Source organism: Triticum aestivum, chromosome 6A (assembly GCF_018294505.1).
Source record: "Triticum aestivum cultivar Chinese Spring chromosome 6A, IWGSC CS RefSeq v2.1, whole genome shotgun sequence".
Taxonomy (NCBI): Eukaryota; Viridiplantae; Streptophyta; class Magnoliopsida; order Poales; family Poaceae; genus Triticum; species Triticum aestivum.
The window spans coordinates 102,275,383-102,347,471 of record NC_057809.1 but is presented as its reverse complement, the minus strand read 5'-3'; the positions used below and the strand labels follow the sequence as shown (position 1 = coordinate 102,347,471).

At 45.9% G+C, this 72,089-nt stretch overlaps 1 protein-coding gene and 1 long non-coding RNA gene across 4 annotated transcripts; both read right to left on the bottom strand.

Moving 5' to 3' along the window:
• Positions 1 to 19,222: 19,222 nt before the first annotated feature.
• LOC123132311 (protein EARLY HEADING DATE 2) lies at positions 19,223 to 22,682 on the bottom strand. Its single transcript, XM_044552100.1, has 3 exons — positions 22,112 to 22,682; positions 21,528 to 21,960; positions 19,223 to 20,528 (listed from the first exon to the last, which is right to left on the bottom strand). The coding sequence occupies exons 1-3, from the start codon at positions 22,326 to 22,328 to the stop codon at positions 19,922 to 19,924; spliced, it is 1,257 nt and encodes a 418-aa protein (XP_044408035.1). The 5' UTR covers positions 22,329 to 22,682; the 3' UTR covers positions 19,223 to 19,921.
• Positions 22,683 to 36,687: 14,005 nt separating this feature from the next.
• On the bottom strand, positions 36,688 to 44,350 carry LOC123132310 (uncharacterized). 3 transcript variants are annotated; one of them, XR_006464627.1, is made up of 4 exons: positions 42,922 to 44,350; positions 41,288 to 41,924; positions 38,272 to 38,908; positions 37,490 to 38,193 (listed from the first exon to the last, which is right to left on the bottom strand). It is a non-coding gene; the product is annotated as an uncharacterized lncRNA (long non-coding RNA). The 3 variants fall into 3 exon arrangements; XR_006464626.1 differs by lacking the exon at positions 37,490 to 38,193 and adding an exon at positions 36,688 to 37,456 and having other exon boundaries at positions 38,272 to 41,924; XR_006464625.1 differs by having other exon boundaries at positions 37,478 to 38,193; positions 38,272 to 41,924.
• Positions 44,351 to 72,089: the final 27,739 nt, after the last annotated feature.

Below are 72,089 nucleotides of genomic sequence, written 5' to 3'. Positions count from 1 at the left end.
AAGGTGTCATCTCAACGGATTTAGATGGTGCCCTATTTAACGTGAATGCAGCTGTCTCTAAAGCATAACCCCAAAACAATAGCGGTAAATCAGTAAGAGACGTCATAGATCGCACCATATCTAGTAAAGTACGATTACGACATTCGGACACACCATTAGCCTGTGGTGTTTCGGGTGGCGTGAGTTGCGAAACTATTCCGCACTGTTTCAAATGAAGACCAAACTCGTAACTCAAATATTCTCCTCCACGATCAGATCGTAGAAACTTTATTTTCTTGTTACGATGATTTTCCACTTCACTCTGAAATTCTTTGAACTTCTTAAATGTTTTAGACTTATGTTTCATCAAGTAGATATACCCATATCTGCTCAAATCATCTGTGAAGGTGAGAAAATAACGATACCCGCCGCGAGCCTCAATATTCATCGGACCACATAGATCAGTATGTACAATTTCCAACAAATCTGTTGCTCGCTCCATAGTTCCGAAGAACGGCGCTTTAGTCATCTTGCCCATGAGGCATGGTTCGCAAGTACCAAGTGATTCCAAAAGTCCATCAGAATGGAGTTTCTTCATGCGCTTTACACCAATATGACCTAAACGGCAGTGCCACAAAGAAGTTGCACTATCGTTATCAACTCTGCATCTTTTGGCTTCAACATTATGAATATGTATATCACTACTATCGAGATTCATTAAAAATAGACCACTCTTCAAGGGCGCATGACTGAGGGAGTCTTGGACTAAGGGGTCCTCGGGCGTCCAGCCTGTTAGCCATGGGCCGGACTGATGGGCTGTGAAGATACAAAGACTGAAGATTGTGCCCGTGTCCGGATGAGACTCTCCTTGGCGTGGAAGGCAATCTTGGCGACCGGATATGTAGATTCCCTTCTTTGTAACCGACCTTGTGTAACCCTAGATCCTCCCGGTGCTTATATAAATCGGAGGACTTAGTCCGGAGAGGGAGATAATTCATTATCATAGCCATACAAGCTAGACCTCTAGGGTTTAGCCATTACGATCTCGAGGTAGATAAACTCATGTAATACTCGTATTCATCAATATCAACCAAGCAGGACGTAGGGTATTACCTCCATAGAGAGGGCCCGAACCTGGGTAAACATCGTGTCCCTTGTCTCCTGTTACCATCGACCTTAGATGCACAGTTCGAGACCCCCTACCCGAGATCCGCCGGTTTTGACACTGACATTGGTTCTTTCATTGAGAGTTCCACCGTGTTGTCACCAAAAGGTTTGATGGCCCCTTCAATCATTGATAGTGACGCTGTCCAAGGAGAAACTTTCCTCCCTGGACAGATCTTTGTGTTCGGTGGCTTCGCACTGCGGGCCAACTCGTGTGGCCACCTGGAGCAGATCGATAGCTACGCCCCTGGCCATCAGGTCAGATTTGGGAGCTTGAATTACGTTGCAGACATCTGTGGAGACTTGATCTTCACCGGATTCAAGACCGCGGCTGCCACCCCCGGTCACCCCGATGATCATGACCTAAATCTGTCATCAGACCGCATCCAGGAGATCGCCCCTGTAACTGCTCTGGCCTTAGAACTGGAGCAGACTGCGCCATCCGAGGACAGGAGGATCAACCCCACCACAGAGGCCACAGATTCCACGGCGTTGGAGCCACACATAGACTTAACCTCTCACAATGTCTTTGTCACCGGAAGTCCGGACTCGTCTCCGGCCATAAGTTCCGAACCACGTGAGCCCGCGGACGGTGAACTTGATCGTTTATCGATCTTCGAGTTTAGCGTCGCAGATATCTTCTAGCAGTCGCCTTTGGGTGATGTGCTAAACTCGTTAAAAAACTTGTCCTTGGCAGAGGACTCGCATCCGAACTATATCCAGTTCGAACTGGGGGCTGATGGTGGAGAATTTTGCTTCCCACCCGCCACCCACTTCATAGCCACGGGCGAGGATTTGACTGACACACTTGATTATGACTCTGAGGACATCAACGGTATGGATGATGATGCCAGAGAAGAAGAGGCCCAGAACCCGCCGTTCACTAGACGTTGGACGGCTACTTCCTTGTATGATGTATACATGGTGGATGAACCAAAGGAGAACAGCGGCGATGACAAGGAAGATCCAGCTGAGGATAAACCTTTCGAAATACAATCCAAGCGCCAACGTCAGCAACGCCGCTCTAAGTCACGCCGCAGTAAAGACAGCAACACTGGCACATGAGAAGATAACACTCCGGAAGGTGTCGAAGACAACGAAGACCCCGTTGAAACAGCTAATGAACAAGATGAACGAAAAGATGGGCAGGCTAGCCCTGGTAAGCAGGCCACACACGAAGACTCAGAGGACGGAAGTTATCTTCCGCTCTCCGAGGATGAGGTGAGCCTTGGCACCGAAGATTTCATCGTGCCCGAGGAACCTCTTGAGCAGGAGTGCTTCAAGCGCCAGCTAATCGCCACTATAAGGAGCCTAAAAAGAAGCAGCAGCGGCTTCAAGCTGACCAAGATCTGCTCAATGATAAATGGACCGATGTCCTAGCAGCCAAAGAATACGGCCTCAAGTGCCCAACCAAAAGCTACACAAAGTGCAAATTGCTACCTCAGTTTGATGAGGAGGCGCTGGAATACATACCTCCATCGTACAACGCGGCTCACCAACCACCACGTGGTCGGGACAAAACGGCAACTCACGCCGAACACCAGCCAGCCCCGCCTCATCACACAGGTAGAGGTAAATTAGCCCACGGTCATACATATGACCTCTGGCAAAACCTGAACAATAAAGCAGGACATACTAGATCAATCTACGGATCGCGAGGACATGCCTCGACACGCGAGGACGACCACATGTTCGTACGTGACAAACTTAGTCATGCACGGGCTGAAAACCGCAGACGGACTCCATCAGAGCTACGTCGCGATATGTCCCGATATAGAGGTGCCGCACACCCTCATTGCTTCACTGATGAGGTCCTGGATCATGAATTCCCAGAAGGGTTCAAACCCGTGAATATAGAATCATACGATGGAACCACGGACCCCGTGGTGTGGATCGAAGACTTCATTCTCCACATTCATATGGCCCGCGGCGATGACCTCCACGCCATCAAATACCTCCCTTTAAAACTCAAGGGGCCAGCTCGGCACTGGCTCAACAGTCTGCCTGCAAATTCTATTGGCGGCTGGGAGGACTTGGAAGAGGCCTTCCTTGATAACTTCTGTCGGTGTCAAAATCGGCGGATCTTGGGTAGTGTCGGGGGTTGGGTGCGATATATGCCAATGGATGGCTTATCATGGTGGGGGCGAGTAGAACGTCGCCGGTGCCTGGAAGCGGGATGAGGCGTAGACAAGAACGCCGGCGTACTTTACCCAGGTTCGGGGCTCTCCTAGGAGATAACACCCCTAGTCCTGCTCTGCGGGGTCTCCGCATGATCACTAAGGCAAAGTGAGTACAAAGGTGCTCCTCGAGCTGTATATGTGGACAGGATGAGGCTAGGCTGGCTCTCCCTCTTCTCTAAGGTCTGGTCTAGTTCTAATGAATCGGGACCCTTTGCATGGGTGCCCTGGGGGGTTTATATAAGCCTACCCCCAGGGGTACAATGGTAAACTGTAGGGACACAGGGCCCAATTGTCAATCTCTTCGCCTGCGGGCCCACCTGCCGACTGCTAGGGCCCGCCGATTGCTGGGCCCAGCTGACTGGCCGGGTACGGAGCCGAGAGGCCACACCCGCCGCTGGCGGGTCCTGCCGGCTGCTGATTACTGTAGCCGTGTCTCTACTGATGCAGGCTTGGTGATGGGGTCGTGGCTACAGTCCTGCCGCCTGGCAGATGATTACTGTAGCCACTCCCCGTCTCGTCTCGTTAATGGCGCGGGAAACCAGTAGGAGGGGCAGGCCGACTCCCGGAGGCCGGTTCCCTACTGGTCCGACTTGGGGCGCTCTCGCCGTCTTCTGGACTCTCACTGACTGGTGGGGCCCGTCTTTCATGGATCGTACTGTCAGACGTCGTGGGTACAGGACTCCGCCCACTGTTGCTGGCGTCAGGGATGGCATGGCACAGTGCTGTGCCGGACGGAGATCTCCACTGGTACGGCGCACTGTGCTCTAGCCATCCCCCGGAAAAGGGGGAGGGAGTGGGCTTCACTATCGCCACTCCCTGTCCCATCCCCCCTGATGAGGGCATGGGCTTCGTTGACATCGTGGGCCGACTTCCCGCGGCCGGCGACTTCGGAAGCCGCCAGTCAGAGTCAGCCGGTCTTGATCTCATCCGCAGGACTCGGACGCTTATGGGCAGCCGGCCGTTCCTTCAGCCGCCCTCCCGAAGCCGGCTCTCCGTCCATGTCTTGAGGGGCGCAGTCAGCCCCGAAGTCTTGAAAGGCTATGGGCCTCGGGTTAGCCTACCCATGACCCATTACTCCGATAGTAGTCCCCGAAGCTGATGAGGCACCGCGATTAATCAGCCGAGGAGCCTCAGTAGCTTCATTCTCCGAGTATTCGTGGTGACTCCGCCGGGCCGGCTGGTAGGAGTCGGAGTCGCCTGACTTTGACTTGTCCGAAACTGCCATCGAATCCCCTGGCGGGAACTCAGTAGCGTATGAGCTAAGCTTCCTGACCGCCACCCACTCCGTGCCCACCACATGGTAACCAGTGGCCGGGCGAGCCCGCCTACCCATCGGCGAGATGGGACATGTCTGCAGGCGGGGCCTGCCACTACCACGCCTCGGCACGCAAGCGGATCCGCTGCGGCCGTGGGGGGCGGTTGAGGTTCCCACGGAGTTACTGCGCATAGTAACTTTGCACAATAAACGTGGGGGCGTGGGTTAGTGGGCACAGTAAATCCCACAACTGCTCCCTCGGCTTCGCAGCCCAATGGGCTATAAGTAGGGGGAGGAGGGGAAGCGGCAGAGCACGCGCGTCCTACCTCCCCACTGCTTCTTCTCCTTCTTCTCCCTCTCCGCTCCTCGAGCCTTGTCGAACGTCGCGGCGGTCCGCTCACGATGAGCTCTTCCTCCGACGTTACGCCCCCGATGGCGCACTCCGGCACCTGGGATGGTTCGGAGGTCCACGAGGATCACATTGACTTCCTCCGCAAGACGCGTCGACTGCCTGGCGAGGACCTCGTGAGGGTCCGCCTCGCGCGGAGGGGAGAGATCTTGCCGGTGCTGCAGGAGGGCGAGCGGGTCGTCTTCCGCTCGCATTGCCTGCGCGGCCTGGGCCTGCCGGCGAGCAACTTCTTCCGCTCCTTCCTTGAGTTCTACGGACTCCAGCCACACCACCTCACCCGCAACATGGTGGTGTTGATGTCCGCCTTCGTCACCCTGTGCGAGGGCTTCATCGGCGTTCTCCCCACCATGGAGCTCTGGGGGGGAGTTCTTCTTCTCCAAGCTCGGCACCCAGGCCGCGGGCGTGCCGGCTCAGTGCGGCGCGTTCATCGCCGTGCGGAGGTCGGGGGCCGACAACCCGTTTGATGTCTACCTTACCAGAGCTCGCAGTAGCACCTGGGTATTTGATACTGGTTTTGTTGCTAATATTTGCAACTCGAAACAGGGACTACGGATTAAGCGAAGACTGGCTAAGGACGAGGTGATGATGCGCATAGGAAATGGTTCCAAAGTCGATGTGATCGCCGTCGGCACGCTACCTCTACATCTACCTTCGGGATTAGTTTTAGACCTAAATAATTGTTATTTGGTGCTAGCGTTGAGCATGAACATTATATCTGGATCTTGTTTGATGTGAGACGGTTATTCATTTAAATCTGAGAATAATGGTTGTTCTATTTATATGAGTAATATCTTTTATGGTCATGCACCCTTGAAGAGTGGTCTATTTTTGTTGAATCTCGATAGTAGTGATACACATATTCATAATGTTGAAGCCAAAAGATGAAGAGTTGATAATGATAGTGCAACTTATTTGTGGCACTGTCGTTTGGGTCATATTGGTGTAAAGCGCATGAAGAAACTCCATACTGATGGACTTTTGGAATCACTTGATTATGAATCACTTGGTACTTGCGAACCATGCCTCATGGGAAAGATGACTAAAACGCCATTCTCCGGAAAAATGGAGCGAGCAACAGATTTGTTGGAGATCATACATACTGATGTATGTGGTCCAACGAATATTGAGGCTCGCGGCGGGTATCCTTATTTTCTCACCTTCACAGATGATTTGAGCAGATATGGGTATATCTACCTAATGAAACATAAGTCTGAAACATTTGAAAAGTTCAAAGAATTTCAGAGTGAAGTGGAAAATCATCGTAACAAGAAAATAAAGTTTCTACAATCTGATCCTGGAGGAGAATATTTGAGTTACGAGTTTGGTCTACATTTGAAACAATGCGGAATAGTTTCGCAACTCACGCCACCTGGAACACCACAATGTAATGGTGTGTCCGAACATCGTAATCATACTTTACTAGATATGGTGCGATCTATGATGTCTCTTACTGATTTACTGCTATTGTTTTGGGGTTATGCTTTAGAGACGGCTGCATTCACGTTAAATAGGGCACCATCAAAATCCGTTGAGACGACACCTTATGAACTATGGTTTGGCAAGAAACCAAAGTTGTCGTTTCTTAAAGTTTGGGGCTGCGATGCTTATGTGAAAAAGCTTCAACCTGATAAGCTCGAAACCAAATCGGAGAAATGTGTCTTCATAGGATACCCAAAGGAAACTGTTGGGTACACCTTCTATCACAGATCTGAAGGCAAGAATTTTGTTGCTAAGAATGGATACTTTCTAGAGAAGGAGTTTCTCTCGAAAGAAGTGAGTGGGAGGAAAGTAGAACTTGATGAGGTAAACTGTACCTGCTCCCTTACTGGAAAGTAGTTCATCACAGAAACCGGTTCCTGTGACATCTACACCAATTAGTGAGGAAGCTAATGATGATGATCATGAAACTTCAGATCAAGTTACCACTGAACCTCGTAGCTCAAACAGGGTAAGATCCGCACCAGAGTGGTACGGTAATCCTGTTCTAGAAGTCATGTTGCTAGACCATGATGAACCTACGAACTATGAGGAAGCGATGATGAGCCCAGATTCCGCAAAATGGCTTGAGGCCATGAAATCTGAGATGGGATCCATGTATGAGAACAAAGTGTGGACTTTGCTTGACTTGCCCGATGATCGGCAAGCCATCGAGAATAAATGAATCTTCAAGAAGAAGACAGACGCTGATGGTAATGTTACTGTCTACAAAGCTCGACTTGTTGCGAAAGGTTTTTGACAAGTTCAAGGAGTTGACTACGATGAGACCTTCTCACCCGTAGCGATGCTTAAGTCTGTCCGAATCATGTTATCTATTACCGCATTTTATGATTATGAAATTTGGCAAATGGATGTGAAGACTGCATTCCTGAATGGATTTCTGGAAGAAGAGTTGTATATGATGCAACCTGAAGATTTTATCGATCAAAAAGGTGCTAACAAAGTGTGCAAGCTCCAGCGATCCATTTATGGACTGGTGCAAGCCTCTCGGAGTTGGATTAAACGTTTTGATAGTGTGATCAAAGCATATGGTTTTATACAGACTTTTGGAGAAGCCTGTATTTACAAGAAAGTGAGTGGGAGCTCTATAGCATTTCTAATATTATATGTGGATGACATATTGTTGATTGGAAATGATATAGAATTTCTTGATAGCATAAAAGGATATTTGAATAAGAGTTTTTCAATGAAGGACCTCGGTGAAGTTGCTTATATATTGGGCATCAAGATCTATAGAGATAGATCAAGACGCTTAATTGGACTTTCACAAAGCACATACCTTGACAAAGTTTTGAAGAAGTTCAAAATGGATCAAGCAAAGAAAGGGTTCTTGCCTGTGTTACAAGGTGTGAAGTTGAGTAAGACTCAATGCCCGTCCACTATAGAAGATAGAGAGAAAATGAAAGATGTTCCCTATGCTTCAGCCATAGGCTCTATCATGTATGCAATGTTGTGTACCAGACCTGATGTGTGCCTTGCTATTAGTTTAGCAGGGAGGTACCAAAGTAATCCAGGAGTGGATCACTGGACAGTGGTCAAGAACATCCTGAAATACCTGAAAAGGACTAAGGATATGTTTATCATTTATGGAGGTGACAAAGAGCTCGTCGTAAATGGTTACGTCGATGCAAGCTTTGACACTCATCCGGACGATTCTAAATCGCAAACCAGATACGTGTTTATATTGAATGATGGAGTTGTCAGTTGGTGCAATTCTAAACAAAGAGTCATAGAGGGATCTACATGTGAAGCGGAGTACATAGCTGCTTCGGAAGCAGCAAATGAAGGAGTCTGGATGAAGGAGTTCATATCCGATCTAGGTGTCATACCTAGTGCATCGGGTCCAATGAAAATCTTATGTGACAATACTGGTGCAATTGCCTTGGCAAAGGAATCCAGATTTCACAAGAGGACCAAGCACATCAAGAGACGTTTCAATTCCATCTGGGACCAAGTCCAAGTGGGAGACATAGAGATTTGCAAGATACATATGGATCTGAATGTTGCAGAGCCGTTGACTAAGCCTCTTCCACAAGCAAAACATGATCAGCACCAAGGCTCCATGGGTGTTAGAATCATTACTATGTAATCTAGATTATTGACTCTAGTGCAAGTGGGAGACTGAATGAAATATGCCCTAGAGGCAATAATAAAGTTATTATTTATTTCCTTATATCATGATAAATGTTTATTATTCATGCTAGAATTGTATTAACCGGAAACATAATACATGTGTGAATACATAGACAAACAAAGTGTCACTAGTATGCCTCTACTTGACTAGCTCGTTGATCAAAGATGGTTATGTTTCCTAGCCATAGACATGAGTTGTCATTTGATTAACGGGATCACATCATTAGGAGAATGATGTGATTGACTTGACCCATCCGTTAGCTTAGCACTTGATCGTTTAGTATGTTGCTATTGCTTTCTTCATGACTTATACATGTTCCTATGACTATGAGATTATGCAACTCCCGTTTACCGGAGGAACACTTTGTGTGCTACCAAACGTCACGGTGTAACTGGGTGATTATAAAGGTGCTCTACAGGTTGAGTTGGTGTATTTCAAGATTAGGATTTGTCACTCCGATTGTTGGAGAGGTATCTCTGGGCCCACTCGGTAATGCACATCACTATAAGCCTTGCAAGCATTGTAACTAATGAGTTAGTTGCGGGATGATGTATTAAGGAACGAGTAAAGAGACTTGCCGATAACGAGATTGAACTAGGTATTGAGATATCGACGATCGAATCTCGGGCAAGTAACATACCGATGACAAAGGGAACAACGTATGTTGTTATGCGGTTTGACCGATAAAGATCTTCGTAGAATATGCATGAGCCAATATGAGCATCCAGGTTCCGCTATTGGTTATTGACCGGAGACGTGTCTCGGTCATGTCTACATAGTTCTCGAACCCGTAGGGTCCTCACGCTTAAAGTTCGGTGATGATCAGTATTATGAGTTTTTGTGTTTTGATGTACCGAAGGTAGTTTGGAGTCCTGGATATGATCACAGACATGACGAGGAGTCTCGAAATGGTCGAGACGTAAAGATCGATATATTGGACGACTATATTCGGACACCGGAAGTGTTCCAAGTGGTTTCGGATAAAAACCGGAGTACCGGGGGGTTACCGGAACCCCCCGGGGAGTTAATTGGGCCTCCTGGGCCTTAGTGGGAGAATAGGAGGGGCGGCCAGGGCAGTCGTGCACCCCCTCCCCCTCTAGTTCGAATTGGACAAGGAGGGGGGCGGCGCCCCCCTTTTCCTTCTCCTCCTCTCTCCCTTCCTTCCCTCTCCTACTCCAACAAGAAAAAGGAGGAGTCCTACTCCCGGTGGGAGTAGGACTCCCTCCCTGGTGCGCCCACCTCCTGGCCGGCCGCCTCCCCCCTTGCTCCTTTATATACGGGGGCAGGGGGCACCCTAGGACACACAAGTTGATCTATTGATCTATTCCAGCCGTGTGCGGTGCCCCCTCCACCATATTCCACCTTGGTTATATCGTAGCGGTGCTTAGGCGAAGCCCTGCGTCGGTAGCAACATCATCACCATCACCATGCCGTCGTGCTGACGAAACTCTCCCGTGAAGCTTTGCTGGATCGGAGCTCGCGGGACGTCATCGAGTTGAACGTGTGCAGAACTCGGAGGTGCCGTGTGTTCGGTACTTGGATCGGTCGGATCGTGAAGACGTACAACTACATCAACCGCGTTGTGCTAACGCTTTCGCTTTCGGTCTACGAGGGTACGTGGACACACTCTCCCCTCTCGTTGCTATGCATCACCATGATCCTGCGTGTGCGTAGGATTTTTTTTGAAATTACTATGTTCCCCAACACAGTGGAAAGCGGATCGACGAAAGAAAAGCTTCAGCGCAGTCCTACCTGGCGCGCCAAATGGCGGATTACGGGTTCCGGCAAAACCCTTGAGGTTCGAACACTGGGGTGTGCATGAAGACCTCTCTCCCCCTAGCTCACACTCTCGCAACGATCTCAAAGCCTAGCTCGCCGAACCCGAGGAACAAGGGAAACAAGAGTTTATACTGGTTTGGGCCACCGTTGTGGTGTAATACCCTACTCCATTATGGTGTGGTGGTTTGCCTTGTAGGCTGGGGATGAAAAAGTACAAGGGAATAACAGCCTCCTGAGGAGATGTGTTATTGAGCTCGATGAGCTTGTGCGTGTGTGGATGGTCTGGTTCCTCTCCAGATCCCCCCTCCATGGTGGTGGCTGGTCCTAATTATAGAGGCTCGGGTCCTCTTCCCAAATATTAGGCGGGAAGGGATCCCACAACGGCCAGTTCGAAGGAGGACAACTAGTACAAGTTATCCTGACAAAAGGTGGTCTTCGCCTGCCAAAGGCTTTGGTGATGACGCCGTTGTGGGCTCTGTGATGACCTCCGTCCTGCCGTCCTGCTAGTCTTGGTATCGTTGCATAGATATGGAAATCTTTGCCTGATGCCTCGGGACTCCTCGCCTGTGCTTGCCTCTTTAGCACCAAAGAGGCAACTGGTACTCTGCGCCCGCCTGGCCTTGGTCATCATGGCTCACATCACAGAAACGTCACGAGGTGCCCCTCGCCTTGATCTCTCCGCTCCTCGCGAGCCAGCCTAGTGAGGCCGCCCCTGAGGAGGTCTTGTGTCGTTCGCCTCGCGAGGCTTGGCCCCTCGCGAGGGTCTTGAGTGTTTGCTGATGAAGATGGGCCATACCAGGCCGCTGGTGGAGCCATGCACTGGGCCGCAGGCAGGCAAGTCTTGGTACCCCTGTTCCCAGAACGCCGACACTAGCTTACATATTTTGTTTATTTTTCTTCTTCCATACATGCTCTTCAGTTGATTCGTGCTCTAACTTGACATCGCTCGACCATCTGCAACCTAAGATCTGATGATGCCACGAGCAATTGCAATAGCATGGCTTCTGACGTCGTCGGGACAATTCTCGCAAGTGCGCCGACGAGTAGTTCAGGCATGACCTTTTTCTTCATCAACCATGTATGGTGTGTGATTGATAAATCTTAAAATTCAGCTTGTGTTTGATTGATGAAACAATACATATTATCGTGATGAGTTGCTATGTGATTTGATGCTATTTTTAACCGATGTTGTGTTGAGCCAGTTAGTTGTAATAAATTATTGATAATTTTTGACATGTTGAGAAGTGTTGCTAGTGGAGCAAGTGAACATACTTTAAGTGGGGATGAATCAACCCCCCTAGTCGAATGCTTCCATGTGGGGTAGGATGAAGGCAAGCCGGGTTTTGATCCACTAGGCAGTGGGGAGATTAGTGAGGCCAACCTGGGCCACTGCCCCCAACCCAGAAGATTTTCCCTGATAGAACCCCCTTTGTAGTTTGGAGACCGAGTAGGTCAGCTGTGTGGGAGACATTGTACTGTATTACAAACGATTGTGTAAAATTTTATCAATAAAGTGGCTGTAGTTTAGTGGTGAGAATTCCACGTTGTGGCCGTGGAGACCTGGGCTCGAATCCCAGCCGCCACATTTTCAATTTTCTTTTTTCCTGTATCACATAAATTTCCCTCGTATCCTTACCCATCCAATTTGAGCTTACCCGCTAGCCGGTACAAATTTTTTTCATACCCATCACCCAACAGGGTAAATGGGTACCCGCGGGTAAAAATATCTGTGTTTAAATAACATTAATTTGAGCATCACCTAATTATAAACAACAACATACAATCATATTTTATAAACAACAACACATAATAACATCAATATACATACTTATAACAAGAAAACATTTTGTAAAATCGACACTTTCTTGTAAACAACGATACATCAAAATATCAACTTAAATAATAGCATAGAATCATAAAATTTAAGTTGACAAACTCACGACAAAGTGTAGAGATAATTTGTCCATATTTGTTAGATTTTATAAAGGCACATAGGTATGGGGGTACGGGTTATGTAATATTTTGTCTCATACCCTTATCCTAATACGGTTTTACCCACAGGGTACATGCATAATGGATACCCATTGCCATCCCTACATGCGATTCATATAATCTGATATAAATTTGTGTGTATCGACACATGTGCACTTATTGTATATGGAGTCTCCTTTCGTTGTTCAGAACTTGTCGTTTCAATTCCGGTGATGATCAAATCATGGTGTTGGTGCCGTTGCAAATGACTCTCACTTTCGCATGAGTAATATATATTGAATGGTAGCTGATACTACAGATTCCAGCACACTTTATGATCAAATAAGAAAGACCGTGTTTTTCTTTGTTCATGGCACTATTGGGCTAGATATATATCTCCATGTTGACAAGCTTGTGAGAAAAAGGAAAATATTCACTTAAGCTAGCATGGATATCGTGTTCTGTTTTTTATTTTCATACATGCTCTTTGGTTGATTCATGCTCTAACCCGACATCGCTTGGTCATCTGCGATGTAAGATCTGATGATGGCATGAGCAATTGCAATAGCATGTCTTTTGCTGTTGTTGGGACAGTTCTTGCAAGTGCATGCGCCGATGAATAATTGAGGATGACTTTTTTGTTCATCAACCAAGTTTGGTGTGTAATTTATGAATTTTAAAATTCAGCTCGTGTTCACTTGATTAAACGATACATATCATCGTTATGAGTTACTATGGGATCTGCTGGCATTTTTAACTGTTGTTGTGTTGAGCCGGCCAGTTGCCTCAAGACCGAGTAGGAAACCTGTGTGGGAGACATTGTACAATATTATGAACGTTTTGTGTAAAATTTTATCAATCAAAGCTGATGTAGTTGATTGTTGCAAACCTTTGGCACAAATCATTGTTTTTATCATTTAACGAGATTCATATAATCTGATATTAATTTGTGGGTGTATCGGCACATTTGTGTTTCTTTTATACATGGTCTCCTTGTGCTATTCAGAACTTGTCGTTTCACTTCCCGTGATGATCAAATTAGGTTGTTGGCGCCGTTGCAAGTGACTCTCACTTCCGCATCCGCAATATAGGTTGAACGGTAGCTGATACTACATATTCTAGTACACTTTATGATCAAATAAGAAAGACCATGATTTTTGGTGTTCATGGCACGATTATGCCAGATAGATATCTCTATGCTGATAAGCTTGTGAGAAAAAGGGAAATACTCACTTAAGCTAGCTTGCATATTTTGTTCTGATTCTTTTCATATATGATCTTCAGTTGATTCATGCTTTAACTTGACATCGCTCGTTCATCTGCAACGTAAGATTTTATGATGCCATGAGAAATTGCAATAGCATGTCTAGTGATGTCGTTGCGATAGTTCTCGCAAGTGTACCAATCAGTAATTGAAGCACTGCCTTTTTTGTTGAGCAACCAAGTCTGATGTGTGATTGATGAATCTTTTAATTCAGTTTTGTGTGTTCGCTTAATGAAACAATACATATCATTTTTAACTACTGTTGTGTTGAGCCGGTTAGTTTTAATAAATTACTGTTAATGGTTGACATGTTGAGAAGTGCTGCTAGTGGGAGGAGCAACCAAATAGAGTTTAAGTGGGGAGGGATCAACCCCCCTAGTCGAATGATTCCATGTGGGGTGGGGAGGAGACAAGGGGTTTACCCAAACCTTGTAGGGATTAGATCCACTAGGCAGTGGCGGAGCTTAGTGAGAGCCAACCTCGGCCACCGCCCCCGCAGCCCAGAAGATTTTCTCTGATAGTCACTTAGCAGTTGGCCTTGTCTAAAAAAACACTTAGCAGTTGGCCCATATAAGCATTGAAATTGGCCCAAACCTTGTACTCCATCCCCCCAACCCACTGGGCCTCCAATATTTTGGCCCAAGCTCCGCAATTGCCATTAGGGGATTTGATCCCTGTAACCAAACATAGCCTTAAACGCTTGTGTTCTATGTATGAAAAAACACACACTATTGCTCTCATGTAGAAGACATGCCATCTAATGCCATGTCTATTTAGTGTAAGTGCCCAACTGTTCTCTGAATCTATGAACAACAAAAGTGAAGAACCTTCATGATAACGTCGAGGCTGTAAAGGTAAAGTTGAGTAAGGAAGATGTGATAGAAATCTCAGCTGTTGTCCCTGCTGGCGAGGTGGCTGGGTTGAGGGTCATGGGAATCCTGGAGCCTTATTCTTGGAGGATTGCGAACACTCTACCTAAAAAGTAGCCATTTTACATCATCACTTGCAAATCCAAGAGCATCTCAACTGGCGGCGCTAGCTGACGAAGCTTGCGATGTCAATAGCTCGAAACTGTACATGTATGTAGACATATATACACCTAAACCATAGCTTAGGGTTAGCTTGCTAAGCACATCAGCTTACCGCGTTATGCTGTATTTGTTTCAAGCTTTCTGGTTACATACATTCAAGGGGGGAAATGTGAAAGAAACAAGCTCGTCCATACTCAAGAATAGGGAAGCAATGCCATTGGTTTTCTGTGGGGAACTTTCTGATGTATCAATTGGTACACATGAAAAAAAAGAGTCGACTTCTAGTTAAACTCTTTTCTGCTGCACATTTTATTCCTGCGTCATATGAGGAGTGAAATTATGTTTGCTGGGTATCATTCATTGAAAGATGGTACTGCTGTAACAGTTCCACGCATGACTGAATGTCTGAATGAGTTTACTGATAGAGCCCACATACAAGTTCGTGTAGTTACACCAAAGTAGCTAGGATAGGTATATTCAACCTCACTAGTGCCACTTAAAAAAAGCATTTTACTGCATGTGCTACTTTAGGCTCCTCAGGTTTCTACTTTTTACCATGCACCCCATGTTGCCGCACAACTTGTGCTACCTCGTTACTTTTCATTCACTGTTCATCTGTTGCTACTTCGTTACTTTTCATTCACTGTTCATCTGTTGCAACTTTGTTACTTTTCATTTACTGTTCATCTGTTGATATATATCCCCAGGTTTCTAATTCATATCTGCCACGATATCTTTTACAGGTTAACCTGTGCTGATCTGCAACCACTGAACTTTACAGGCATGCAAGCAACGTAGAACGACAAATTGCAATGGACAAGTAGGGCTGCACCGGCGCCCATGGTGTCCCTTTCAGGAGGAACCTTGGGGGTAGCTGACTAATTGCTAATGGATCTCGAGGCTTGCAGTTGCTCATGCACACGGACTTCGAGCATCATCGGGGATCGTGCTCGGCGTCCGGGCCGGCGATGATGCACTGGGGATGTGTGCCCTCCTCCCACATGTGGGAGGGAGCCTCTGGATTCCTGGACCACCTCCCCAAATCCTGATGTTGCTGCTGAAATCCCTGGACCAAAACCTTGATGCAGTTGAAAGCAAGGCGTGCGCCATTCATGCAATAATCAACCAGTCCATGATTATTTAATGATTATTTGGTTGGCTGTGTTTATGCTGTTCTCTGATCAAACTATGAATCTGCAATGCAATGGCTCTGAAACATGGTATAGTACCACGTACATGCTGAGGAAAGCTGTTGTTTATGTAGTATCATATCATCATTGTTGCCAGGAGCTAACTCTTGGACTCTTCTGAGGTAGGTAGATGTACTTCATCCAGATTCTTTTTCTTTGCTGCAAGGCACATTCTATAAAGAATTCATTATATAATAAGACTACAGGCCAGTTCAGGTATGTTGATGACAAACTTTGATTGTATCCTGGCCAGACCAGCTTATCAGAATCAGCAGCAGAAAGCAAGTGTCAGGGAAGCAAAAGCCTTTTGTTAATGCTGCCTGGATTGCAAAAGCCAGGGAGGGGAATAAAGAAAGAATGGAAAGCAAAAGAGGAGAAAAGCCATGCAGTGATCTTTTGAGAGGGCAATTGGCATGTATACTGGGGTTTGCTCCTGCTAATTCCCATAGGGCTTTTCATGGAAAGCCTGGCTAGGTATATGCAGAGTCCCTTTGCGTGCATGCTTGCCGTGGGATATAATCCCTAGGTTTATTCCCAAGCAAGTCCAACTTTATATCCTTTATCCACCACAACTCACCGAGAATATTCCACCATTAGGCTTTTCATCTTTTGCATGCCTACTGCCACCTCTTTTGCCAAAAGCATTTGGTTGGGATCCATTCCAAACGTTGGCTGCAGGCTCTCTAGTTACTAGTATGTCAACCATACGTATGTAAATATAGCTAGTTGTAAAGGTCTAAACACCCGGTAAACATCCTATACCGATGTGTGAGATTAAAGACACCTGCAGGTTGATGATGATTTTTTCTTCATAAATCAAGATAGAAAAGAAAGGATCCAGATTCCCCCCCCCCCCCCCCCCCACTTGATTATTACATTGCATGCGGACTGATCAAGAGAGAAAAACATCTGCCTCTTATCAAGAAATACTTTTCCCGGACTTTGACATTGTCTACTAATTGCATTGGGATTAAAAAAGAGAAGATGCGATGAGGGCGACAGGGCCAGTGTGGGACACATGGAGATGATGCTTGTCAACGCACGGCAGCAAAGAAGCTCCCCGGGCCCTTTTCCCTCTTCCTCATCTTTCTCAAACTACGCGCTCGATCAATTCTAGGGATTGCACGCACATGCATATCGCCGGCCAGCCAGCCATGGTCCCAGGGATCAGGCTCGGACTCCCATATGCATGAGCTAGCATGACACTATCAGATTTCAGATGCATGATGATCATCATTGTGCATGCATGCATGCAAGCAGATGTAGATGCGGCGAATACATGCATGCACTCTTCTTATCACATCTAACCAGAGTGCTCCCACCCGGACCCGTCCTCTCCCCTCCCTTGTTGGCTATGTGTCCAACGTGTCTAGAAACACTAGAACTACAATTGGATTTGGTGTCGGAATATGACACTTGTAATTCAGACATAGTATATATTCCTCTGTAAAAAATATAAGAGTGCTTAGATGACTGAAGTAGTTATTGAATTCATGCTCCAGCCAACTCATCCAAAAGTCCAAACTGATGAAAGAAGATGGGCAGTATATTTCAACAGTAGTGACTAAACGCTCTTATATTTCTTTACGGAGGGGCACAGCTGGAAATCGAACCAGCGATCTCCCGTACCAAACGTACTACACTAACCACACCGACAAGGTAAATTTGTTGCTCAATTGTTCTTTAGAAAAGGAGGATGACCCCCGGCCTCTGCATCTGGGAGATGCATACGGCCACTTTATTGATTATGCTCGAGGACCTTACAAAGTATTACAAAGAATATACCTGAATCCACCATCTTGGCAACATATGCCGCTACTCCTATCCATATGATAAAGGGATGCTAGCTGGGCCACTACCCAAACCACTCACCTAAACCTAACATCAAAAGCCGAAAGCCCCAGCCGAGCCACATACCGGGTCTGGGGCACAATCCGGTCAGACGCACTTGTGTGTCGTCGCAGCCATCTTTCACAGGTCCGTCTTCAGATTATATTGAGGCTTCTATCTTGTCTGGCCACTCTGCCATCGACGTCACCATGACGCCAGACAGCTACCTCCTCCTGCGCGAGTCCATCTCCGCGCATCGGACGCCGAGCCTCCACAGCGCCAATGCTGCCGATCTCCGCCGCCATCAATGTGTGAGATGAAGTACCGCTCCACCACGGCAGGTACAAGGTAAGGAAGGGTGAGGTCCCCATCGGAGACACGGCCAGACGGGCCGCCACCAGGAACCAGACAAGCTCGCCATACACGCCCAGCAAGCATTGTTGTTCTTTATCAACCCTAAAAGCGCTAGTGGAATTAAATGAGCTGCAATCTGTGTGGCCCATTTTCCACAAGTTAGTTTTTTCTTTATTAGAAATTACAAAAATATTCAAGTATTATATAAAGTGTTCATGCTACTAGGAAATGTATTTCTAGTTTTAAAATGTGTTCCTGCTATTAGGAAATGTATTTCTAGTATTGAAACGTGTTCATGCTATTAGGAAATGTATTTCTAGTTTCAAGAAATGTTCGCATGTTTCAATAAAGTTTATGTGTTTGTCAAAAGATATATTTTTGAATAAAGATAACCTTAAGAATATGTGTGGAAAAATAATTAGTAGCCTAGTGCGCCCCCAGGATTATAGATCCTCAAATGAACAGTTTTAAAATCATACATACATTTTTATAATTAAAGAATTATTTTATTTACATGATTGTCTAAATGATACTAAAATATTTTTAAAAATTACACTAACATGTTTTAAAATTATACATACACTAATCTGTGCCGGCACCGATGCCAACACGCCGCCGCGCCCTGGGCCATCATAAACATACTGGCTAGGAAGGACTGACCCGTGCCGATACACCTAAGGGAGGAGAAGCAAGTGCCCCGCCAACATCGGCGCCGACACGGATTCGCCCGGCCGCGCCTTCTGGCAACTGCGAGGGAGGAGGAGGGTTCGACATCGGCGGCTAGGAATCCCTTCCCGTCGCATGTGGGTGGCGGCTAGGAATGGGGAGGGGGTTTCAAGGGATCGTTCAAATGGACTGGAATTTGAAACTCTGTTGTAATAAATACACGAAATGGAATCTTCCATCAAACTGCATACTAAATTATTGTTGTCTCATGCGTGTTGGATACCCAAAAAGTTACTGGTGAATAAATTCCTAACATGCAAAATAACATCAAAAAATTATGACCATCTTTGTCATTTTTCGATAAAAGGATGTGTTTATTACTTTATAATAATGTAGCATCAAGCGGATACAAAGAATGATGATCGGCACAAGGCCTCTACATAGATAAGATACACACAATGAAATACCAACGGCCTGAAAACTGAAATGCTGAGAAACTGAAGGAGGTGGTGTATCTATCCGAAAATTATGCCAACATTGAAGGAGGTGGTGTATCTATCCGAAAATTATGCCAACATTGAAGGAGGTGGTGTATCTATCCGAAAATTATGCTGTCATCCATGTTGGATAAAAACCTCCAACATATGCGTGCTAAACGTAGCTAGCTAGTACATGCATCCAACATGAAGAAATTAGCACAACGTACGGGTCATACATGAAGGTGTCATCCATCGACATTTGGCCAGGCATCTCTCACCGAGAAAAAAAAGTATGAAAACATAGGTTGGATCGATCAACGCATAGTCCAGATAGGATCGACGTACCCTAATTACCAACAATGACAGGGAAATTAAGCATCTAATTAACATAAATTCAAGCATGAAACAACCATGGACATAAAAAAGGTGTTCGTGTGGCTATCCCAGAAGAACAGGCTGTGGACGATAGATAAGCTGGCGAGGTGTCAATTACCACACCCTTCGATTCGCCTGCTTTTTTGTGTGTGTCAGAAACCGGTGGAACCGGGCGATCACATGTGATCTGCCGTAACAGTACTTTGCATGTTCCATTTCTAATTCTCAATGCAAAAGACGCACATAACTTGTGTTCTTGAAAAAACAATCATGGACAAGAGCTAAGGTAGCGAGCACACACAAAGCTAGTTTTTGGCTTTCAAGTCTTCGGTGGTCATCTTGTTGATGAGATGCTGGCGAGTCCCTAGAAGTTGTGGCTCCACGGCTCGTTCACCGGCGGCAGCCGGCCGAGGTACTGCCTGGTCAGGTCGGTGGCGCAGCAGGCGGCGGTGGGGCCGATGGAGCGTCCCTGGTACGCGGCGGCGCACAGTGGCACCGACATCTGCAGCTCCTCGACCTCCCCGGCGTTGTCGACGCCTAGGAAGTCCCTGGTGAGGTGTCGGCCACCGGCGTGCATAGTCACCGAGCCTTCTGGAGTAAGTCTGAAGCTGACCGTGTCGGTGCTGACGGTCGAACTGCTGCCGGTAGTCATAGGCAGGTCATCAAGGTATGTCAGGGGCTGGAACGGAGGGAGCACCTGGTGGTGTTGGTGGTGAGGCTCTTGGGAGAGAAACATGAGGGGGTTAGGGTTTTGAGCGTGAGGGGGGCTTGAGAAAGGGAGAAAGAGTGGTGAGCTGTTGCTTGGCATGAGCATATTGTTGATGTCGTTGCTGCTGCTGCCGCTGTTGTTGTTGCCGTTGTTGTTGCAGGTGGTGGTAGTGGGGATGATGTTGTTTGCAGCTGCGATGAGCCTTGCACTCTCCTCGGCTAGGGCGTCGCAGAAGGCCCTGTGGGTCAGCAGGCTGTCCTTCCTGCATGCATGCATGGGGGCGCACGTTATCACATATAGGTTGGCTCTAGGTTGACATGAAATAATCAGCGAGTAGTTCAATTTGTTGGCTAACACTCGTATATATGCATGCATGTAAAATTAAAGGTGTATTCAATTATTTCTTTGGTAACACACTCGTATTTAACTTTGTTGAAGAAAAGTTCCTGCCATGAGAGAGAGGGAGAGTTATGATGGAAGTCAAGGATTCGCATTCGCATGCAGGTGATAGCTGGAGATGTAAATTCCATGATGATTCCTGCAGCCAGCCTGCAGGTTTGTGTGTTCATACAGTATTTGTGCATCTTCTTCGACAGTTTTTCTAACAGGTCCCCACCATGCATGTACCATTTACGTACAGTGCTTGCTTGAATCTGCACCTTCAACCCCCCTTGCTAATGCAGGGAGTGTGTGCCAAGAAGTGGAAGCATGAAAACGATCCTACTGCAGGGACTGGCTACCTACCAAGTGTTTCATCAATGCCTCTTGGTTACTAGTACATGCATACCATGCATATATAGGCAAGCTTTGGACAGGGCCTCGTGCTTTGCACAGCCAAAATTAAGTGCTTGCTGCAGGATGGTGATATTTTTGACCAGGACATATTCGATCGGTGTTTTCAAGAGAAATGGGAATTCGAAAATTCCAGGTTCAGCATGTAATCATGTAGTATGAGTATTAACACATCAATTGAAAAGGGAAGCCCTACGTCTACGTGACATGCAGCGATCGATGAACTAATTGATTATGAAATTATTTTGAATTAATTCCAAATGTATACGTGTCTACCGCATGCTGTGAATCCCCTCGTATCATCTATCCTGATGAAATCACCGACTATCGTACTGTCGGTTGCCGGCCAGGTACATAGTACCATGAGAATTCAGATAAAAGTTCAGAGATCCTAACGAACGAACGAACAGAGATGCAAAGGGCAGCTGTGACGAGAGGATCCAGCAGCTTGAGATACATGCGCACGTACCTGGAGAAGAGGATGCCGCAGTCGCAGCGGTACTCGCGGGTGCCGCAGTTCTTGACGTGCGCCTTCCAGTCCGAGTGCACGGCGTAGCGCTTGGCGCACCGCTCGCACTTCCACCGCTTCTCGCCGTGCTTCCGGGAGAAGTGCTTCTTGATGCCCGTGAGGTCGCCCAGCGCCCTGGCCGGGTCGTGGTGGACGCAGGTGGGCTCGGGGCAGACGTACACGCGCTTGCGCGGCGCGCCGGAGCCGGAGCCGTCCCCGCCGGGCCTGGGCAGCAGCACGGTGCGCTGCCGGAGCTTCCACGGCAGGTTGTGGCCGCGGCGGTGCAGCTGCAGGTTCTGGTCCCGCTGGAAGCCCTTGTTGCAGATCTCGCACACGAAGCGGTTCGTCGCCACCAGCGTCCGCGGCGACAGCGCGATCACCTCCGCGCCAGGGTCTGCCGTACGTGCGTTCCAACAGAGAAGAGAAACCACAAGAACAAATTAATTCCCTAACCAGCTTGCTTGATGAGAGAGATTACCACCTGCAGCTTCAGGATTTCAGGGACCTAGCAGCTGATGATCTAGGTCTAGGGTAACTTTTCATACCTGGGTTGCCGGGCTGGCTCCTCTTCCTCTTGGCTCTGGCGGGCTCCTCCAGCAGCATCGGCAGCGGAGGCCTGGGTAGCAGCGTCGGCGTCGGCGTCGCCGCCGGCGCGAAGAGAGGGCTGAGCAGGACATGGCTGCTGAAGCCGAAGTCTCCAACTCCACCATGGGAGCTGGATCCGGTGGCCTCGCGGTCAGAAGAGAGATCACAGAGCATCATGTTCACTCTCTCTCTCTGGTCTCTTTCTCTTTCGTCTCCCCTTCTCCCCCTCTTTCTAGGTGGATTGGATACGTGGTCTCGAGGCTACCACTGATGAGATACTGCTAGCTCAGCTTCTGCGCAGACTGCGTGTGATGGCAGAAGACGGTGGTGGTACTGGACTACTGCTAGTGGGGTGAATACGACGAGGGGGAGGAGCGCTAGGAGGACAGGAGAAGCGATCCGGTTGCAGGAAAAGGCGTCAGAGAGGAGGATGTGACGGAGGAGGGAGGGGTGAGGGTGAGCCGGTGAGGCGTTGCCTTCTGCAGGCTACTGTTGCCGCAGCCAGCCGGAATAAGAAGGGCGTGGCGCAGGCGAAAGCTAGCAAGGTGCAGTGCAGTGCCCGTCCCCCCTCTCGACTAAAAAGCGTCCCCCCTCTCGACTAAAAAGCTAGCCAGGCATGGTTTCCTGTAGCTCAGACTACACGGTACCTCTTCTTTGCCATCCATTTATGCATCAAGATCCGTACAAACACATTTGTCTTTTTTGTTTCTCTCAAACGACACAACATATGAACTTCAAATTTTGCAGAACAACAATACATTCTAACTACAATATAGGAAAAAACTTTCAGATTTTTTCATGCATTTTAAATACTTGAAATAATATTTTTATTCAAAGAAAATCTCATTTTGTATATTTATATCAGACCAAAAAATCTGAAAGTTTTTTCACACATTGATGTTCTAATGTTTGTTCGGTCTGCAAAGTTTGAAGTTTATATGTTGTTTCATTTTCAAGAAACAAAAAAGAGAAATCTTCTTGTTGTTAGTTAGTTGGAGAGTACGGATCTCAAAGCAAGGCTGGAGGGTTGAGGATAAGAGGTTCCATGTAGCCTGAGCTACAAAGAAACTTTGTGATAGTGGAAGCATGCACATCACAAACACATCACCAGGTTAAACATGTGGTGAAAACAAGAGTAAAAAAATCTAATTACACTTATGAACCAGATATTTGTCTCATCATGCATGTTTGATTTTATGTAAGAAGCAGATTCATTTTCTGATAGAAAATGAATAGAAGATGATACAACGTCAAAGTACACGACCCGTACATCGACACGTCGATCCACCCTACATATGGTTTATAGTTTTTCTCTTATCCTACTTACCGAAGCTTTCTTTGCTGTTTATCAGTGAACAAACGTTGCGCTTCTTCAGTACTACTAGTACTTTTCTCTATTTTTCAGTACTACTCCCTCCGAAAACCACGAGAAGTAATTTGGAACGGAGGGAGTAGTATTGAAGATTACCACATGCGTATTCAGTGACACAGATATCATAATGTTGCTAATGGATGTAGTGAAAAACATAAACAAATATGGTAATATTGCTAATTTATGCGGTGAATTCGGGGGGAGAGGTGTTTTAGCTCTCAGGAGCATTTGCTCCCACGTAAACAGTAATCAAGAAAAATTGTAAATGTTTTAAAAAATTCTGATATTTTTGTGGATGTTCATGTTAGTGCCGCAAGCATCCTTGACAATTTTCATGCGAATTGGAGCAGCCGCATTTCATCTATGAAAATAATAAATTCGGGGTGACATCTGGTGTTCAATTATTATTATTTTTCCCACATGCCAAAATGTTTAACCTTTTTCCCTAAAAAATTCTAGGCAGCATTTGAATGTGACTATGAACACATAGAGTTTCTGTTGGGATTTTTCTGGCATTTCAAAAAAAAAATTTACATGCAGGAGCACGTGCACCTGGGAGCCAAATTGGATTTCGGGTGAATTCGTTCTATTAGTGTTGCTTTAAATCTGCAGGAATGAGGGTTAGTGTAGTGGTTGGATCTTTGAGAACGTGGTTGACAATAACTTTCATGTCGATCGGTCTGGTTTATGGTTTTTCCTCTTATGTAATTATGCTACTTACATTGTCAAGCTTTCTTGTTTGTTTCTTAACCAGATTTAGTTGATTGGTGGCAACATGACTGGCTATCTGAGGTGTTCACACTGGAGCTTGGACCAAGTTGTCACCTCTGGGTCGAGAATAGAGGCTGAAGACTTGACCGTTGTAAGAACTCCCTCCATTCCATAATGCAGTGCTTCCTCTATTCACGTGCTTCAACTTTGACCGTAAGTTTAACTATCAAGACCGGTTGCGGTGGGGGCAAAAGTTATATCAGTGAATTCGTATTCGAAAGAAGGTTTTAATTATGTAATTTTTTCTCCCGCCGCAGTCGGTCTCGTTTGTTAAATTTATGGTCAAAGTTCAACCTCGGAAAGCGCGGGCGCATTATATTTTGGAATGGAGGGAGTACTAACCCTGCCTCTCTTCACTTGCTCAAGTCTTGTCGGTCGAAAATTGGTCTAATATATGAGAACACTCAATTTCTTCGACGCAGGTGTCACTTGACGGGGGACCTAAATTTTTCGTAACTCTGAAGAAGATAGTCCACGGCAAGATTCAGTTGTCATGTGCTGGTGTGTGTTAGAAGGGAGAGAGGATTGGTGGAATAGTTGATGTATTGCTTGAGCCTCGTGAGCATATATATAGGAGTACAATGACTAACTTGAAGTACAAGACAAGCCGGAACATATCCTAGTCTATCTCGTATTTCCTAACTAAACATAATACTCAACATCCCCCGCAGTCACAATGATAGCGACGCAGACTGCGAGACTGGAGAAGCATCCGAAGGGAAGCCGACGGACATCCCTCCTACAGTCGTAACGGTCGATGCATCGCGGAGTCTTGGCTGAAGTGGAAACCGACGAGGTTGCTCAAGCAAGGCGGTAGCCCTTTGTGCCGTTTGTCGATGTAGCCGAGAGCATGGGTGGTGTAGCCATAGTCGAGGTAGCCGTGCGAAGAACGCCGTGATCGGTGTCGAGTCGGGGGTCACCGGTGTCGAGGTAGTCGCCGTGGAGCTGCAGAAGAAGAGTAGCGGCGACGGCGACCTAAGGAGGCGGCGGCGGCTAGAGAAGGAGCGCAGCGGCGGTGCTCGAAGTAGGCTATAATGAACCTGACAGCGCGACAAAGACCAGCGCGGACGGTGGTGTTCTCGTGTCTAGGAAGGCGGCGCGATGCATACCATATAGAAGTCGACGCGCGAGGACGGCGGAGTGGACCGTGTGCCGTGACTCTACGGCCCAAAGGGGCGACACAACGGCGGTGCACGGGTCAGGACGGCAGCGGGGAAGACCTCAGGGCGGTTGCAGGGACCGTGTGCCACGCTCGCTACGGCCCGACAGGGCGACGCAGCGGCAGCACGAGGGTCGGTGCAGCCTCGGGGACGGCCTAGAGTGGACGGCCTCGGTGCGGCGGTTGACCACGGGCCGCGGCAATACGGCCCGAAGGGGCGACACAGCGGCAGCGTGCGAGGTAGTGCAACCATGGGAATGGCCTCAGGGCGGCGGCGGAGATCACGTGCCGCGGCACTACGGCCCGATGGGGCGACGCAGCGGCGGCGCGGATCGGTGCAGCCACGTGGAGAACCATTGGGCGGCGGCGCTGCGGCCCGACGGACGATGCAGCGACAGCCTGTTGCTCAATCGACGGAGGGGTGCGCTGAACTCGGGGACAGGGCGGTGATGGCCGGCGTAGATTGCTACCTCCTGAGCACTGCGTTGGTTTTCCCCCGAAGAGGAAGGGATGATGCAGCAAAGTAGTGTAAGTATTTCCCTCAGTTTTTGAGAACCAAGATATCAATCGAGTAGGAGGCTACGCGTGAGTCCCTCGTACCTGCATAAAACAAATAAATCCTCGCAACCAACGCGGTAAGGGGTTGTCAATCCCTATACTGCCACTTACGAGAGTGAGATCTGATAGATATGATAAGATAATATTTTTTGGTATTTTTATGATAAAGATGCAAAGTAAAATAAAAGCAAAGTAAAAAAGCAAGGGAAATAGCTAAGTATTGGAAGATTAATATGATGAAGATAGACCCGGGGGCCATAGGTTTCACTAGTGGCTTCTCTCAAGAGCATAAGTATTCTACGGTGGGTGAACGAATTACTGTTGAGCAATTGACAGAATTGAGCATACTTATAAGAATATCTAGGTATGATCATGTATATAGGCATCACGTCCGAGACAAGTAGACCGACTCCTGCCTGCATCTACTACTATTACTCCACTCATCGACCGCTATCCAGCATGCATCTAGAGTATTAAGTTAATGAAAACAGAGTAATGCCTTAAGCAAGATGACATGATGTAGAGGGATAAACTCATGCAATATGATGAAAACCCCATCTTATTATCCTCGATGACAACAATACAATACGTGCCTTGCTGCCCCTACTGTCACTGGGAAAGGACACAGCAAGATTGAACCCAAAGCTAAGCACTTCTCCCATTGCAAGAAAGATCAATCTAGTAGGCCAAACCAAACTGATAATTCAAAGAGACTTGCAAAGATAACCAATCATACATAAAAGACTTCAGAGAAGATTCAAATATTATTCATAGTTAGACTTGACCATAAACCCACAATTCATTGGTCTCAACAAACACACCGCAAAAAGAAGATTACATCGAATAGATCTCCACAAGAGAGGAGGAGAACATTGTATTGAGATCCAAAAAGAGAGAAGAAGCCATCTAGCTAATAACTATGGACCCGTAGGTCTGAGGTGAACTACTCACACTTCATCGAAGGCGCTATGGTGATGATGTAGAAGCCCTCCGTGATCGATGCCCCCTCCGGCGAAGCTCCGAAACAGGCCCCAAGATGGGATCTCATGACTACAGAAAGTTACGGCGGTGGAATTAGGGTTTTGGCTCCGTATCTAATCGTTTGGGGGTACGTAGGTATATATAGAAGGAAGGAGTACGTCGTTGGAGCAACAGGGGGCCCATGAGGGTGGAGGGCGCGCCTGGGGGGGGGGGGGGGGGTAGGCGCGCCCCCTACCTCGTGGCCTCCTCTTTTGTGTCTTGACGTAGGGTCCAAGTCTCCTAGGTCTTGTTCGTTGAGAAAATCACGTTCCCGAAGGTTTCATTCCGTTTGGACTCCGTTTGATATTCCTTTTCTTCGAAACCCTAAAATAGGCAAAAAAAAAAGCAATTCTGGGCTGGGCCTCCGGTTAATAGGTTAGTCCCAAAAATAATATAAAAATGGATAATAAAGCCAAATAATGTCCAAAACAGTAGATAATATAGCATGGAGCAATCAAAAATTATAGATACATTGGAGACGTATCAAGCATCCCCAAGCTTAATTCCTGCTCGTCCTCGAGTAGGTAAATGATAAAAACAGAATTTTTGATGCAGAGTGCTACTTGGCATAATTTTAGTGTAATTCTTCTTAATTGTGGTATAAATATTCAGATCTGAAAGATTCAAGATAAAAGTTTAATATTGACATAAAAATAATAATACTTCAAGCATACTAACAAAGCAATCATGTCTTCTCAAAATAACATGGCCAAAGAAAGTTATCCTTACAAAATCATATAGTCTGGCTATGCTCCATCTTCACCACACAAAATATTTAAATCATGCACAACCTCGATGACAAGCCAAGCAATTGTTTCATACTTTTTATGTTCTCAAACTTTTTCAATCTTCACGTAATACATGAGCATGAGCCATGGATATAGCACTATAAGTGGAATAGAATGGTGGTTGTGGAGAAGACAAAAAGGGAGAAGATAGTCTCACATCAACTAGGCATATCAACGGGCTATGGAGATGCCCATCAATAGATATCAATGTGAGTGAGTAGGGATTGACATGCAACGGATGCACTAGAGCTATAAGTATATGAAAGCTCAACAAAAAAAACTAAGTGGGTGTGCATCCAACTTGCTTCCTCATGAAGACCTAGGGCATTTTGAGGAAGCCCATCATTAGAATATGCAAGCCAAGTTCTATAATGAAAAATCCCCACTAGTATATGAAACTGATAACATAGGAGACTCTCTATCATGAATATCATGGTGCTACTTTGAAGCACAAGTGTGGTAAAAGGATAGTAACATTGTCCCTTCTCTCTTTTTCTCTCATTTTTTTCTTTTTTTATTTGGGCCTTTTCTCTTTTTTATGGCCTTTTTTCGTCCGGAGTCTCATCCCGACTTGTGGGGGAATCATAGTCTCCATCATCCTTTCCTCACTAGGACAATGCTCTAATAATGATGATCATCACACTTTTATTTTCCTACAACTCAACAATTACAACTCGATACTTAGAACAAATTATGACTCTATATGAATGCCTCCGGCGGTGTACCGGGATATGCAATGAATCAAGAGTGACACTATGAAAGAATTATGAATGACGGCTTTGCCACAAATACGATGTCAACTACATGATCATGCTAAGCAATATGACAATGATGGAGTGTGTCATAATAAACGGAACGGTGGAAAGTTGCATGGCAATATATCTCGGAATGGCTATGGAAATGCCATAATAGGTAGGTATGATGACTGTTTTGAGGAAGGTATATAGTGGGTGTATGATACCGGCGAAAGGTGCGCGGTATTAGAGAGGCTAGCAAAGGTGGAAGGGTGAGAAAAATGTATATAATCCATGGACTCAACATTAGTCATAAAAAACTCATATACTTATTGCAAAAATCTACAAGTTATCAAAGCAAAGTATTACGCGCATGCTCCTAGGAGGATAGGTTGGTAGGAAAAGACCATCGCTCGTCCCCGACCGCCACTCATAAGAAAGACAATAAAAAAAATCATGCTCCGACTTCATCACATAACGGTTCACCATACGTGCATGCTACGGGAATCACAAACTTTAACACAAGTATTTCTCAAATTCATAACTACTCAACTAGCATAACTCTAATATCACCCTCTTCATATCTCAAAACAATTATCAAGCATCAAACTTCTCATAACATTCAACACACTCATAAGAAAGTTCTTTTACTATTCTTGAATTCCAAGCATATTAGGATTATTTAAGCAAATTACCATGCTATTTAAGACTCTCAAAATAATCTAAGTGAATCATGAGAGACCAATAGTTTCTATAAAACAAATCCACCACCGTGCTCTAAAAGATATAGGTGAAGTACTAGTGCAAAACTATATAACTCAAATGATATAAGTGAAGCACATAGAGTATTCTAACAAATTCCAAATCATGTATGGCTCTCTCAAAAGGTGTGTACAGCAAGGATGATTGTGGTAAACTAAAAAGCAAAGACTCAAATCATACAAGACGCTCCAAGAAAAACACATATCATGTGGTGAATAAAAATATAGCTCCAAGTAAAGTTACCGATAGAAGTAGACGAAAAGAGGGGATGCCTGCCGGGGCATCCCCAAGCTTTGTATTTTAGGTGTCCTTATATTATCTTGGGGGTGCCATGGGCATCCCCAAGCTTAGTCTCTTGCCACTCCTTGTTCCATAATCCATCAAATCTTTATCCAAAACTTGAAAACTTCACAACACAAAACTTAAAGTAGAAAATCTCGTGAGCTCCGTTAGCGAAAGAAAACAAAAGACCACTTCAAGGTACTATAATGAACTCATTCTTTATTTATATTGGTGTTAAACCTATTGTATTCCAACTTCTCTATGGTTTATAAACTATTTTACTAGCCATAGATTCATCAAAATAAGCAAACAACACACGAAAAACAGAATTTGTCAAAAACAAAATAGTCTGTAGTAATCTGTAGCTAGCGCAAGATCTGGAACCCAAAAATTCTAAAATAAATTCCTGGACGTGAGGAATTTATCTATTAATCATCTGCAAAAGATTAACTAAATATCACTTTTCAAATAAAAATGGCAGCAGTTCTCGTGAGCACTAAAGTTTCTGTTTTTTACAGCAAGATTAACAAGACTTCCCCAAGTCTTCCCAACGGTTCTACTTGGCACAAACACTAATTAAACACAAAAAACATAACCTAGACAGAGGCTAGATAAATTATTTATTACTAAACAGGATCAAAAGGCAAGTAATAAAAATAAAATTGGGTTGCATTCCAACAAGCGCTATCGTTTAACGCCCCTAGCTGGGCATAAGAAGCAAGGATATATCTAGGTATTGCCATCTTTGGTAGACAATCCATAAGTGAATCTCATAATACATTCATAAGGTAATTTAATTTTATTTCTAGGAAAGTGTTCCATGCCTTTCCTTAACGGAAATTGAAACCTAATATGTCATTCCTTCATATCAATAGTTGCACCAATCGTTCTAAGGAAAGGTCTACCAAGAATAATAGGACACGAAGGATTGCAGTCTATGTCAAGAACAATAAAATCTACGGGCACATAATTCCTATTTGCAATAATAAGACCATCATTAATTCTTCCCATTGGTTTCTTAATAGTGGAATCCGCGAGGTGCAAGTTTAGAGAGCAATCATCAAAATCACGGAAACCTAACAAATCGCACAAAGTTTTTGGAATCGTGGAAACACTAGCACCCAAATCACACAAAGCATAGCATTCATGATATTTTATTTTAATTTTAATAGTTGGTTCCCACTCATCATAAAGTTTTCTAGGGATAGAAACTTCCAATTCAAGTTTTTCTTCATAAGATTACATCAAGGCATCAACGATATGTTTAGTGAACACTTTATTTTGACTATAAGCATGAGGAGAATTTAGCATAGATTGCAACAAGGAAATAAAATCAATCAAAGAGCAATTTTCATAATTAAATTCCTTGAAATCGAAAATAGTGGGTTTAGCAACATCTAGGGTTTTAATTTCTTCGATCCCACTTTCATCAAATTTGGCATCAAGATCTAAAAACTCCAAATTTTTGGTACGCCTTCTAGGTAAAGGTGGATCATATTCAGTCCCATCATTATTAAGATTCGTATTGCAAAACAAAGATTTAATAGGGGACACATCAATAACTTTTAGATCTTCATCTTTATTTTCATAGGGACTAGAGGAACACGCTCTTATAAAGGCATCTTTTTTAGCACGCATCCTAGTGGTTCTTTCTTTGCACTCATCAATGGAAATTCTCATGGCTTTGAGAGACTCACTGATATCATGCTTAGGTGGAATAGATCTAAGTTTCAAAGAATCAACATCAAGAGAAATTCTATCAACGTTCCTAGCCAACTCATCAATCTTAAGCAATTTTTCTTCAATCATTGAAATTCTTTTGCGAAGTGATAAATTCTTTAATATTAGATTCAAAATCAGAGGGAATCTTATTATAATTTCCATAATAATTGTTATAGGAATTACCATAATTATTAGAGGGATTACTAGGATAAGGCCTAGGATTAAAAGTTCCTCTATACGCGTTGTTACCAAAATTGTTCCTACCAACAAAATTCACATCAATAGATTCATTATTAGTCTCAATAAAACTAGACAATGGCATATCATTAGGATCAGAAGAAACACTTTTACTAGCAGATAATTTCATAAGTTCATCCATCTTTCCACTCAAGACAATGGCATGCACCTTTTTATTAGTGGATCTTTCAGTATGCCATTGAGAATAATTAACAATAATATTATCTAGGAGTTTAGTAGCTTCTCCTAAAGTGATTTCCATAAAAGTGCCTCCCGCGGCCGAATCTAAAAGATTTCTAGAAGCAAAATTCAATCCGGCATAAAAATTTTGTATAATCATCCACAAATTCAAACCATGAGTAGGGCAATTACGTATCATTAATTTCATCCTCTCCCAAGCTTGTGCAACATGTTCATGATCAAGTTGCTTAAAATTCATAATATCGTTTCTAAGGGAGATGATCTTAGCGGGAGGAAAATACTTAGAGATAAAAGCATCTTTGCACTTATTCCATGAATCAATACTATTCTTAGGCAAAGACGAAAACCAAGCTTTAGCACGATCTCTAAGTGAAAAAGGAAATAGCTTCAATTTAACAATATCATTATCCACATATTTCTTCTTTTGCATATCACACAAATCAACGAAGCTATTTAGATGGATAGCGGCATCTTTACTAGGAAGGCCGGAAAACGGATCTTTCATGACAAGATTCAGCATAGCAGTATTAATTTCACAAGATTCAGCATCTATGAGAGGAGCAATCGGAGTGCTAATAAAATCATTGTTGTTGGTATTGGTAAAGTCACACAATTTACTATTATCGTGAGCCATCGAGACAAGCAAGCAAACTAACACACAAGCAAACAAAAAGCAAGCGGGCAAAAAGAGGCAAATAGAGAAAGAGAGGGAGGATAGAGAGAGAGAGGGCGAATAAAACGACAAGGGTGAAGTGGGGGAGAGGAAAAACGAGAGGCAAATGGAAAATAATGTAATGCAGGAGATAGGGATTGTGATGGGTACTTGGTATATTGACTTTTGCGTAGACTCCCCGGCAATGGCACGAGAAATCCTTCTTGCTACCTCTTGAGCACTGTGTTGGTTTTCCCAGAAGAGGAAGGGATGATGCAGCAAAGTAGCGTAAGTATTTCCCTCAATTTTTGAGAACCAAGGTATCAATCCAGTAGGAGGCTACAAGCGAGTCCCTCGTATCTCCACAAAACAAATAAATCCTCGCAACCAACGCGGTAAGGGGTTGTCAATCCCTACACGGCCACTTACGAGAGTGAGATCTGATAGATATGATAAGATAATATTTTTTGGTATTTTTATGATAAAGATGCAAAGTAAAATAAAAGTAAAGTAAAAAAGCAAGGGAAATAACTAAGTATTGGAAGATTAATATGATGAAGATAGACCCGGGGGCCATAGGTTTCACTAGTGGCTTCTCTCAAGAGCATAAGTATTCTACGGTGGGTGAACGAATTACTGTTGAGCAATTCACAGAATTGAGCATAGTTATAAGAATATCTAGGTATGATCATGTATACAGGCATCACGTCCGAGACAAGTAGACCGACTCCCGCCTGCATCTACTACTATTACTCCACTCATCGACCGCTATCCAGCATGCATCTAGAGTATTAAGTTAATGAAAACAGAGTAACGCCTTAAGCAAGATGACATGATGTAGAGGGATAAACTCATGCAATATGATGAAAACCCCATCTTGTTATCCTCGATGGCAACAATATAATATGTGCCTTGCTGCCCCTACTGTCACTGGGAAAGAACACCGCAAGATTGAACCCAAAGCTAAGCATTTCTCCCATTGCAAGAAAGATCAATCTAGTAGGCCAAACCAAACTGATAATTCGAAGAGACTTGCAAAGATAACCAATCATACATAAAAGAATTCAAAGAAGATTCAAATATTATTCATAGATAGACTTGATCATAAACCCACAATTCATCGGTCTCAACAAACACACCGCTAAAAGAAGATTACATCAAATAGATCTCTAGAAAAGAGGGGGAGAACATTGTATTGAGATCCAAAAAGAGAGAAGAAGCCATCTAGCTAATAACTATGGACCCGTAGGTCTGAGGTGAACTACTCACACTTCATCGGAGGGGCTATGGTGATGATGTAGAAGCCCTCCGTGATCGATGCCCCCTCCGACGGAGCTCCGGAACAGGCCCCAAGATGGGATCTCATGGATACAGAAAGTTACGGCGGTGGAATTAGGGTTTTGGCTCCGTATCAGATCGTTTGGGGGTACGTAGGTATATATAGGAGGAAGGAGTACATCGGTGGAGCAACAGGGGGCCCATGAGGGTGGAGGGCGCGCCTGGGAGGGGAGGCGCGCCCCCCTACCTCGTGGCCTCCTCTTTTGTGTCTTGACGTAGGGTCCAAGTCTCCTGGGTCTTGTTCGTTGAGAAAATCACGGTCCCGAAGGTTTCATTCCGTTTGGACTCCGTTTGATATTCCTTTTCTTCGAAACCCTAAAATAGGCAAAAACAACAATTCTGGGCTGGACCTACGGTTAATAGGTTAGTCCCAAAAATAATATAAAAGTGGATAATAAAGCCCAATAATGTCGAAAATAGTAGATAATATAGCATGGAGCAATCAAAAATTATAGATACGTTGGAGACGTATCATAGATCGACGAGCGGGCCGACGCACGGACGACGGCCGTGAGGGGCTGCCGGGTCTGGGCGACGGGCGAGGAGACGCGCGGACTACGGCCGTTAGGGGCCGCCTGTCGCGCGAGGTCGTCGGGTTAGTGAATAGGCCAACCGGTCGCGCCGGTGTCGGAGTAGAGGTGCACGGGGGTCGACGGCGGCGGCAGGCGACGCAAACCGATCAAGTATAGATCGAAAAACCAAAAAGAAAAAACGTCGATCAAAACAACCGGTGAGAGAGCGAAAAAACCCGGAGCAAGGACTCGGGAAAAAGACTCTAGGGCAGCTAGTCAACACGATTGGCGGACGAACCCTAGGTACGGGGCACGGCTCCCGACGACGGTCATGGAGGCCGACCGCCTCGGGGGCGGCGCGCGGGTGCGGAAGCGGCGACGGCTAGGGTTTAGAACCCGGTAACTGATACCATGTTAGAAGAGAGAGGATTGGTGAAATAGTTGATATATTGTTTGAGTCTCGTGCGCATATATATAGGAGTATAATAACTAACTTGGAGTACAAGACAAGCCGGAACATATCCTAGTCTATCTCGTATTTCCTAACTAAACATAATACTCAACAGTGTGGAAATGTTTTACTATACGAATTTGCTAATTCTCTTCTAGATGATGATAATTAACAAAGTCTCGTCTACTACTACACCACTTGATTAACCAAACAAAAAATTTTAAAAAAAATCCATACGAATTACCGCGCAAAATCCAAGAGTTAGATGAGACGTAGTATTTCTCAGCTAGAATAGAGCTACTTTTCTTCTTGTTTATCCTAGAGATATATTTTACTAATTTGAAATTTGTCATAAATAAGGTAGACACACCCCTTTACTGTATATATTCTTTGGGTGACGTTTTGTTTTTGAAATCTGATATTTAGTCAGCTCAGCTATTGGCATCTAGGTGTGGGCCGGTTTAGTCATTTCTCCTGCCAGTGTCCATTTACTGTTACCTTTAGGCCCGGGCCCCCGTGTGATGATTGGTAGTGTATCCTGGAACCTCTCTGTTGTTCACATGCATTTTTCTTGAGATACAAATATTGATAAACTTTACAAGAGGCATATCGATTAGGGTCATTATTTTGAACACGCATGATTTGGCTTAAGCCGCTGAAAACTATTGTTTTTCAACAGCAATAGTTAAGCAGTGGAAATGCAAATAGGAACTAGATTCCTCACCAGGTGTTGGCGGTTGTGTGGATGGATAAAAATCTGCAAAGTTACTGCACCACTTTGCAGGGTAATTTACTTTGTAAACACACATACACACACACAGGAGGAAAGGTTGAACAGAAATGACCAGTGTTCAGTACATCTGCATTAGATCCAACCAACCAGCAGAAGAGGAGCCCACGGAGCCAAAGAGAATAGGAAAAGGGACACGAAATTCCCATCAGTGGGGGCCATCAGATTCTCTCCCTGCACTTGATACACAAAAGAAGGAAAAGATTAAAGCCACAAGCAAGGAATTGAACAGGACCAGGCCCCTCTCCAGAACCAGAAATGTTGGTAAGGAAAAGAATGCTTAATTAAGTGTTCGATCACACATCAAAGCCAGCGGAGAAAAGAAAGGCCGGCGAGGGTAGAGACAAGACTTGATGCCTGATCTGATTTTTAAGAACACACACACTGGCTTTCTAGATCTTAACACCTACAAAAAATAGACCATGCAGGTAAACTTAAGGCCAAAATATGTAGTGGTAAAAATTAGGTCATGAAGTTGGGTAAAAATCAAAATTTAAAGAGGAACATCAATGAGATGTACAGTGGGCTCTGGGCCTTTTTGTTTTAGCTCTTCCTTTTTTAGCCCTTCCTACAATTTCCGTGGCCATCTCTGACTGCACTGCAGGTCCAACAAATTAATGCTCTTGCCCAGAATAGCAGCAGATAAATATATCCAGCGCTGATCATTTCAGTGTATGCAGGCCTGATCTATTGATGCTCATGACATGAATTTTGTAACAACCGCACAAAGGGGGATGTAGAGAAAGAACAAATGTATAGTCAGTGGTTTTGCTGATTCTGGCCTTCTACATGATAGGTTACACCATAATGCTCTCGTCTTCTGCTAGTCTGGGAAAATATTGTTAAAATTAAGTCCACGAAGTTCAAGCATATGTGTATAGGAAGAACTCTAGAGCTCCTAATGAATGAGAAGAAAACGCCTTATATTTTGTTGATATTAATATGTACTCCCAGTGTAAATAAATATAAGACGCTTTTTATTACCATAATCGCCTTAATCATTAATAATGTACTCCTTACAAACATCTTATATTTTGAGGCAGAAGGAGTACTAATTGAAAAGACATGTAATACTGCCAGCGGCAAAGCCCATCGAAGCTTCAACGTCTCCAACCACCCGACACAGCCAGTACGGTCTAGCTAGACAACCCCGCCATGCACGCTGGTGATCCCATTTTTTCGACAAAGGAAATATATTAATATCACGAAGATACCAATTACATCCGCGCTCTGTACCAACAAAATGTCCAAAAGCATCAAGGATACACATGGCCAAAAAAGAAAATAAAAAACATAATAAAGAAAAAAGACCCCGCCATGGTGAACAATCACTAACAGCCACTCTAACCACATCTCATGATCCCATGTCTATGCTATCAGCTTCGTCTAGTTTAATTTTGTTACCTTGTGGTGTCTTTACATTTTATATACTTTTTTGCGGATATATTTTTTATACTTTGACTGAACATGTGTTCTATTCCAACACCAAATCCAATGGTAGTTCTAGTCAACAAGGGAGAGGAGAAGATGGGTCGGGGTGGGAGCACTCTGGTTGGATGTGGTAAGAAGAGTGCATGCATGTATTCGCTGCATCTGCTTGCATGCATGCATGCATGCATGCATGCACAATGATGATCATCATTCATCTGAGATAGTGTCATGCTAGCTCAAGCATATGGCCATATGGGAGTCCGAGCCTGATCCCTGGGACCATGGCTGGCTGGCTGGCCGGCGATATGCATGCATGTGCAATCCCTGGAATTGATCGAGCACATAGTTTGAGAAAGAATGAAAAAGACCAGATGAGCTTCTTTATTGCCGTGCGTTGACAAGCATCATCTTCATGTGTCCCACACTGGCACTGTCGCCCTCATCACATCTTCTCGTTTTTACTCCCAGTGCAATTAGTAAACAATGTCTTCATCTTCTTCTGGCCAGACGGTTCGTTCTGCATGCCTAGCAATTATATACGAGATCAGCTCAGCATTATATAGCAGAATTAAAACTAGAAATTACATACTGGATTAGCCCTATAGTAATATTTCTTGATCAGTCCGCAATGTGATAATCAAGTCCCTCAGGGGAAAAAACATCTGAATCCTTTCTTTTTTATCTTGATTTAGGAAGAAAAAAAATCATTAACCTGTAGGCGTCTTTAATCTCACACATCGGTATAGGATGTTTAGACCTTTATTGGTAGCAAATTACATACATATGGTTGACATACTAGTAACTAGAGCCTGCATCCAGCATTTTGAATGGATCCCAACCAAATGCTTTTGGCAAAAGATGTGGTAGTAGGCATGCATGCCAAAGATGAAAAGCCTAATGGTAGAATATTCTCGGCGAGATGTGGTGGATAAAGGACATAAAGTTGGACTTGCTTGGGAATAAACCTAGGGATTATATCCCACGGCAAGCATGCACACAAAGGGAGTCGATCTGGATATACTTAGCCAGCCAGGCTTTCCAGGAAAAGCTCTACGGGAATTAGTAGGAGCAAACCCCAATATACATGCCAATTGCCCTCTCAAAAGATCACTGCATGGCTTTTTCCTCCTTTGCTTTCCATTCTTTCTTTATTCCCCTCTTTGCCCTTTTGCAATCCAGGCATGCCCCCTCTTTTGCTTCCTGACACTTGCTTTGTGCTGCTGATTCTGACAATCAGGGTCATGGGAGTACCTGAACTTGGCCTGTAGTCTTATATAATGAAATTTTTGATGTAGAATGTGCCTTGCAGCAAAGAAAAAGAATCTGGATGAAGTGCCTACCTCAGAAGAGTCCAAGAGCTGGCTCCTGGCAACAGTGATGATATCATAGGGCACGGTAGAGGAGCCGGTTCCAGATAAACAACAGCTTTCCTGCAAATGTATCAGCAGATGCGAAGCGCCAAAGAGTGGTACTGTACCATGTTGCAGAGCCATTTTGCATTGCAGATTCATAGTTTAATCAGAGAACAGCATAAGCACAGGCAACCAATCAATCATCAAATAATCATGGACTGCTTCAGTACTGCGTGGGCGGCGGATGCCTTGCTTTCAAGTGCATCAAGGTTTTGGTCCAGGGATTTCAGCAGCAACATCAGGATTTGGGGAGGCGGTCCAGGAACCCAAAGGCTCCCTCAAACATGTGGGAGGAGGGCACATATGTTCTTGGTGGGCACACATCCCCAGTGCATCATCGCCGGCCCGGCCGCTGCTGAGCACGATCCCCAACGATGCTCGGAAGTGCGTGCACGAGCAACAGCAAGCCTTGAGATCCATTAGGAATTGGTCAGCTACCCCCAAGGTTCCTCCTGAAAGGGACACCATGGGCGCCCGTGCAGCCCTACTTGTCCATTGCAATTTGTCGTTCTACGTTGCTTGCATGCCTGTAAAGTTCAGCAGTTGCAGATCAGCACAGGTTAACCTGTAAAAGATATCGTGGCAGATATGAATTAGAAACCAGCTGGGGATATATATGAACAGTAAATGGAAAGTAACGAAGTAGCAACAGATGAACAGTAAATGGAAAGTAACAGGGTAGCACAAGGGTGCGTGGTAAAAAGAACTAGAAACCTGAGGAGCCAAAAGTAGCACATGCAGTAAAATATTTTTAGTGGCACTACTAGTGAGGTTGAACATACATATCCAGACTTTGGTGTGACTACAGGAAGTTGCATGTCGATTCTGTCAGTAATCTCATTCAATCATGTGTGGAAATATTACAGCAGTACCATTTTTGAATGAATGATACCCAGCAAACCTCAACTTGAATTCAACTCTTTTTTTTATCATGTGTAGTAATTGATACGTCGACAGAGAACTATGAGTATGTTTAGGTACTAAGTTCCCCTGTTCTTGAGTATGGACGAGCTTGTTTCTTTCACATTTCCCCCCTCAAATGTATGTAACCGGAAAGGTCGAAACAAATGCAGCATAACACGGTGAGATGCTCTCGGATTTGCAAGTGATGATGTAAAATGGCTACTTTTGAGGTGGAGTGTTTGCAATCCTCCAAGAATAAGGCTCCAAGATTCCCATGACCCTCGACCCAGCCACGTCGCCAGCAGGGACAGCAGCCGAGATTTCTATTAGATCTTCCTTGCTCAGCTTTACCTTTACAACCTTGAAGTTATCATCAACCTTCAAAGAACAGTTAGGCACTTGCACATAAATTAAATAGACACGGCATAGATGGCATGTCTTTTACGTACGAGCAATAGTACATTTTTTTCTATATGAAGAACACAAGAATTTAAGGCTATGTACGGTTACAGAGGATCAGATCCCCTAGTGGACCTAATCCCTGCATGCCACGTTCGGTAGAGGTTTTGGAGGGGCTTTGAGAGGATGACCCTCAAGGGGACAAAACCTTGAAACTCTCAAAAATCCCCGACGGCCCGTTTGGCATGCAGGTTTTGTCCGGGAGAAGCTCTTCGATCCCCACCAAAACTCTCCCAAGCCACGCAGTTCAGAAAACATGTCGCTGCCCTCACGAAACGAAACGAAGCGACACAGCTCTTCGACACGCCGCCGCCTCCTCCAACGCGTCGGGTACGTACATCTGTGCCACCCCCTCCCGTCCCCCTCCGTAAGACCCCTTTCCGTCCCCAGTGGATCTTGGCATGTCTAGTCTGATGTTGGGGACTGCATTGCCATGGCTTTGGCTCCCAATGCTGCAAGCATTGCTCCAGCCGCCATGACCACGCCTACCCCTCATCACGTCGGCTGTTTGAAGGTGCGGGCCCGGCCCAATCACTTACAGGCCTAAATGCGGGTCTGCTACTGCTATCAAAATCAATCGGTGGCGGGTGTTTTTGGGCTCCTGTCATTTATTATTCTCACAGCAGAAGAAGAGCTAGGGAAGCGTGCCACCGGCGTCATCTCCACGTGGCCGATCTCCCTAGCCGAATCCTACTAACAGGTCCGTCGTGTGCAAGAGGAACGCCAGACGGCTTACTACTAGGTCAATAAAAAAGCCTAGGCATAGAGGTGGCTAAACCTATCCTATGCAACACACTGATCACACTTTCGAGAGCGTTGTCCCTCTTGCACCACCTCTACTTATATAGAGGTCTGTTTTGGGCTCAACACATGAAGCCCACTAGAACTACATAAGCCCAAAATCTACCCAACCCATATCCAAGTCCTAGTAAATCACATCTGACCAGTGAAATCGGATCTGGCCGCATAGGTTCCTTCCTTAAGCCCGCGATCCCTTAGGTTCACTTACACTTGGTCGCAAGTCGGATATCAATCCGATTTGACTAGTCAATAGCGGCTCGTAGCAAAACATGTTGATTCCCAAGTTTAAGATGAAAGCCGGTTTGACGAACATGTACAATGTGTCAACTTCCTTTCCTTTTGCCTCACGATGTGTGTTACCAGGATTAAGGCAATTCAGTCATCCTTGTTCCAATCGGCCTCTTTCTGGCCCTATGATGTTGATTTCCAAAACTGGATTATCTCATGATCTTTGTCGCATGGCCATGCTTTATTCAAGTCGGATCACATGAGGGGCCTAGAGGACATCTCTTCAAGTCGGAGGGGCAAATCCCTTCTTGCTCGACTATGTCTCGCAGCATGGGTCTGGATCAGCCCGAGACCGATCTTTATAACAACCAAGTCACAGAGTAGCGTTTTATCAGCCCTAAGCAAGCCAGTCACCATTCCAAGTACATGCACCGACCTGAGCTATGAGTGTGTCCACATGTCTTGTGTTGTTGGACACTTGGACATGAAGCAAAAATTATGAATTGGCACTATAATATTGCTCAAACGTTAAAATGTGTCCAACGGAACTTACATCTTGAATATGTTTAAGTTGTCATGACAGAGGAGCAATCCAAGAATTTTGGCCTCTCAAGTGGTAGTGTATAGCCCTCTGCAATAAGTCATGCAGTATTCCTCGCAAATAAATAAAACATGTAGTATAAATTTCTAACTTCGCAGATACAGGTTATGCAACATGAATCACATCATGCTAAAATGTGAATTTTCACAGGTAAATGTGTATAATAATTGTGTTAATTGCGCGAGTGGTCAGGCCATGATCCAATGGCAAACACTCCTGTTTGGGATAGAGACTTTCTGAAAGATCATAAAACTGATTAGTGTCGCTTGCACATGGGTCTCTATGTGCTAATATTAGAACTAAGGCTACCGTGCAGGACTGCAGATAGGATCCCCGGAATTAAACTCATCAATGACCATGTTCTTTAAGCCATTTCTCAACACTTAGAGGCGATAGCTCTGATGGTGGGTGCCCTTTTGTGGGATTAAGCAACCTATACAACGGTAAAAAAAAATAGTGACCCGATTAGCGATCCTGCATCGGAATGTGCCAGCTGATACCCGAAGAAAGCAAATATCAAACAGTGATTGTTCTGTAATCTAGAAATATATAAATTACCTCCCCGGATCCTCCACAGCCATGTGTTGTCCTGAAACAATAATTCAGGCACAGTAATCCAGTTAAGATAACTAGGGGAATCCAAATAACATAAGTGATATTTCATAAGAACTATGCGTGCAATTAATTGTGTGCGTACAGGTTGTGGTGATGACTGTCTTGCCATGGCCGGTTATAGGTTGGCTGCACAGGGTGTGGCTCCGAGAGGCTCTAGCTGACTGCTGCTAAACAAGGCTAGGGTGACAGCGAAGCTGGTCGGTCGGCTGTGGTCCATGAGCCATCATGCTTAGGTATTATGTTCGTAAGAGGTTGCTTAGTGAGGAATCTATGTACCCAAAACCTAAGTAAGTGCTATCTGACAGTGCAAACTACTAAATCAATTTTAGAGGCTGTAACAAGGCAGAAGATCCACTCATGTTCTGATCTATCGCCAGTGTTAACCTGAATAAACTGCAAGTTATACCAACAAGAAATCAAGATAACAGAGTCTGGTGGAACTGTAAACTTGTGTTCATCCAAAATTATGCATCAAATCCCTGGGACTTGTGTTCATCCAACATTATGCATCAAATCCGTGGGACTTGTGATCACTTTCATCCATGATAGTGACCGGACCAAGATGTCTAGTCTCAGTCAACTTTGGCTGAATCCTAACTTTACCTAGCCCAATCTAAATCACTGAAGTGTCGAAATTGCGATGGGTATAAGTTATAGTCTACTTTCATCTCTAGGTGTTGAATCTATAAGTATGCAAACATTTTGTAATATTGCAAGGATTGTAGCATACTCCCTCCGTTCACAAATATAAGATGTTTTGAATATTTCAATATGGACTACATACAGACTGAAATGAGTGAACAAACACACTAAAATGTGTCTATATATACATCCGATTCAGAAAAAAGTAAAAACATCTTATACTCCCTTCTTGTAACAGAGGGGGTATTTGTGAACAGAGGGAGTCTACAATAAAACTAATGTGCTCCCAGTTAATTACATGATACAGAAACAAGCATCAATAAAATTACCTGGAGTATTATTGAGGTACTTGGAGAAAACACAAGGAGGATAGGTTGGCTCGCAGTGAGAAATTTCAGCAGTAAAAGGGATAAGTTGTAGTAGATTCTCTCTGACATTTACGGCAGCTAGCCACGCCACTGGGCTTGCAGGATTCGGGGTGGACTTCATGTAAAATACATCATCGTCCAGGCTCAGGTTGGAAAGAGAGCACATAAACTTGTCCAGGGATAGCTTCTTGGCATTGTCAGTTCACAGTTCAGGCAACAAGTAAGAGCATCTCTCATCGTCCGTTACTGTAATGTCATAAGTGTCTACAGTGAAGCTGTGCTGCCAATCAGCAAAATTGTGTGATGAAAGAATCTTATGCCATGCTGTGGCCTTCCAACCATAATCAATGGCACTATCATCTGAGCCTTCAGCATAGTCACCTCGATGGTACTCAACTTCAACAAACTTGATTAAATCTCCGTTGCAGATGACGTCTCGGCATGCCCCAGCGGACGATGTTCCGAACCAATGCTCGTTGCTGGGCATTGGACCAGGCAGATCAATGAAACGAATCAAAGGATCCTCCTCGTTGAGCACATCGCACACCAGAATACCCCACCAAAGATCAACCCAGCCCAACGAGCTTCCCACCGCGATTACCTTGTCTGTCCTATGGTTCAGCAGATTAGTTAGGTCATCGTCTTCGCAGTCGCATTCCATAGGAGCCAACTTGGTGCTCCAAGCCTTGGTCTTGGACGAGTAGCGAAGGAGCTGATACTTCAGAATGCCATCGGTTATGACGCGGCTGATGCTGGCCACCACATAGCCATAGCCCTCTGGTTCAGCAGATCAATGGGATTGAAGGAATCCGATGGCGGCAGCACCTCGAGCAGCGGATTCCCCTGGCCGGCGCTGTACACGAAGTAAAGCCCTGGTCTGCGGCGGCGGCCACCTCCCTCCGAGCCGCCACCTCGTCTGGGATGTCGCGGCCGCCCATGCCGGCTCCAACGTCTCCCCGAGATCCCGCCTCCCCACCGGCCAACCTCCAATGCACCAGGCCCGGGGGGAGATCTGGATCCCCTGGTTCGTCCGACGCGCCTACCTCCCCCCGCTCCCCGGCAGCGCTAGAGTGGAGTGGGGGACGCCCCCGCAAATCCTGCAGCGGGGTGCTGACCTCGAGGGCTGGTCCTCGCCCGGACCACTGGATCTGGGTCTGCCACCCCCGCTTAAGCAACACCGGCTTTGGTCGATCGTGGTTGTGCCCTCTCCGCCGCCTTCTTCGGAGCCTACCGCCATTGATGAAAGATGGACCCAATATCAGTCCCGCAGAAGCAAGAAGACCAGCAGAAATCCGCCAGTCAGCTCGGATATGGGCATCGTCTCAGCCCCCCTCCTCGGGGCGCGATGCCTTCGCATCTCCAGCCGTTGCCCACCGGACGCATAAAAATTGTCCGTAAGACGAGCCGGCAATACAATTGGCATTAAGACGATTTTGCGTCCAGTCATTGCTCTTAGTTCACCTTCAGACATCGATATTGACCCACTTTTCAGCCTCCTTTCGGCGAATAAAAGACCCATATAAATGAGAATAGACCCATATTCGGCGTGGTTCGCCGTGGCTCGGCGTTCAATTATCAACATAAATATTTTTTACCACATATTTCATCACAGAAAAATCAAATACTTCAACAAAATAGTATAACAACAAATAATTCAATACAAATTATATAGTTCAACAAATAAAAACTCATATTTCATCATACGTCGCGCTCGGCGTCGCCCTTGAGCCTCCATAGGTGCTCCACCAGATCATGCTGCAGCTCATGATGCACCAGTGGGTCTCGGATCTCCTGACGCATACTGAGGTAGACAGTCCAGGTTGCCGGTAGCTGGTGATCAACTTCGGCTAGAGGACCCTGCATGTAGTATGGTTCAGTGTCAAACACTGGGTCTTCTTGCTCGCTCTCGATGATCATGTTGTGCAAGATGACACAGCAAGTCATGATCTCCCACATTTGATCTTTCGACCAGGTCTGAGCGGGGTACCGGACAACAGCAAATCGATATTGGAGCACACCAAATGCCCGCTCGACATCCTTCCTGCGAGCCTCCTAAATCTTCGCAAACCAGGTGTTCTTGCCTCCTGGCACAGGGTTTGAGATCGTCTTCACAAATGTCGGCCATCTCGGATAGATGCCATCAGCTAGATAGTACCCCTTGTTGTAGTGTCGCCCATTGATCTCGAAGTTCACCGGAGGAGAATGACCTTCAACAAGCTTGACAAAGACAGGAGAGCACTGCAGCACGTTGATGTCATTGTGAGTTCCTGGCATACCAAAGAAGGAGTGCCAAATCCAGAGGTCCTGTGCGGCCACCGCCTCAAGTACCACACTACAACCGCCTTTGGCGCCTTTGTACATCCCCTGCCAAGCAAATGGGCAATTCTTCCATTTCTAATGCATGCAGTCGATGCTTCCAAGCATCACAGGAATTCCTCTTGCTGCATTCTGTGCTAGGATCCGAGCAGTGCCTTTCGCATTGGGTGTTCTCAAGTATTGCGGTCCAAACACTGCCACCACTGCCCGACAGAACTTGTAGAAACACTCTATGCTGGTGGACTCAGCCATGCGCCCATAGTCGTCAAGTGAATCACCGGGAGCTCCGTATGCAAGCATCCTCATCACTGTCGTGCACTTCTGGATCGAGGTGAATCCAAATTTTCCGGTGCAATCCATCTTGCACTTGAAGTAGTTGTCGAACTCCCGGATGGAATTCAAAATCCCGAGGAAGAGCTTTCGGCTCATCCGATAACGGCGCCGAAATGTTTTGTCGCCGTGAAGTGGAGCATCTGCAAAGTAGTCGGAGTAGAGCATGCAGTAGCCTTCGAGACGATGCCGGTTCTTTGCTTTCACCCGCCCCGGCGCTGAGCCACCTCGTGCGCGGCTTTTCATTGCTCGCCAGCAGCTGGGCGAGGCGGCGAGCACCATGAGATGCTCTTCTTTCTAGACATCGGCCTCGGCTTCCTCCTCCAGCAGCTCGGCGAGCGCTTCCTCGTCATCTGAGCCCATCGCCGAGGTAGGCAAATCGCCGAACACCTTGCGCCCGGTGGGCATGCACCCGCCGCTAAACTACCCCTCCGCGGCCAGAAATGGCGGCCGGAAATGCGCAGCTGCTGTTGGAGGGGCTGCCGCGGCGAACCTCTTCTACTTTTTCGGCGGGGAATGGCTATCTAGCGGTGAAGGGCGGCGGGCGGCGCCGGGATATAGCCAGTGGCGGCCAAGGGCGCGTGGGGTGGGAGGCGAGTCGGGGAAGAAAATCTTGACTTTTCACCTGACGGTGTGGGCCAGCCGAAGCCCCCGGTCGCCCCCAGTGCGTCGGGTTCGGCCTGCGGCCACCGGGCGGAAAAAAGGGTTGAACCGACGCTTTTCGTCGTCCTGGGGCCGCGACCGGGGCGTTGTTTTGGCCCCGGCGCCGAAAAAGTGGCCTGGGGGGCCTGTTGGGGGCACGGCTGGAGATGCTCTTAAGCAAGTTCAAAGACCTCTGCATTCGATGCCTTAGCACGTACCACTGCCGCGTCGACTGCTATGACCCGGTCCACTGCATCATCTGCAAGCTCCCGGGCCATTACAACAGGGAGTGCCCCAAGAATCAGAGAAATCGGAGAGAAGGCGGGCTGCAGGCCCGCCCGATGCGGGATTGGCTGGTGTTCCCCGCCCCTGCTTGCAATCCCCCTCCTCCCCTGCCGCTGATGGTTTCGGCAAACGCCCCCTGCATCGACCACGGGCGCCGCCCGAGAACCAGCCTGATGTCGCTTGAACCTACGTCGGTATTTCCCCAAAGAGGAAGGGATGATGCATCACAGCGGCGGTAGGTATTTCCCTCAGATATGAAACCAAGGTTATCGAACTGGTAGGAGAACCAAGCAACACAATGTAAACAGCCCCTGCATACAGATAACAAATCCTCGCAACCCACGTGTTAAAGGGGTTGTCAATCCCTTTCGGGTAACGGTGCCAGAAATTGGTGCGTGACGGGAAAAAGTTGTAATAGATAGAATAAATAGATCGTAAATAAAATAAAGTGCAGCAAAGTATTTTTGGGTTTTTGGATTAATAGATCTGAAAATAAAAGCAAATAAAAGTAGACCACAAAGGCAAATAATATGAGAAAGAGACCCGAGGGCCGTAGGTTTCACTAGTGGCTTCTCTCGAGAAAAATAGCAAACGGTGGGTGAACAAATTACTGTTGGGCACTTGATAGAACTTCAAATACTCATGACGATATCCAGGCAATGATCATTACATAGGCATTACGTCCAAGATTAGTAGACCGACTCCTGCCTGCATCTACTACTATTACTCCACACATCGACCGCTATCCAGCATGCATCTGGTGTATTAAGTTCATGGAGAAACGGAGTAATGAAATAAGAACGATGACATGATGTAGACAAGATCTATCTATGTAGAGATAGACCCCATCGTTTTATCCTTAGTAGCAACGATACATACGTGTCGGTTCCCCTTCTGTCACTGGGATCAAGCACCGTAAGATCGAACCCACTACAAAGCACCTCTTCCCATTGCAAGATAAATAGATCAAGTTGGACAAACAAAACCCAAATATCGGAGAAGAAATACGAGGCTATAAGCAATCATGCATAAAAGAGATCAAAGAAACTCAAATACTTTCATGGACATAAAAAGAGATAGATCTGATCATAAACTCAAAGTTAATCGGATCCCAACAAACACACCGCAAAAGAGTTGCATCATATGGATCTCCAAGAGATCATTCTATTGAGAATCAAGAGAAAGAGAGATGAAGCCATCTAGCTACTAACTACGGACCCAAAGGTCTACAAAGAACTACTCACGCATCATCAGAGAGGCACCAATGAAGGTGGTGAACCCCATCCGAGATGGTGTCTAGATTGGATCTGGTGGTTCCGGACTCTGCGGCGGCTGGATCAATATTTCGTCGACTCCCCTAGGGTTTTGGGAATATTGGGGTATTTATAGAGCAAAGAGGCGGTCCGGGGGCACCCGAGGTGGGCACAACCCACCAGGGCGCGCCTGGGTGCGCCCGGGCCTCCTGACACGCCCTGGTGGGTTGTGCTCCCCTCGGGGCACCCCCCAGGTGCAGCCAGGGCCCGTTGTGTTCCTTCTGGCCCATAAAAATTCTCCGTAAAGTTTCGTGGCATTTGGATTCCTTTTGATATTGATTTTCTGTGATGTAACAAACATGGAAAAACAACAACTGGCACTTGGCACTATGTCAATAGGTTAGTACCCCAAAATTATGTAAAATGACTATAAAATGATTATAAAACATCCAAGATTGATAATATAACAATATGGAACAATAAAAAATTATAGATACGTTGGAGATGTATCAGCGTCCCCAAGCTTAACTCCTACTCGTCCTCGAGTAGGGAAGTGATAAAACAGAATTTTTGATGTGGAATGCTGCCTAAATTGTTATATCATATTTCTTTCTTTATAGCATGGACATTTGGACTTTTATATCGTTCAAAGCAATAGTAAGTTTTGACATGATAATTTAAATACTCAAGCATATCAACAAGCAACCATGTCTTTCAAAATATCAACACTAAAATAAGCTATACCTAGCCCATCATGCTCAATCATTGATCCATTCATGAAACCCACTCGCATATTAGCTACACACAATACTCAAGTACAATCATACTGCCTCCTAGTTAGTGATTTTATAAGAGAAGTTTATTTTTGAAAGTTAAAGATGGCACATGCAAGTTTGCTTAGAACGACAAAAGAATACCACATATAGGTAGATATAGTGGACTCATGTGGCAAAACTGGGTTAAAGGTTTTTCGATGCACAAGTAGTGATCATACTTAGTGCAAAATGAAGGCTAGCAAAAGATTGACAAGCGACCAACCAAGAAACGAATAATCTCATAAGCGAGCATTAAGCATAACTAACACCGAATAATGCACCACAAGTAGGATATAATTTCATTGCATAACTTTCGTGCTTGCATAGGGAATCACAAATCTTAACACCAATATTCTTACTAAGGCATAATTACTCATCAATATGACTCACATATCACATCATCATATCTCAAAACTATTACTAAGAATCAAGTTTATTTTGTCCAATGATCTTCATGAAAGTTTTTATTATATCCTTCTTGGATATCTATCACTTTGGGACTAACTTTCATGTGTTGCTTTTGACAAGCTCAAACAAATATAAGTGAAGATCGTGAGCATAATATTTCTTTCTCTCAAATTAATTTAAGTGAAACAAGAGAGAATTTCTTGAAAATTTTACTAACTCTCAAACAAATCTAAGTGAAGCAAGAGAGCATTTCTTCAAAAATACTAAAGCACACCATGCTAAAAAAGATATAAGTGAAGCACTAGAGCAAGTCCATAGCTCATAAAAGATTTAAGTGAAGCAAAGAGAGCAATTCTAACGAGTCATGACATAATTTTGGCTCTCTCAAATAGGTGTGTTTAGCAAGGGACCAAGACTTAAAATACAAAATAAAACAAGCAAAGACTCATATCATACAAGACGCTCCAAGCAAAACACATAGTATGTGATGAATAAAAATATAGCTTCGAGTAAAATACCGATGGTCGTTAGAAGAAAGAGAGGATGCCACTCGGGGGCATCCCAAGCTTAGTTGGTTGCTCATTTTTGGATAATAGCTTGGGATGCTGGGGCATCCCCAGGCTTAGTCTCTTCTACTCCTTATTCCTTCATCCATCGTAAGATAACCCAAAACTTGAAAACTTCAATCACACAAAACTCAACAAAACCTTCGTGAGATCCATTAGTATAAGAATAATAAATCACTACTATAAGTGTTGTATCAAACCAATTCATATTTTGTTCTTGCATTGTATCTACTGTATTCCAACTTTTCTATGGCAAAAACTCTTCAAAGAAAACCATAGAGCCATCAAAATAAGCACACAACACAAAGAAAACAAAACCTGTCCAAATACTTCTGTAACTCCAAAATTTCTGAAAAAATAGGATGACCTGAGAAAATTGTACACTAATCTATTGCAAGTGGAATGGGTATTTTATCGCTCTCTGGTAAAAACTGAAAATTATTTTCGTGAGTGCAAAAGTTTCTGTTTTTTCAGCAAGATCAAACAACTATCACGCAAGAAGATCCTAAAGGCTTTACTTGGCACAAACACTAATTAAAACATAAAAAAACACAATCATAACAGTAGCATAATTGTGCTAACACTCAAAAACAGGAAGCAAAAAAGCAAAAATAAATTTTATTCATTGGGTTGCCTCCCAACAAGCGCTATAGTTTTACGCCCTTAGCTAGGCGTAAAGCAAGGATATGAGTTTTGTCATTTTTGGTTCGAGATCCATAAGATGCCCTCATGATTGATTCATATGGTGGACAAATTCTTGTTCTAGGAAAGTGTTCCATACCCTTCCTCAAAGGAAATTGGAACTTAATATTGCCTTCTTTCATATCAATCACAGCATCGATAGTCCGTAAAAACGGTTTACCAAGAATAATTGGACAAGACGGATTGCAATCAATATCAAGAATAATAAAATCTATAGGCACATAATTCCTATTTTCAAGAATAAGAAAATCATTAATTATTCCCATAGGCTTTTTAATAGTAGAATCCGCCAAGTGCAAATTTAAAGAGCACGATTCAAGATCGGTAAGACCAAGCACATCACATAAAGATTTCGGAATTGTAGAAACACTAGCACCCAAGTCACACAAAGAAAAACACTCATAATTTTTAATCTTGACTTTGATAGTAGGTTCCCATTCATCATGCAATTTTCTAGGAATTGAAACTTCTAATTCCAACTTTTCCTCAAAAGCTTTCATCATAGCATCAACAATATGTTTAGTAAAAGATTTATTTTGTTCATAAGCATGGGGTGAATTTATCATGGATTGCAACAAAGAAATACAATCAATCAAATAGCAACTATCATAATTAAAGTCTTTGTAATCCAAAAGAGTGGGCACATCACTAGCTAAAGTTTTGACCTCTTCAAACCCACTTTTATCAATTTTCTCAACAAGATTTTCACCCTCCGAATCATTGGGACGCCTTCTACCTAAAGTTGACGCTTATAAAGCCCCTTTTTCATCAATATTAACTTTACTAAACAAGGAATCAATAGATGAAACACCAATAATTTTAAGATCTTCATCACTTTTGCGAAAGAAATCACTAGAAAACGTTTTTTGCTTCTAAAAATTCTCTTTTATCTCTAAGCATAGCGGTTCTTTTCTTACTTTCATCCATAGAAACATAAAGAGCTTTAATTGATTCATCAACCTTAGGCATAAAAAAATTCATCTTGAGATTTTCCACATCATGAGCAATTCTATAGCACTTCTAGACAAATCATCAATCTTACTCAACTTTTCTTCTATGGAAGTGTTGGAAACTTTTTGCGTATTGATAAATTATTTAATATTATTCTTAAGATCAGAGGTGTTCCTATTATTATTATAAGATTGATTTCCATAGTAATTACCACAATTATTAGAGGAATTACTAGCAAAAGGCTTAGGATTAAAATTACCTCTATAAGCATTGTTGTTGACATTATTTCGAGAGATAAAATTCACATATGGCATTACTATTTTGCTCAATCAAAGCAGACAAAGGCATATCATTAAAATCAAGAGGAGCACTTCTACTGCAACCAATTTCACAAGAGCATCAACTTTTTCACTCAAAGAAGAAATTCCTTCAACTTTTTTAATAGTAGGAGCTCTTTCGGTATGCCATTGAGAGTAATTTGCCATAATATTATCAAGCAATTTGGTGGCTTCACCCAAAGTAATTTCCATAAAAGTTCCTCCCACGGCGGAATCTAAAAGATTACGAGAAACAAAATTCAAACCCGCATAAATTTTTTGTATGATTATCCAAAGATTTAACCCATGAGTTGGGCAATTCCTTAGCATCATTTTCATATTTTCCCAAGATTGTGCAAAATGATCATGTTCAAGTTGCTTGAAATTCATGATCTGGGTTCTGATAACCCACAAGTATAGGGGATCAAACCAATTTTCGAGGGTAGAGTATTCAACCCAAATTTATAGATTCGACACAAGGGGAGCCAAAGAATATTTGAAGGTATTAACAGCTGAGTTGTCAATTCAACCACACCTGGAGATTAATTATCTGCAGCAACGTGATCAGTAGCAAAGTAATATGATAGTTTTGATAGTGGTGACAGCAGCAATAGTAATAGTAACAGTGATAGCAGTAATTTTGTAGCAAGTGTAATAGTGATGATAGAGTAGTAACTTAGCAAGAACAATATAAGATAAATTCGTAGGCATTGGATAGGTGACTTGTTGGACGATATTCATCATGAGATAGTTATAACCTAGGGCGATACGGCACTAGCTCCAGTTCGTTGATATAATGTAGGCATGTATTCTGTAAATCAATAGTCATGCATGCTTATGAAAAGAACTTGCATGATATCTTTTGTCCTACCCTCCCGTGGCAGCGGGGTCCATATTGGAAACTAAGGGATATTAAGGCCTCCTTTTAATAGAGAACCGGAACAAAGCATTAACACATAGTGAACACATGAACTCCTCAAACTATGGTCATCATTGGGAGTGGTGCCGGTTATTGTCACTCCAGGGTTGCCTGATCATAACACGTAGTAGGTGACTATAACTTGCAAGATCGGATCTAGAACATGGATATAATGGTGATAACATAAATGGTTCAGATCTTAAATCATGGCACCTGAGCCCAAAGTGACAAGCATTAAGCATGGCAAAGTTATAGCAACATCAATCTAAGAACATAGTGGATACTAGGGATCAAGCCCTAACAAAACTAACTCAATTACATGATGAATCTCATCCAACTCCTCACCGACCAGCGAGCCTACGAAGGAATTACTCACTCCCGGTGGGGAGCATCATGGAATTGGCGATGGAGAAGGGCGATGACGAAGAACGAAGATCCCCCTCTCCGCAGCCCCAAACAGACTCCAAATCCGGCCTCCCGACGAAGAATAGGAGGTGACGGAGGCACCGTCTCGTGGATCGCAATAATTCTTTCTCCCTGATTTTTTCTGGAAAAATAGGATTTTATAGCGTCGGTTTCAGGGTCTGCGGGTGTAGCACCCTCGATGCGGCTATATCTCCTACGTGTCGAAGCACGACTTAGAGGCATAACCGCATTGAAAGCAATGTCGCAAGTAAGGTAATCTTCACAACAACCCATGTAAATAGATAATAGGGGAAAAAGGTACATAGTTGGCTTACACTCGCCAAGTCACACAAAGTACATAAATAGCATTACAATCATCCAATACACTCATGGTCCGACTACGGTACCAAAATAAAAGATCAACCCCAACATGCGACACGGTCCCGATCGCCCCAACTGGGCACCACTACTGATCATCAGGGAAAGACACATAGTAACGGCGCGAGTCTTCGTCGAACTCCCACTTGAGCTCAAGCGCATCATCTGGAACGGAGTCATCGGTCCTGCATCTGGTTTGGAAGTAATCTGTGAGCCACGGGGACTCAGCAATCTCGCACCCTCGCGATCAAGACTATTTAAGCTTATAGGTAAGGCAAGGTACTATGTGGAGCTGCAGCAAGCGACTAGCATATATGGTGGCTAACCTGTTCGCAAAAGAGAGCGAGAAGAGAAGGCGAAGCGCGAACGAAGAACTATAGAACAACCTACGGCAAACATTACTTCAACACCATGTTCACTTCCCGGACTCCGCCGAGAAGAGACCATCACGGGTACACACGCAGTTGATTCATTTTAATTAACTTAAGGTTCATGTTATCTACAATCGGACATTAACAAATTCCCATCTGCCCATCACCGCGGGCACGGCTTTCGAAAGTTCAAATCTCTGCAGGGGAGTCCCAACTTAGCCCATCACAAGCTCTCACGGTCAACGAAGGATAAACCTTCTCCCGAGACATTCCGATCAGACTCGGTATCCCGGTTCTACAAGACAACTTCGACAATGGTAAAACAAGTCCAGCAACACCGCCCGAATGTGCCGACAAATCCCGATAGGAGCTGCACATATCTCGTTCTCAGGGCACACTCGGATAAGCAATCCGTACAACTAAAACCAGCCCTCGAGTTTCCTCGAGGTGGCGCTGCAAGGGGCTCCAGTTTGGGCCAACACTCAGAGGAGCACTGGCCCGGGGGGGGGGGTTTAAATAAAGATGACCCTCGGGCTCCGGAAACCCAAGGGAAAAAGAGGCTAGGTGGCAAATGGTAAAACCAAGGTTGGGCATTGCTGGAGGATTTTTATTCAAGGCAAACTGTCAAGGGGTTCCCATTATCACCCAACCGCGTAAGGAACGCAAAATCCGGGAACATAGACGGAAACTAGGGCGGCAAGAGTGGAACAAAACACTAGGCAAAATGCCGAGCCTTCCACCCGTTACCAGTATATAGATGCATTAAGATAACAAGATAATATAATGATATCCCAAATATAAACAATGTTCCAACAAGGAACGATCTCCAGTCTTCACCTCCAACTAGCAACGCTATAAGAGGGGCTAAGCAAAGCGGTAACATAGCCAATCAACGGTTTGCTAGGACATGGTGGGTTAGAGGTTTGACATGGCAATTTTGGAGGCATGATAAGCAAGTGGTAGGCATCATAGCATATGCATAGCAAAAGAGCGAGCATCTAGCAAGCAAAGATAGAAGTGATTTCGAGGGTATGATTATCTTGCCTGCAAAGTTGTCAGAGTTGACTTGATCCTCGTAAGCAAACTCAATGGGCTCCTCGTTAGCGAACTCATCTCCCGACTCTACCCAAACAAGACAAACAAGCAAAAGGAACACAATCAACCATGTGCAAAGCTCAAACCAATATGAGGCAAACATGGTATGCTATGCGGGATGCGATATGTGATGCATATGCACGATTTGACAAGGAATGATTGAACCTGGCATCAACATGGAAAACCAAGAGTGCCACTGGAAAAATGATGTGATTTCGGTTGAAATCGATATAAAGATCACCGGAATCGGATGCACGGTTTGGAAATGGCAAGCAAAACAAATATGGCATCGGTCTACGATAAACAGCAAGTAGCCATCTAAATACATCAAGATAATTATGCTACAGTACTCAAACATGGCAACAAAATACATGTAAGGGATCCACTCATGATGCTTGACAAAAGATGAACACTGAGCTACGGCCAATTCATCCATTAACAGGTTCAAACAAGCATGGCAAAAACGCAAACGATAACAGGTTTCAGACTTACTGGAATTAACACAAGCCTGGAATTTCAGATCAGGTAGCACACTTTGGAGCATGCAAACTATATGATACAGGAACTTAACATGGCAAAGCAAGGCATGACATGAAGCTACTCAAAGCACTTAACAAAAGTCCCTTAGTGACCTTGAGCCACAAGGGATCAGAAAATACAATTGCAAGCATGTGAACATGGCAAAAACATAATCAGATTACAGACTTAGTGAAAAACTGGAGCATGCAAATCTGTTAACGAGTAGGCATGTTTACGAGCTCGATGCACTCACTACAGAGCAAGGCATGACAAACTAAGAATACACCCATAAATAATACATATTATAGAAGCTAGACATGGCAAGAACAACAACATAGCATGAACGGACCAACAACAACATCCTCGGCAAAATCACTAACAAGACAACAATCTGCCAGGATTCACGAAATAGAAAAAGTAGAGCTCGATTGACTCAAGCTAGGGTGCTCCATAATTGCAAACAAGGACAAGGATGGATAGAGCACCACAATATTAACAAATCATCCTCAAAAGAGGCACGAATCACTAGGAAACAACATGAACATATGGCATATTGATAAAAACAGATCAAGGACTTGGAGAAATTCTAAGACCCTGAAATCAGCATTAACGAATGCGCTACTTTTCAAGCTTGTGCTAGTCACCACACATATCACAAAAATACATGGTAAGCACCTCTGTAAAGATGGCATGGCATATAACAAAACACATGTAGAGCTCAGGAGCATATCATGCACACATTAATCATGGCAAAAATGACAAATAGCTATTTGATGCAGCAGATCTGACAATTAACTCAAATAGCTCTCTTCCAACAGCATTTCGAGCATCCAGATTAGCTCAAATGAAAATGATGCAATGTGATGAAATGATGTACTCTCTGAGACGAACATTTGATATGCTACACACTCAAAACGGAGCTGTGGATGCGGAGTTACGGCATGAACAAGAATGCAAAATAATATGCAGACTTAGGGGAAAACGGGGTCAACCCTAGGGTTTCACTGTAGCCGCGCGGATTTGGATCTGGCGCGCACGCAAAACGAGGATCGCCGACCGGAGCTCCTATTCGCCGGGGAGGAGCGGTCGCCGGACTTGGACTTGCCACGGAGCTCGCCGGAGAGGGACCCAAGGGGAGGAGAGGCCGGGGCGGCCTGATGCGGTGGTGGCGGACATTCTGGGCGGCGAGGTTGGCGGCGAAGGCGGTCGGTGGCGAGGGAGTGGGTGGAGTGGCGAAGGTCGGCGATGGCGCGCGGCGGTGCCGACTGGCGAAAGGGGCGGCGCGCGGCGTCGGCCGCGAGGGAGAGGACGCGGTCCTCGGCGGCGGATGGAGTGGGCCGCGGGGCCGTCTCCGGGCCTGGCGGGCCTGCGCGGTCGGCGGCGATGTGGGCACCCGCGGGGGACACATGGCGGCTCTCGGTCGGCTGGGCGCGGCGGGCGGACGCGTCCGGTTACGGCCGGACGTGTCCGATGGCAGCGGAGATGATTTCTAGGGTTTGGGGAAAGAAGAGGAGATCCGGGAATTTCAGGAGAGGGTCTATATATAGGCATAGAGGGAGCTAGGAGAGTCCAAATTAGGTGCAGTTTTCGTCCACACGATCGTGATCGAACGCTCTAGATGATGGAGAGGGTTTTGGCAAAATGGATGGGTGTTGGGCTGCAACACACACGAGGCCTTCTCGGTCCCTCGGTTAACCATTGGAGTATCAAACGAAGTCCAAATGGTACGAAACTTGACAGGCGGTCTACCGGTAGTAAACCAAGGCCGCATGGCAAGTCTCGGTCCAATCCGGAAATGTTTAATCCCCACACATGAAAAGAGGTAGAAAGGACCACCGGAGGAGATAGGAGCGCCAGAATGCAAAACAGACAACGGGGAAAATGCTCGGATGCATGAGACGAACACGTATGCAAATGCAATGCACATGATGACATGATATGAGATGCATGACAACGACAACAACACACGGAGAAAAAAACCCAAACCCGAGGAAATAAAATAACTTAGCGCCGGAAACGGCAAGAGTTGGAGTACATATAAGGTAAATTACATCCGGGGTGTTACAACACTCCACCACTACGAAAGGATCTCGTCCCGAGATCTAGGACTGGAAAAACGCCAGGTACTCAGAATGGAGGTGATCCTCGCGTCACCAGGTGGCTTCACGGTCGGAATGGTGTGACCCCTTGACTTTGAGGAATTTGATTGACTTATTGCGAGTCTTGCGTTCAGTCTCTTCAAGAATAGCAACGGGGTGCTCACGATAAGAGAGATCTTCTTGGAGATCAATGTCTTCGAAGTTGACGGTGCGGTCAGGAGTCTTGAAGCACTTGCGGAGTTGAGAGACATGGAACACGTCATGCACATTTGCAAAGTTTGAAGGAAGCTCGAGTTGATAGGCAAGATCGCCTCTCTTGCTGACGATCTTGAAAGGACCCACGTATCTAGGGGCAAGCTTCCCTTTGATACCGAAGCGACGAGTACCTTTCATTGGAGAGACGCGGAGGTAAACATGGTCTCCGATCTCGAAAGCCAAATCACGATGCTTACTATCATAGTAGCTCTTCTGGCGCGATTGCGCTGCTTTGAGGTTATCACAAATGACTTTGCACATTTCCTCTGCCTCTGTGATCAAGTCATTTCCAAGAAGTTGACATTCACCAGTTTCTGACCAGTTAAGAGGAGTACGACACTTCCTGCCATACAAAATTTCGAATGGGGCCTTGCCCGAACTTGCTTGAAAACTGTTGTTGTAGGAGAATTTGGTGTATGGAAGACAATCTTCCCACTTCATACCGAAGGAGATCACACAAGCCCTGAGCATATCTTCAAGAATCTGTTTGACACACTCGACTTGACCGCTAGTTTGAGGATGGAAAGCTGTGCTGAAGCGGATGTTGGTTCCCATGGCCTTCTGAAAAGAATCCCAAAACTTGGAGGTAAAGATGCTGCCACGGTCTGAAGAGATCACCTGTGGAATACCGTGCAAAGAGACAATCCGAGAGGTGTACAGCTCCGCTAATTGAGCTGCAGTGATAGACTCTTTGATAGGCAGAAAGTGAGCCACTTTAGTGAGTTTGTCGATGACAACGAATATAGCATCATTGCCACGCTTGGACTTTGGAAACCCAGTCATGAAGTCCATCTCAATGTGGTCAAACTTCCATTCTGGAATGGCAAGAGGTTGGAGGAGACCAGCTGGTCTTTGGTGTTCTGCCTTCACTCTTCTGCAGACATCATACTCATTCACGAACTGAGCAATCTCGCGCTTCATTCGAGTCCACCAATAAGCCTGCTTGAGGTCCTGATACATCTTCGTACTCCCAGGGTGGATGGAGAGGAGTGAATTGTGCACCTCATTCATGATAACTTTACGAAGGTCACCTTTGGGCACAACAATATGATTCTCGAAGAAGAGAGTATCCTTTTCATCAAGGCGGTAGCACTTGTACTTGGGTTGACTCTTGGCAATCCCAATCTTCACCTTCTTCACCATAGCATCAAGAAGTTGAGCCTCGCGAATCTGATCTTCCAAAGTAGGAGAGACTTGAAGGTTGGCAAGGAAACCTTGAGGAACAACTTGCAGATTGAGTTTGCGGAAAGCTTCACAAAGCTCGGATTGATAAGGCTTGAGAATCAGACTGTTGCAGTAAGCCTTCCTGCTCAAAGCGTCAGCAATCACATTGGCCTTCCTGGAGTATACTCGATACTCAGATTATACTCTTGAATCATTTCGACCCAACGAGTCTGCCTGAGGTTGAGATTAGGCTGAGTGAAGATGTACTTGAGACTCTTGTGGTCAGTGAAGATGTCCACTTTTCTTCCCAATAAGAGATGTCTCCAAGTCAAAAGAGCATGCACAACTGCCGCCAACTCGAGGTCGTGAGTGGGGTAGTTCTTCTCGTTGGGCTTCAACTGGCGAGAGGTATAAGCCACAACTTTCTTCTCTTGCATCAACACTGCACCAAGACCTTGAAGAGAGGCATCGCAGAAGACCTCGTACGGTTTGGATTCATCAGGAGGAGTCAGAACTGGAGCAGTGACCAATTTCTCTTTCAAAGTGTTGAAAGCGATGTCACATTCCGGAGACCAAACGTACTTGACGCGCTTCTGGAGAAGGTTTGAAAGGGGCTTCTCTATCTTTGAAAAGTTCTCAACAAACCTTCGACAGTAACTTGCAAGACCAAGGAAGCTGCGGAGTTGCTTCACGTTCTGAGGTGGTTCCCAATTCACAATTGCAGACACCTTCTCAGGATTCACCGCAATGCCCTTGGCAGAGATGATATGCCCAAGATAGAGAACCTCATCGAGCCAAAACTCGCACTTTGAGAACTTGGCGTAGAACTGATGTTCCCTGAGCTTATCGAGCACCAAATGCAAGTGCTTGGCATGATCTTCCTTGTTCTTCAAAAAGACCAGAATGTCATCGAGATAGACCAAAACGAAGTCATTTGTGTAGGCGTTGAAGATGAAGTTCATCATGCGAGAGAAAGTCGGAGGAGCGTTGGCGAGGCCAAAAGACATGACAGTGTATTCATATGAACCATAGCTTGTTCTGAAAGCCGTCTTGGGAATATCTTGCTCACAGATTCGAATCTGGTGATAGCCCATATGGAGATCAAGCTTGGAGAATACTTGGGCACCTTTGAGTTGTTCGAACAGCTCATTGATGTTGGGAAGTGTGTACTTGTTCTTGATAGTCTTCTTGTTCAATGGACGGTAGTCAACACAAAGTCGGTCCGTTCCATCCTTCTTCTTCACAAAAATAACTCCACAACCCCACGGAGAAGAACTAGGTCGGATGAGACCCATTCTCTCTTGAATATCGAGTTGCTTCTTTAGCTCCTTCAACTCTTCAGGTCCGAGCTTGTAAGGACGTTTGCAAACAGGTTCCGTGCCAGGCTCAAGATCGATGACGAATTCAACTGGCCGGTGCGGAGGCATTCCTGGAAGCTCTTCTGGAAAAACGTCTTGATATTCACAAACGACTGGAATTTGCGAGATGGCATCTAGTTCACCTTTCTCATTGAGAGAAAATAGACGGATGGTATCATCACGAGCGGCAAAGACAATTACATCCTCAGACGAATGCCATGTTGTAAAACTCATCGTACCTCAAGGGCTCAAAGAGGACAAGAGCTAGCTGGATTTTTTCTCTGAGACCACCCCTGAACTGGTATATCATGCTCTTCTCGTCAGGGATGTCCTGCTTAGAAAAACGGGCGAGCTTTTGAAACAACTTGTTGTAATCATAGACAGACATAGAGCCTTGCTTCAGGTTGCGGAATTCCTCACGCTTGCTTTCAACCACGCTCTGAGGAATATGATGAGCTTTGAAGTCTTGACGGAATTCATCCCAGGTAATCACACGGCCTCCTCTGGAATCTTTGTACTGCTGGAACCATTCTGCAGCTTGGTCTTTGAGTTGGAAGGAAGCGACCTTAACAAAGTCCTCAGGCCTGATGTTACTGCACTCGAAATGCTTGCATAAGTCCACGAGCCAATCATCAGCGTCAGTTGCCTCAACACAATTGCTAAAGGTCTTTGGCTGGTTAGCAAGGAACTGGTTGAGTGTAGCAAAGTGATTCTGATTGTTGCCCTGGTTGCCTTGGTTCGCTTGGTTGCGCTCTTGAAGAATTTGCATGATCAGCTGCGTGTTTGCATTGGTAGCGGCCATCACAGCTTGCCATGCCTCCGGAGGTGGAGGTGGTGGTGGCGGATCAGGATTCGGAGTCGTGCGCATTGGAGGAGCCATCCTGAAGAGGTTGACATCCATTACCACACTGATAGACAAAAATTGAAGCTGAACCAAACGGGTTGAAATTGCAACATATAGTCTTCACATCCGAACAAAATGAACGAATGCATTCCAATTGAAATGGTCACATATCCATAAATTGAGAAGCCACTTAGAATTTAGGTAGAGGAATAAAATCAACAAGGTACAGAGCAAGAACGAATACTCGGTAAGGATCACCCAATCTCAAACCAAATATCCGTGGAAGAAGAACTAGAGCTACAAGAATTCCCACCTATGAAACTCCCGAACCTTTCCGGTTATGCAATCAGGTGTTGGGGATACAGGGGAAGGATAATATCTCACCCAAATCTAGCAAATCCTACATCCAGCTGTATCCATCCTTCAACACATAACCAAGAAAAACTTCGGAAATCGTCTACCTCAACCTTCGAAAAGCATCAGTTATACAAGTTATGGCAATACTCCTGAACTCCCGCCCCAGTACTGGGTGGCATCCAGGTTATCTCACCAACAACTGCATAAAAGAGATTTTCGATGTCGGCGAACTAAACTCAGGTATTCCAGAACTGCAACGATAAAATTGTGACGACAACACCTCGGAGCTCAACTCCCCGGGACACTGCCACAACCCCTAAATGACAGGAGGCACCAAGAACAATGTTCTCGTCACAAATCGATCGGGACGATTCCAAGATACCCGCGTGATCCTAAATTTTTTTAGTGAAATTTGAGAAGAGAAGAGTCAAAACTCTACGTCATGATACCTTACCAGAGCGATGAAGGGACTGGGGAGTAAAAAGAATTCCTAAACTCTCCGATATATAATTCCTAAATGACTCAAAACATTTTTATAGACTCAACTCGTCAGCTAATTCGATCAAGCAGTGGGGGCTCCTAAGGTCGGGGAAGGCTCTGATTACCAACTTGTAACGCCCTCGATGCGGCTATATCTCCTACGTGTCGAAGCACGACTTAGAGGCATAACCGCATTGAAAGCAATGTCGCAAGTAAGGTAATCTTCACAACAACCCATGTAAATAGATAATAGGGGGAAAATGTACATAGTTGGCTTACACTCGCCACGTCACACAAAGTACATAAATAGCATTACAATCATCCAATACACTCATGGTTCGACTATAGTACCAAAATAAAAGATCAACCCCAACACGCGACACGGTCCCGATCGCCCCAACTGGGCACCACTACTGATCATCAGGGAAAGACACATAGTAACGGCGTGAGTCTTCGTCGAACTCCCACTTGAGCTCAAGCGCATCATCTGGAACGGAGTCATCGGGCCCTGCATCTGGTTTGGAAGTAATCTGTGAGCCATGGGGACTCAGCAATCTCGCACCCTCGCGATCAAGACTATTTAAGCTTATAGGTAAGGCAAGGTAATATGTGGAGCTGCAGCAAGCGACTAGCATATATGGTGGCTAACTTGTTCGCAAAAGAGAGCGAGAAGAGAAGGCGAAGCGCGAACGAAGAACTATAGAACAACCTACAGGAAACATTACTCCAACACCGTGTTCACTTCCCGGACTCCGCCGAGAAGAGACCATCACGGGTACACACGCAGTTGATTCATTTTAATTAACTTAAGGTTCATGTTATCTACAATCGGATATTAACAAATTCCTATCTACCCATAACCGCGGATACAGCTTTTGAAAGTTCAAATCCCTGCAGGGGAGTCCCAACTTAGCCCATCACAAGCTCTCACGGTCAACGAAGGATAAACCTTCTCCCGAGACATTCCGATCAGACTCGGTATGCCGGTTCTACAAGACAACTTCGACAATGGTAAAACAAGTCCAGCAACACCGCCTGAATGTGCCGACAAATCCCGATAGGAGCTGCACATATCTCGTTCTCAGGGCACACTCGGATAAGCAATCCGTACAACTAAAACCAGCCCTCGAGTTTCCTCGAGGTGGCGCTGCAAGGGGCTCTAGTTTGGACCAACACTCAGAGGAGCACTGGCCCGGGGGGGTTTAAATAAAGATGACCCTCGGGCTCCGGAAACCGAAGGGAAAAAGAGGCTAGGTGGCAAATGGTAAAACCAAGGTTGGGCATTGCTGGAGGAGTTTTATTCAAGGCGAACTGTCAAGGGGTTCCCATTATCACCCAACCGCATAAGGAACGCAAAATCCGGGAACATAACACCGATATGACGGAAACTAGGGCGGCAAGAGTGGAACAAAACACTAGGCAAAAGGCCGAGCCTTCCACCCGTTACCAGTATATAGATGCAGTAAGATAACAAGATAATATAATGATATCCCAAATATAAACAATGTTCCAACAAGGAATGATCTCCAGTCTTCACCTGCAACTAGCAACGCTATAAGAGGGGCTGAGCAAAGCGGTAACATAGCCAATCAACGGTTTGCTAGGACATGGTGGGTTAGAGGTTTAACCTGGAAATTTGGGATGCATGATAAGCAAGTGGTAGGCATCATAGCATAGGCATAGCAAAAGAGCGAGCATCTAGCAAGCAAAGATAGAAGTGATTTTGAGGGTATGATCATCTTGCCTGCAAAGTTGTCAGAGTTGACTTGATCCTCATAAGCAAACTCAATGGTCTCCTCATTAGCGAACTCATCTCCCGACTCTACCCAAACAAGACAAACAAGCAAAAGGAACACAATCAACCACGTGCAAAGCTCAAACCAATATGATGCAAACATGGTATGCTATGTGGGATGCGATATGTGATGCATATGCACGATTTGACAAGGAATGATTGAACCTGGCCTCAACATGGAAAACCAAGAGTGCCACTGGAAAGGTGAGGTGATTTCGGTTGAAATCGATATAAAGATCACCGGAATCGGATGCACGGTTTGGAAATGGCAAGCAAAACAAATATGGCATCGGTCTACGATAAACAACAAGTAGCCATCTAAATGCATCAAGATAATTATGCTACAACACACAAACATGGCAAAAAAATACATGGCAGGGATCCACTCATGATGCTTGATAAAAGATGAACACTGAGCTACGGCCAATTCATCCATTAACAGGTTCAAACAAGCATGGCAAAAACGTAAACGATAACAGGTTTCAGACTTAGTGAAATTAACACAAGCCTGGAATTTCGGATCAGGTAGCACACTTTGGATGATGAAAACTATATGCTACAGGAAATTAACATGGCAAAGCAAGGCATGACATGAAGATACTCAAAGCACTTAAAAAAAGTCCCTTAGTGACCTTGAGCTAAAAGGGATCAGAAAATACAATTGCAAGCATGTGAACATGGCAAAAACATAATCAGATTACAGATTTAGTGAAAAACTGGAGCATGCAAATCTGTTAACGAGTAGGCATGTTTATGAGCTCGATGCACTCACTACAGATCAAGGCATGACAAACTAAGCATACACCCATCAATAATACATATTATAGAAGCTAGACATCACAAGAACAACAACATAGCATGCACGGACCAACGACAACATCCTCGACAAAATCGCTGACAAGACAACAATCTGCCAGGATTCACGAAATAGAAAAAGTAGAGCTCAATTGACTCAAGCTAGGGTGCTCCATAATTGCAAACAAGGACAAGGATGGATAGAGCACCACAGTATTAACAAATCATCCTTACTGAGCATCCTCAAAAGAGGCATGGATCACTAGGAAACAACATGAACATATGGCATATTGATAAAAACAGATCAAGGACTTAGAGAAATTTTAAGACCCTGAAATCAGCATTAATGAATGCACTACTTTGCAAGCTTGTGCTAGTCACCACACATATCACAAAAATACATGGTAAGCACCTCTGTAAAGATGGCATGGCATATAACAAAACACATGTAGAGCTCAGGAGCATATCATGCACACATTAATCATGGCAAAAATGACAAATAGCTATTTGATGCAGCAGATCTGACAATTAACTCAAATAGCTCTCTTCCAACAGCATTTTGGGCATCCAGATTAGCTCAAATGAAAATGATGCAATGAGATGAAATGATGTACTCTCTAAGACGAACATTTTGATATGCTACACGGTCAAAACAGAGCTACGGATGCGGAGTTACGGCATGAACAAGAATGCAAAATAATGTGCAGACTTAGGGGAAAAACGGGGTCAACCCTAGGGTTTCACTGTAGCCGCGCGGATCTGGATCTGGCGCACACGCAAAATGAGGATCGTCGGCCGGAGCTCCTGTTCGCCGGGGAGGAGCGGTCGCCGGACTTGGACTTGCCGCGCGACAAGGGGAGGAGAGGCCGGGGCGGCGTGATGCGGTGGCGGCGGATGTTCCAGGCGGCGAGGTTGGCGGCGAAGGCGGCCGACGGCGAGGGAGTGGGCGGAGTGGCGAAGGTCGGCGATGGCGCGTGGCAGCGCCGGCCGGCGAAAGGGGCGGCGCGCGGCGTCGGCCGCGAGGGAGAGGACACGGTCCTCGGCGGCGGATGGAGTGGGCCGCGGGGGCCGGCTTCGGGCCTGGCGGGCCCGCGTGGTCGGCAGCAATGTGGGCACCCACGGGGGACACGTGGCAGCTCGCGGTTGGCTGGACGCGGCGGGCGGACGCGTCCGGTTACGGCCGGACATGTCCGATGGCGGCGGAGATGATTTCTAGGGTTTGGGGAAAGAGGAGATCCGGGAATTTCGGGAGAGGGTCTATATATAGGCATAGAGGGAGCTAGGAGAGTCCAAATGAGGTGCGGTTTTCGGCCACACGATCGTGATCGAACACTCTAGATGATGGAGAGGGTTTTGGTGGGTTTTGGGCCAAAATGGAGGGGTGTTGGGCTGCAACACACACGAGACCTTTTCGGTCCCTCTGTTAACCATTGGAGTATCAAACGAAGTCCAAATGGTACGAAACTTGATAGGCGGTCTACCGGTAGTAAACCAAGGCCGCATGGCAAGTCTTGGTCCAATCCGGAAATGTTTAATCCCCACACACGAAAGGAGGTAGAAAGGACCACCGGAGGAGATAGGAGCACCGGAATGCAAAACGGACAACGGGGAAAATGTTCGGATGCATGAGACGAACACGTATGCAAATGCAATGCACATGATGACATGATATGAGATGCATGACAACGACAACAACACATGGAGACAAAAACCCGAACCCGAGGAAATAAAATAACTTAGCGTCGGAAACGGTAAGAGTTGGAGTACATATAAGGTAAATTACATCCGGGGTGTTACAGCGGGGCTACCAGGTGGGCACTGTATGAGATTATGATTGCACGATGTATTGCTCTCGTGCATAGGCACGTGTATATGATGTACAAAGATGGGCCACAGACCTCAACTATACAAGGAACTAGGAGGCGGGCCTAATACACAATATGCACATAACACATATACTCAACACCCCTCGCAGTCGAAGCGGCACCGCGGCTGACGCAAAGACTGGACTAGAACTCCTGAAATGACGTCGTAGGCAAGCCCTTGGTTATGATATCTGCAAATTGTTGGGAAGTAGGGACGTGTAAAACACGAATATGGCCAAGGGCCATCTGTTCCCAAACAAAATGAATATCCAACTCAATATGCTTGGTCCGTCGATGATGCACCAGGTTAGCGGAGAGGTAGACCGTCGAGACATTGTCGCAGTAGACCACCATGGCACGGTCAACAGAGCAAGAGAGCTCCTGGAGCAGCTAGCGAAGCCACGAACACTCGGCGACGGCGTTGGCCACCGCACGATACTCAGCCTCAGCACTGGAACGAGAGACCGTAGGCTGCCGCTTGGACGACAACGAGATAAGGGAGGGTCCAAGGTAGACACAATAGGCCGAGGCGGAGCGACGAGTGTCAGGCAGCCCGCCCAGTATGCATCGGAGTAGGCGGTGAGGGTGGTGTCGGCAGAGGCGTGAAGCATGATGCCAAGATCCATAGTGCCACAGACGTAGCGGAAAACCTGCTTGACGGCAGCCCAGTGAACGTCTCGGGGGGCATGCATATGAAGACACACCTGCTGCATGGCATACTGGATCACCGGTCGAGTCAGAGTGAGGTACTGGAGAGCACCAACGATAGACCAATAGAAAGCAGCATCTGAAGCAGGAGAACCATCCATGGCAGAAAGCTTAGCCTTCATATCAACAGGCGTGGCGGCGGGCTTGCAGTTAAGCATGCCGGCGCGCTCCAGGAGCTAATGAGCATACTTACGCTGATGAAGGAAGAAGCCATCCGGACGGCGCACCACCTCGACACCGAGGAAGTAGTGCAAAGGACCCAAGTCCTTGATGGCGAACTCAGCGCGAAGACGAGCTGTGAGCTGACTGAAGAGACCAGTCGTACAAGCCGTCAGGATGATGTCGTCGACATAGAGTAGCAAGTAGGCCATGTCAGCGCCCTGGTGATAGACGAAGAGCGAGGCGTCCGAGCGGGTAGAGCGGAACCCAAGCTGGTGGAGAAACACCACGATGCGCTGGTACCAAGCGCGCGGAGCCTGCTTAAGTCCGTACAAGGACCGCGAGAGCAGGCACACGTGGTCTGGAAGCGCCGGGTCAATAAACGCGGTGGGCTGCTGGCAGAAGACCTGCTCCTCTAGGTGACCATGGAGGAAGGCGTTGGAGACGTCCATCTGGTGCATCGGCCAAGCACGGGAGACCGCAAGGTGAAGAACCATGCGTATCGTGTCGAGCTTGACGACCGGAGCGAAGGTGTCGGTGAAGTCGATGCCAGCTCGTTGTCAGAAGCCATGAACGATCCAACGCGCTTTATAGCGATCAAGGGTACCATCAGGAAGGAGCTTGTGTTTGAAGACCCACTTGCCGGTAATCACGTTGGTGTGCCGGGGACGGGGAACAAGCTGCCACGTTCGGTTGCGCAACAGAGCATCAAACTCCTCTTGCATCGCAGCCATCCAGAGCGGGTCACGAAGAGTGGCTCGAAAGGAGGACGACAACGGCGATGGCATGGACGTAGTCATCCGCGGCGTAGCGCAAGCTCGGGCGAAAAACACCGGTACGGGCGCGGGTGACCGGACCGGCCATAGGCGCCAGGGGGACCGCGGGCGCCGGGGGGGGGGGTGGCGCTAGGGGCGCCGAGGGGCCGGGGGCACCGGGGGCGCCGAGAAGGCCGCGGGGGCGCGTGGGCCGCGGGCGCCGAGGGGGCCGTGGGGGCCACGGGCGCCAATGTCGGGAACGCCGGGGGCGCCAGCGCCGCAGCTGTAGGAGGCGCCGCATGCGGGGCGCGCACCTCAAAGCCAGGGGCGGGCCAAGAGAGGCGCGCGAGCTCCCTGGGAGAGGCGTCGAGAAGCCCGCGTCACCGGTGGCGGGAGGAACAGCCGGGGGTACTTGGTGAAATGGAAACACATGCTCATCAAAGTAAACGTGCCGGGAAGTGAACACACGGTGGGAGATGGGATCGTAGCACTGATATCCTTTGGAGTTGGAAGGGTAGCCGATGAATATGCAAGCGACAGAACGAGGTGCGAGTTTGTGAGGAGCGGAGTCGGCAGTGTTAGGATAGCAAAGGCACCCGAAAATCTACAAGCCATCATAAGATGGGGGCGTACCGAAGAGAAGATGGTGAGGTGCATAGTTCCACCGTGGGCGCCAAGGGCGAAGGTTAAGGAGAAGAGAAGCAGTGGCGAGTGCGTCCGGCCAGAAACGAGGCGGCACATTAGCATGGAACAGGAGCATGCGAACGCAGTCGTTCAGAGTGCGAAGGACGCGTTCGGCTCGACTGTTCTACTGGGAAGTATACGGGCATGTGATACGTAAAACTATGCCGTGGTGCGACAGAAAAGTGCGGACAGCAAGGTTGTCAAACTCTTTTCCATTGTCAGTCTGAAGAGCAAGGATGGGACGCCCAAATTACGTGCTGACATAGGAGTAAAAAGCCGTCAAAGTGGAGAGTGCATCCGACTTTCTGCGCAATGGAGAAGTCCATACATAATGAGAATAATCATCAAGGATAACCAGATAATATAAATAGCCCGAATTACTAGGAACCGGAGAGGTCAACACATCGCTATGAATCAACTGAAAAGGAAAAGAAGCTATGGTGCTGGAGTTATTAAACGGGAGGTGAACATGTTTGCCAACGCGACAGGCATGACAGGTGTGATCCCCTATCTTATGACAACTGAAACTGAAACTCTTAAGAATATGACGAAGTGTGACAGGGTTGGGATGACCCAAACGAGCGTGCCAGAGATCAACGCCGGTGAGAGAACAACCGGTGCGGTGGTGGAGGTGGACAGAGAATGCACCAGATAGAGCTCGTCGAGGCTGTCACATCGGTGAAGTACCATCCTGGTTCGACCGTTCTTGACACAAAAGCCAAGCCCGTCAAATTCAATAGTAACAGGATTGTCACGAGTTAAACAACGAACGGAAACAAGGTTCTTAATAAGATGAGGTGACACAAGGATGTTAGAAAAAGTAATAGGCATGGAATTAGAAGGAAAAGAAGTGTGCCCGACATGTGTGATAGGGAATGTGGAACCATCGCCAACAATGATGCGGCGGTCGGTGGTAACGGGAGTGAAGGAGGCAAGATTACCAGGATGAGCAAACATGTGAGCCGTAGCCCCGGTGTCCATGTACCAATCATCACCTCCAGTGTAGTTGTTCGGCATAGGAGCGGCATGCAGTGCGGGAAGGAGCACCGGGTCCCAGGGCGCCAGCGGCAGAGCTGGCGAGGGGGACGGAGACGCCATGGGGAGGCCGTAGCCGCCGCTCTGCTGCGGCGATGGGTACTCTCTAGACGGTATGGGAAGCAGCCCTGGCTGCGACTGCGGTACCGGATAGACCGGATGGCCCGCCGGAAAAACCTGCTGGCCTGCTGACGACCCCCACCAGTGCCCGGGAGCCCCATACACGGACGCGTCGAACGCCCCGCGCAACAGCAAGGAGTCAACGGGCAGAGTCGGCGCCGGCAGTGAAGCCGAGCCGGGCAGCAAGTCGGGACGGGCTGGAAGGGCGACGCCGGACGTGCTGTAGGGCACCGGCGGCGGAGCCACGCTAGAGGGCGCCAGCGGCGGGGCGGCAAAGGACGCCATCGGGGTTGGCGGGCGACCGGATTCGCCGACCGATGCTTTTGGTCGAGAGACACACACGTACGTACTAGTTGTGGACCACCGCATATAAAACCAGGCTGCTGGATGGATTTTTTGGACGTGAAGCTAGCTAGACGAAGCTGATGGATTTCCTGGGCTGCTGGATGGATTTCCTGGATGTGAAGCTAGCTAGACGAAGCTGATGGATTGTGGAATATGATGGATTTCCTGGGCGATGCGGGAGGCAGCGCAATGGCTAGCGAGGCATGAGTGGCGGCCAGCACAGAGGAGCGCAGCGGCGGCGGCGGCTGGAGACAGCAGATGGATTGGGTAGAAGCGGCGGCCGGCGCGTAGGGTGAGCGAGCGGCGGCAGCGCGAGGAGGCACGCGGGCGGCGGCGGCGGCGATGCGGAGGAGACGCGCGGCGGCGGCGGTGGAAGCAAGAAAGAAACCTAGGAAATTGATACCATGTATGAGATTATGATTGCACGATGTATTGCTCTCGTGCATATGCACATATATATGATGTATAAAGATGGGCCACGGACCTCAACTATATAAGGAACGAGGAGGCGGGCCCAATACACAATATGCACATAACACATATAGTCAACAAACATAACCCACCTGGGCGCGCCAGGAGAGGGGGCGTGCCCTGGTGGGTTGTGCTCACCCAGGTGCCCCCCTCTGGTGGGTCTTGCCTCCAAAAATTCTTATTATTGATATAAAAAATCCTCACAAAGTTTCGTTCCATTCCAAGAACTTTTATTTCTGCACAAAAACAACACCATGGTAGTTCTGCTAAAAACAACATCAATCCGGGGTTAGTTTCCTTCAAATCAAGAAAATTAGAGTCCAAAAGAAGAGGAAAAGCTTTAGGAAAAATAGATACGTTGGAGACGTATCAACTCCCCCAAGCTTAAACCTTTGCTTGTCCTCAAGCAATTCAGTTGATAAACTGAAAGTGAGAAGAAAAACTTTTATGAACTCTTTTGCTCTTGTTTGCATAAATAAGCTTAAACAACACCCAGGTTTTCAGCCAACATTATAACTAACCATGCCGACAATAACTCTTAAAGATTATATTAACTCATATCAGTGACATAATCAGCCAGCGAGCAATAATAATACATCTCAAACGGCAACACGTTGTCAAAACAACCATGATATAATATGACAATAGTGGTATCTCGCTAGCCCTTTCTAAGACCGCAAAACATAAATGCAGAGCACCTCTAAAGTCCAAGCAGCGACTAAACATTTTAATTCATGGTAGAAAAGATCCAGTCATGATGCACCCAACATTAGCTACACATAATGCATAAGTCATGACAGCTGTGCTCTCAGGTTCTAGCGCTTGTTTTAGAAGGTGATGACACAACATAAAAGTAAATAGATAGTCCCTTCGTAGAGGGAAGCAGTGATTTGTAGAGGTGCCAGAGCTCAAGTTTTAAAACAGAGATAAATGATATTTTGAGACATGCACCCTTCTCATTTACTTCACGACTATCAATTATCAATATCTCCCATGCTAAACAAGCTAGTGGCGGTTCCCAAGTGATAAATAGTAAAGGTTTTGAATCCATTGGGAGTTTTTGTTTGATTATTCGAGCAATTAACTCTTTTTGTACTTTTTTAGTTTGGGACTGGGCATCCCTATTACCGCCCTTTCTCATGCGATGGCGAGTGAATAAACACTCGACCTGAGAATAACCCGCTTAGCATGGAAGATACCGACTACCTCCTGTCGTTCCATGAACGATCCAGGCACACAAAACAGATATTTTTTTAGAAATTTTTAGAGGTGGCACATGCAAATTTACTTAATTAGGACAGCAGGGTAATACCACATATAGGTAGATATGGTGGACTCATCTGGAATAACTTTGGGTTCAGGTTTTTTGATGTACAAGAAGAATCCCTACTTAGTACAAGCGAAGGCTAGCAATTAGATTGAGAAGCGGCCAACTAGAGAGCAACAACGATCATAATCATGCATTATGCGTAAGTAACATTGGACACTAGCATGAGTAGGATATGAACACCATGAACATAAATATCATAGAGGCTATGTTGGTTTTGATTCAACTACATGCATGAACA

Coding starts and splice junctions, on each gene's coding strand:
- LOC123132311 (XM_044552100.1), bottom strand. CDS start 22,328: ATGATGCTCTGTGATCTCTCTTCTGACCGCGAGGCCACCGGATCCAGC. Junction 21,961..22,111: donor GAGCCAGCCCGGCAACCCAG/GTATGAAAAGTT, acceptor CACGTACGGCAG/ACCCTGGCGCGGAGGTGATC. Junction 20,529..21,527: donor TGCGGCATCCTCTTCTCCAG/GTACGTGCGCAT, acceptor GCATGCATGCAG/GAAGGACAGCCTGCTGACCC.